Raw genomic sequence first — 72,089 nt, 5'->3', positions numbered from 1 at the left:
CCAATTAGTGCCGAAACCTTCTAGAAATACAAATACAAATCCGGACATACGCCCGAGTCCAAAATCACCATCCGCACCTAACAGAACTATCAAAACTCCGATTCGGGGTCAAATACTCAAAAGTCAAACTTGGTCAACTCTTCAAACTTAAAGCTTCTTAGTTGAGAACCATTTTTCCAAATCAGTTCCGAATAACCTGAAAACCAAAACCGACGATTCACCCAAGTCATAATACCTCATACGATGTTGCTCAAGACTTCAAATACATGAACGGAATGCAAATGCTTAAAACGACCGGCTGAAACATTACAGAAGCAACGTTTAGTGTCATCACGACCTATGGTGGAAATTGGATCGTGACATATAATCTTGAAAATTATAGCAGCAGTTTGTTGCATATCGAACATAACATGAAAACTATAAGCATCAAAGTTTTCGTATTATGTTGCTGGTTTCCATCACAAAAAGAATGATATTTTTCTGTTTATCGGTACGTAAGTGTTAGTCCATTTTCACGTTAGTTCAAGTATGAGAGGTAATTAAGGAATTAAAATCAATAATGATAATTCTATGTCTATATGGTATGGTGGAGGTATCTCAAGCGAATATTGATCTACCAAGAAATTTGAGAATTATCTCTGCCTCTTCATCATCTACCTTTTAATTTTCTGATAGAGGTTTATTAATTTTAAAAGATAGATTTAATATATTTCTCTTTTCTTGAATAGATCAAACTTCGCCTACAATACCTCCTCCACCACGAGACCAAATGATATTGTCGATTCTTTAACAGACACTATTGATTTTGTCTACGCAAAATTGCCTCCTCAACTCTTGCAGTTTTACGTGTTTTACTTTCTTTATGTCAACGGAACTTGTGGATTCACCAAAATTATGTATTTGCCATCTTCGCATGCTAATTTTGTGTTGTTACACATTTACGCAGAGATCATAAAATTATTTAAACAATTTTAACTTCTTCCAACATTTCTTTAATAGTACTAATGCTATTGACAATATCATTAATTTTTGTACAAAAATTCTTTGACAGAGATTTTGTTTTGATTTTCTGCGCCAACTCATATTGCCTCTTAAGCTCTACATTATTTAGTTCTTCGCATAAATGGAACCAGCTTGATGAGAATTCAACAAAAAATTTCATGCCTCTTTTTCGATGTTTTGCATTCAAAAATATTTTAAATGCACCCATATGTGTATAATTTAGTTTGATTTAAATTTAAAATTAGCTAAGGTGATCCTCAAAAGATTAAAAAAAACTATAACATTTTAGGACGAGAAATGTACTCTTTTCTTTTTGAAAATCCGCCAGTTTCTTGCCCCTTTTAACCACTGCAAATATAAGGTAGAGTCGTTAGGTAATTATTCTTGAGAAAAAGTTAATTAGTTTCACAAGAGGAACGAGAATAACTTGCCGACTAAGAGGTTAGCTAGAAACTTTATTTGAATCATTTGACCTCTTCAGAAAAAGTTGATAATTATTCTTTAAACGACTCGTCTTAGGAGGAAGAGAAAAAAATAGAGGCTTTGATATTACTCTCTTTGTAAGCTTTCCACCACTTTTTATCTCCCTAACCCCTTTCTTCTTCTTTTTTTGTGGGCCTTCCAAGCATTGTTCTAACAGGAGGTGATTCAACCTTTACATTTATTGACTCAGGTCACATCTACATGCATGGTACTGGCTGTATGAAATGAGAATAAGCTTTTAGGTAGGTCTCCTTCTTGTACCACTCAGAAATGAAGTCAAGTGGATTAAGTCTTTTATGATGAATTGCTGCTACACCATGTGCACAATGTATCCCTTTCAGTTTCCAAGCTTTGCAACTACATACTCCCTCAGTTAACTTGACAATGTGTTTAATCCTTGTATCCCCCTTAACTTTATACCCAAAATTACCATTCCAGTGTATTGTGCACTTCATGAACTTCTCTACATTTGTAACCAATACCATCATTGTCATTGGGGATATGCCTTCATTCCAAGTATCTGCAAATGCCCTTACTCTGGTGAACCTATTCATTACCTTTATTCTAATAATCTTCAAGCATGCTAATAATTGTCTTGTGCTTAGGACCCAACCCAAGCATTGAAGCTCAGCCATATTAGTATCCACACTGTCACACTTGGAAGAAGTTCTGAACATTGCTTTGCTCCATTTCTCAGGATTGTAGTTTACTAAGTCTTCACAGATCTTGTGACCTAGCTTACTTAGCTTATCCAAGTTTGCTTTAAGTTCAGCTTCATAAGTTGGCCTTGCACAACTCCAAAATATTACCCTTCCATTTCTGTTGCCATTTAGCTATAATATATCTTGCACACATTCTATGCTCACATTCAGGAAGATATTCTTGAACTGCTGAATACAAACCCTGCAAAATAATAGAATAAACAAATAAGAGGTTGGTAGATTAAAAATAAAGAGACTGTAAAATAATAGAATAAACACATAAGCTAGTACCTTTTTCATATCACTAATGATTGTCAATTCTGCTCCATCATCATTGATATCCAAATCAGACTTCAATATCCTTATAAAAATAATTACATGTGTCTTTACTTTCAGTCCCAACTACAGCCCGTGCTATTAAAAATATTTGGTTGTTTCCATCCTTTGCAATATCACCAAGTAGTTGTCCCTTAGATATTCCCTTCAAGAAACAACCATCTAACCCAATACATTTTCTCCATCCTTCAATAAATCCCATTTTCATTGCTGCAAAGCAAATGTAGAAGGAGTGAAATAATTTTTTCCATCTTCAGAATCTGTCACTTTTACCACCTATATTCTCCCTGGATTTGATTGAAGGAGCAAATCTCTATAATCATAAATCTTGCCAAACTCCTTCACATGATCACCCATCACTTCTTTCAATATTTGTTTCCTAGCCTTCAAATCATTTTTTCCCAATATATAAACCCAAATCCTCCCTTGCCAAATCTTGCATCTCATAATCCTTTATGCAAGGCGTGAAATTATCCTACTTCTATAGTACTTGACAAGATACTTGGTATTGCACATTGAATTTGTATTGGTCTTATTGCAGTTATGCCTAGGATTATAATTCTAATAATAAAATCAACAGACTTGGGCTCTTTGCTTGCAAACAAAAACCAAGGACATACACTAGTTTTGCATTTTACTCTAACTCTCTTTTTATCATTTATAATCTTCTCTAGCTAACAACCTCTTTCTATTGTATACCTGGTGACCGCTTCCCTAAACTTATATACATTTTTAAAGACCATGTTAATTTGACAAACAATATTTTTCCTATTTTGGATCATACATTACTCTCTTTTTCTCCTTCCTTGCTTTCATGTTACCACTTCTGTTTCCTAATTCATTACCACTCCCACTGTGACTCTCAAAACTATCAGCATCTGAACTGTCATTACCAATCCATGTGATGAAAATCGCCTCCAAAATCGCCCAAATCCGAGGTCTATAGCTCAATATATGATAAAAATGGACAACCCTTGATTTTATAACTTCTGCCCATGCAATTTCGCATTTGCAAAACAATAGTCGCTTCTGCAGTGTCGCTTTTGCGACGAAAAACCTTGCTTTTGTGGAATCTACTAACCAGTCGACCCCCCGCACCTGCGGACACTGTTTCGCTTCTGCGCAATCGTAGGTGTGAAGCCAAACACAGTTCTGTGTCCAAGACCCTTGCTTCTACACAGCCGCAGATGCACCCCAAATTCCGCATCTGCGAAGACTCCAAGCCAACCCCTTTTTGCAGGTGCGACAGCATTACCGCTTCTGCGACCACCGCACCTGCGCAAAATCCATCTCAGGTGCGCAACACCAGAACCAACCCCTCTTCAGCAATGCAACATGTGACAAAATTGATCCAAACCACGTCTGTAACTCACTCGAGCCCCTCGGGACCCCATCCAAATATACCAACAAGTCCCATAACATAACACAGACCTACTCGAGGCCTCAAATCACGCATAAAAATATCGAAACGACGAATCACACCAGAAATCAAATATAATGAACTTTGAATCTTTCAACTTCGAAACTCGTGCCGAAACATATCAAATCAATTCGGAATGAACTCAAATTTTGCGCACAAGTCCCAAATGACATAACAAAGCTATTCCAATTCCCGTAACCACAATCTAAATCAGATATCATCAAAGTCAACTCTCGGTCAAACTTATGAACATTCCAAACCTTTAAATTTCCAACTTTCGCCAATTAGTGCCGAAACCTTCTAGAAATACAAATACAAATCCGGACATACGCCCGAGTCCAAAATCACCATCCGCACCTAACAGAACTATCAAAACTCCGATTCGGGGTCAAATACTCAAAAGTCAAACTTGGTCAATTCTTCAAACTTAAAGCTTCTTAGTTGAGAACCATTTTTCCAAATCAGTTTCGAATAACCTGAAAACCAAAACCGACGATTCACCCAAGTCATAATACCTCATACGATGTTGCTCAAGACTTCAAATACATGAATGGAATGCAAATGCTTAAAACGACCGGCTGAAACATTACAGGGCAACGTTTAGTGTCATCACGACCTATGGTGGAAATTGGATCGTGACATATAATCTTGAAAATTATAGCAGCAGTTTGTTGCATATCGAACATAACATGAAAACTATAAGCATCAAAGTTTTCGTATTATGTTGCTGGTTTCCATCACAAAAAGAATGATATTTTTCTGTTTGTCGGTACGTAAGTGTTAGTCCATTTTCACGTTAGTTCAAGTATGAGAGGTAATTAAGGAATTAAAATCAATAATGATAATTCTATGTCTATATGGTATGGTGGAGGTATCTCAAGCGAATATTGATCTACCAAGAAATTTGAGAATTATCTCTGCCTCTTCATCATCTACCTTTTAATTTTCTGATGGAGGTTTATTAATTTTAAAAGATAGATTTAATATATTTCTCTTTTCTTGAATAGATCAACCTTCGCCTACAATACCTCCTCCACCACGAGACCAAATGATATTGTCGATTCTTTAACAGACACTATTGATTTTGTCTACGCAAAATTGCCTCCTCAACTCTTGCAGTTTTACGTGTTTTACTTTCTTTATGTCAACGGAACTTGTGGATTCACCAAAATTATGTATTTGCCATCTTCGCATGCTAATTTTGTGTTGTTACACATTTACGCAGAGATCATAAAATTATTTAAACAATTTTAACTTCTTCCAACATTTCTTTAATAGTACTAATGCTATTGACAATATCATTAATTTTTGTACAAAAATTCTTTGACAGAGATTTTGTTTTGATTTTCTGCGCCAACTCATATTGCCTCTTAAGCTCTACATTATTTAGTTCTTCGCATAAATGGAACCAGCTTGATGAGAATTCAACAAAAAATTTCATGCCTCTTTTTCGATGTTTTGCATTCAAAAATATTTTAAATGCACCCACATGTGTATAATTTAGTTTGATTTAAATTTAAAATTAGCTAAGGTGATCCTCAAAAGATTAAAAAAAACTATAACATTTTAGGACGAGAAATGTACTCTTTTCTTTTTGAAAATCCGCCAGTTTCTTGCCCCTTTTAACCACTGCAAATATAAGGTAGAGTCGTTAGGTAATTATTCTTGAGAAAAAGTTAATTAGTTTCACAAGAGGAACGAGAATAACTTGCCGACTAAGAGGTTAGCTAGAAACTTTATTTGAATCATTTGACCTCTTCAGAAAAAGTTGATAATTATTCTTTAAACGACTCGTCTTAGGAGGAAGAGAAAAAAATAGAGGCTTTGATATTACTCTCTTTGTAAGCTTTCCACCACTTTTTATCTCCCTAACCCCTTTCTTCTTCTTTTTTTGTGGGCCTTCCAAGCATTGTTCTAACAGGAGGTGATTCAACCTTTACATTTATTGACTCAGGTCACATCTACATGCATGGTACTGGCTGTATGAAATGAGAATAAGCTTTTAGGTAGGTCTCCTTCTTGTACCACTCAGAAATGAAGTCAAGTGGATTAAGTCTTTTATGATGAATTGCTGCTACACCATGTGCACAATGTATCCCTTTCAGTTTCCAAGCTTTGCAACTACATACTCCCTCAGTTAACTTGACAATGTGTTTAATCCTTGTATCCCCCTTAACTTTATACCCAAAATTACCATTCCAGTGTATTGTGCACTTCATGAACTTCTCTACATTTGTAACCAATACCATCATTGTCATTGGGGATATGCCTTCATTCCAAGTATCTGCAAATGCCCTTACTCTGGTGAACCTATTCATTACCTTTATTCTAATAATCTTCAAGCATGCTAATAATTGTCTTGTGCTTAGGACCCAACCCAAGCATTGAAGCTCAGCCATATTAGTATCCACACTGTCACACTTGGAAGAAGTTCTGAACATTGCTTTGCTCCATTTCTCAGGATTGTAGTTTACTAAGTCTTCACAGATCTTGTGACCTAGCTTACTTAGCTTATCCAAGTTTGCTTTAAGTTCAGCTTCATAAGTTGGCCTTGCACAACTCCAAAATATTACCCTTCCATTTCTGTTGCCATTTAGCTATAATATATCTTGCACACATTCTATGCTCACATTCAGGAAGATATTCTTGAACTGCTGAATACAAACCCTGCAAAATAATAGAATAAACAAATAAGAGGTTGGTAGATTAAAAATAAAGAGACTGTAAAATAATAGAATAAACACATAAGCTAGTACCTTTTTCATATCACTAATGATTGTCAATTCTGCTCCATCATCATTGATATCCAAATCAGACTTCAATATCCTTATAAAAATAATTACATGTGTCTTTACTTTCAGTCCCAACTACAGCCCGTGCTATTAAAAATATTTGGTTGTTTCCATCCTTTGCAATATCACCAAGTAGTTGTCCCTTAGATATTCCCTTCAAGAAACAACCATCTAACCCAATACATTTTCTCCACCCTTCAATAAATCCCATTTTCATTGCTGCAAAGCAAATGTAGAAGGAGTGAAACAATTTTTTCCATCTTCAGAATCTGTCACTTTTACCACCTATATTCTCCCTGGATTTGATTGAAGGAGCAAATCTCTATAATCATAAATCTTGCCAAACTCCTTCACATGATCACCCATCACTTCTTTCAATATTTGTTTCCTAGCCTTCAAATCATATTTTTCCCAATATATAAACCCAAATCCTCCCTTGCCAAATCTTGCATCTCATAATCCTTTATGCAAGGCTGTGAAATTATCCTACTTCTATAGTACTTGACAAGATACTTGGTATTGCACATTGAATTTGTATTGGTCTTATTGCAGTTATGCCTAGGATTATAATTCTAATAATAAAATCAACAGACTTGGGCTCTTTGCTTGCAAACAAAAACCAAGGACATACACTAGTTTTGCATTTTACTCTAACTCTCTTTTTATCATTTGTAATCTTCTCTAGCTAACAACCTCTTTCTATTGTATACCTGGTGACCGCTTCCCTAAACTTATATACATTTTCAAAGACCATGTTAATTTGACAAATAATATTTTATCCTATTTTGGATCATACATTACTCTCTTTTTCTCCTTGCTTGCTTTCATGTTACCACTTCTGTTTCCTAATTCATTACCACTCCCACTGTGACTCTCAAAACTATCAGCATCTGAGCTGTCATAAAAAGGCTCATCACCAACTAACTTACCAAAAACATTTTTCTTTCCTTTGTCTATGTCTTCAAAACCCGGATTTATCTCAATTGGTCCAAGAAAACACCCAGCAACAACTTTCTTGTGTTCTTTATTTCTTCTTATAAGCCTTCAAATCTGTTTTAACTATGTTCAACTCTTCATGCACATCGCTACCATAATCAGCCCCATGCTCTTCATCATCAGAGCTGCTGGATTTATCACTATCTGCAGCATTACCTACAACTTCTGTATCATCTTCCTCTAAATCTTCATCTTTTATGTCAGAATAATTCTCATCTACAAAGGAGTATCTAGAAAGTTTTTCTACAACATCTGACTGTTTATGGGGTTCTATTTGACCACTAGAATTAATATTTTTAATTTGGGAATCTAAAGGTGCATTGAAACCTTCAACAACCCTACTGGAAGATTCTTCAATGGCCCAACTAGTTACATGGCTATTCTGGACCACATTATCTCCCTTATGGCATACATAAATATCTATTGTATCCTTATTATATAACAAATCAACAACTACCAACAAATCCATATCTTTTTTCAATTCTACCAAACTGCCACCCTTAGAAGATACAATATATATTTTTCCTACATTGGTAAACCCAAAATCCTTGATATAATCAACAATTTCTGGAATAGATAGTTTGTCTGTATCCACATTAAAGGTATATTCAATATTCCCCCCAACATAAACTGGCTCTACCTCACTCACAAGTATACCACCAATATGAAATCTCAAATTTAGATATTTGTCTGTCATTACCCTAAAATAACAATAAAAAAGACAACAAAGAATAAAGCAAAAAAATAGAACAACTTTGGAAACTAACATAAAAAGACCCAAAATCTAAAACTAACAACAAGCAGCATGCATGCAACTATATATTCGACAAACCAACATCAACAAGCAGAAAGATGTAGCAACTCAAAAAAAAGACCCAAATTTTTCTGCTACAAACTAAATCGCAGCACCTACCTACCATAAGTTCGCAACAAAAATACTAGGGAATAAAGAATAGGACATGTATTGAAGCTATCTTCTTTAACAATCTTCAAACAATCTTCAGAATCATGAGAATCTTCAGTACCCTAAACTCAATATGTTGTGATGGTGCTTATCACAGTACTAGGCAAGCCGACACTCACAAAATAACTATGCATTTTAATTTTAAAGTATGATACGTTAAGTTTAACAGTAAAAATCTCATAAATAACCGAAAGGAATAACTGCGACTCAGATAAAAAATTCCCAAAGTTCCCGGTGTCACCGAGTATATAAGCTACTAAATGATAACACAGTCAAAAACTTCTAATACAACTGTCTGGAAAGATAGAACAGTGCTAAATAAAATGAAAAGAAGGAGAGTCGAGATCTGCGGACGCCAAAGCAACTACCTCAAAAATCTCCAAGCAGGTAATGCTCCAAGTCTAGCAACCATCGGATTCAGAGGTACCTGAATCAGCACACAAAGTGCAGAGTATAGTATGAGTACAACCAACCCAATGTATTCAATAAGTAACAGGACTAACCTTGGGGTGAAAGCAGTGGCGAGCTCAGAAAGGTACAATCCAAATCCAGATTATAATAGTACAGATATGACAGGAAAATGACAGTAATAACTGAGAGAAATTTCATAATCAGTTTGTACACAGTACAGAAATATAGACATGCTTTCAAATTTAACAGTTTAAACTCAACACTGATAAAATATGCCAAGTATGACTGATATGAGGAATGCTACATCTCTATATCTATATGTCAAATGTGCATGTCATGTGTAATGCATCAGAGTGATAACTCATGTACTCACACTCTCAGAGTACTCAATCTGACTGTCACAACTCTCACTCATCACACTCAATCACTCAGCACTGTATGGTACCTACGCTCAGTACTTGTATGTGAGACTCTGAAGGGGAGGATCCATCCTAAGTGCTAATAAAACCTATTGCGGCGTGCATTTTGATTCCATTATGAATCTATAATACATGTTGCGTCATGCAGCCCGATCCCATCACGAATAAATCAAACCTGCTGCGGTGCGTAGCCCAATCCCATCAATATCACTCTCAATCCGGCCCTCAGGCCCAACTTAGTCATCAATCTCTCTAGTCTCTCGGGCTCACAAATCTCATGTCAATCAGCCCAAACAATGACAACATGATGTAACAACAAATAACAACAGAGACTGAGATATGATATGCAAATGATGAATGTGACTGAGTATAACATTGCAGTTTAAGCAAATAATTCAACAGTAGAAATGACCTTAGCGGGTCCCAACAGAATAAGTATATAACCTAAACAAGACTTCTAATATGGATTGCAGCTCAATTATTCTAACACATAGGGATTACATGAATAACAATAAGGTTTGACAACTACACGATACCACGGAAATAGCCGATTCATAATTACCACTGTGCACGTCCACACACCCGTCACCTAGTATGTGCGTCACCTTAAAACTAACCATATAACACGTATTACAGGAATTCATACCCTCAGAACCAAGTTTAGAAGTGTTACTTATTTCAAACAGCGCAAATTCCTACTCCAACAAGCCCTTACCTCGCGAATCGGCCTCCGAACAACTCGAATCTGGTCACAAACAACTTAATACAATCAATAAAAGCTATAGGAATCGATTGCATACGATAAAGCTAAGTTCTTCAACCGAAGTCAAACAGTCAACCCAAAAAGTCAATCTCGGGCTCACATCTCGGAATCCAACAAAATTTACAAAATCTGAACACTTATTCAATGATGAGTCCAACCATATCAAAATCATCTAATTTCGACCTCAAATCGCCTTTCAAATCCTCAAAATATAGTTTGTGAAGTTTCTACAATTTTTCCCAATTTTCAATCCAAAACACTAATTAAATGATACAAATAATGATAGATTCATGTAATTTAACTAAATTCGAGTTAGAATCACTTACCCCAATCAACTCCTTGAAAATCGCTTCAAGAATCGCCCAAAACCGAGATCTCTAGCTCAAAATATGAAAAATGTGTCCAAACCCTCAATTTTGAAGTTAAATATATGCTGCCCAGATGCCCTTCTTCTCGAACGTGGAAAGTGCCTCGCGTTCGCGAAGAACAAAATACTCAGCTGCCAAAATTCCTCTTACACGAACGCGAGAGCCCCCCTGCGAATGCACTGAACCAAGGCCTACGCAAACGTGACCCCTCTCCTGCGAACACGAAGGCTTATAAGCTTGGTGCCCCACCTGCCTCATCCTTCTACACGAACGCGATCACCCCTTCACGATCGTGATGAACAAACTCCCTATACCTTCACGATGGCGTGGACTTCTTCAAGAACGTGAAGAACAAATTTCACCTGCCTCCCAGATACCCTTCACGAACGTGAGACCTCTCTCGCGAACGCGAACAAGGAAATCAGACATCAGAATTTCTGTAGTTCAACAAGGCCAAATTCAATCTGTAATCAATTTGAATCTCACATGAGGCCCCCGGAACCCCATCCAAACATACCAAAACATCCTAAAATATCACACGAACTTAGTCGAGACCTCAAATTACATAAAACAACATCAAAATACGGATCGTACCCTAATTCAACCCTAATGAAACAAACGGATTTCCAACTTCTACAATCGACGCCGAAACCTATCAAACCAACTCCGATTGACCTCAAATTTTGTGCACGATTCATAAATGACACAATGGACATATTCTAGTTTCCGAAACAAAAATTCGAGCCCAGTAACCACAAAGTCAACTCTCCAAACTTAAACTTTTGTAACTTTCGCTAATTCAAGCCAAAATCATCTACTGACCTCCAAATCAATATTCGGACACACACCTAAGTCCAAAAGTACCATACAAAGCTATTGGAACCATTAAAAATCCATTCCGGATTTATTTACACATAAGTCAACATCCAGTCAACTCTTTCAATTTAGGCTTCCAGCCTTGGGACTAAGGTCCCAATTCATTCCGAAACATCTCTGGAACCCAACCAACAACCCCGACAAATCACATAATAACAAACAAACACAGAATAAGTAATAATAGGAAAACAGGTATACAATACTCAAAATGACTGGCTGGATCGTTACATACGCTGATTTTTATCACAAAAAGAATGATATTTTTCTATTTAGCAGTCCTAAAGAGTTAGTCCATTTTCACATTGGTTGTTCAAGTATGAGAGGTAATTAAGGAATTAAAACTAATAGTGATAATTCTATGTTTATATGTTATGGTGGAGGTATCTTTCACAACCTGGAATTCCCAACCTCGGGACCATGATGGCGCCTAACATCCACTTTCTAGGCAAGCCAACGTTAATAAAGTATTTAACAATTTTTTAACAATTAATATAAAGTAATGACATTTAACGAGAAGTAAACTCAAATTTTAACATAGTGTGAACAAAAGTAACACGATGCTAACTACTCCGAGAAATCCGAAGTCGCAAGTACATGATTAACTAGAAGTCTACAAGTATAGTTTGAAATAAATACAACTGTTCAAATGAGATAAACAGTAAAGATAGAAAATGGAAGGCGGCTTCAAGGTCTGCGAACGCCAACAGCTCTACCTCAAGTCTCCGATGCAAATATGATCCGAACAGATGCACCTCTACACTACACACCGTTGGGACCAATACCAGTATCTGCACAAGAAGTGCAGAAGTATAGCATGCGTACAACCGACCTAATGTACTCCGTAAGTATCGAGCCTAACCTCGACGAGGTAGTGACGAGGCTATGACCAGACACCTAAGTAAAATCCTGTATATATATATATATATATATATATATATATATATATATATATATATATATATATATATATATATATATATATATATATATATATATATATATATAAAGCAGCAAAATAACAAGTAGAACGATAAAATATTAACTGGGAGGGGACATGCGAAAGGGGAAATATCATAAAAATGGCAAGTACGAAATCACCAAATAACATCTTCTGAAATAAGCAACAATGTAACCAAGTAAATCGTCAATCCGGAAAATCAAATAAGGCAATGAAATAAAAATGGCACGGAATCACCCTTCATGCTTTTACTCTGGCCCTCACCATGTGATATCATAATAAAATGGCACGGTATCACCCGTCGTGCTTTTACTCTCTAACACGGCATCACCCTTCATACTTTTACTCTCAAAATCTATCAATATATGATAATGAATGCAAATAAGGCGCAACAATACACTTTGTGCTTCTCACTCTTCCTCCCCAAGCAACAATACAAATCAGAATAACAAATACAAGGCGGGAAACAATTTCACTTCAATAATAATGCCATGATAACAAAGTCAACTTTCAAAATTCTCAACATCTTTAAAATAAACAATAAATATAAGGTGAAAAATTAAAAATAATAATCCAACCTAAGCATGGAGAACATAGTCAAATAAACAACTTAGAACAAAGAAATAATTTCCACCCGCATACTTTAACCCAATAACAACGCATATGTACTCATCACCTCACATATACGTCATTCCCATATATAATACACGTAGCAAATGGACCAACAAGTCCTAGTCCCTCAAGTCAAGGTTAACCATGATACTTACCTCACTTCGCAATCAAATCAATGATCAACCGCGGCTTTTCCTCTGGAATTAATCTCCAAACCAATCAAATCTAACCAAATATAGTTCAAATAATTTAAAATAGGCTTTAGAAACTACCCGCGAGAGAAAAAGATTCAATCTTTAATGATTTTGAAAAAAGTCAACCCCGGGCTTGCTTGGTCAAAACTCGAGATTCGGACCAAAACCCAATTATCCATTCACCCCCGAGCCCGGTTATGTAATTAGTTTTGAAATTCAACCTCAATTTGAGGTCTAAATCTCAATTTCTCAAAATTTTCAATTTCTACCTAAATCCTTAATTTCTACCATGAAACAGCATAGATTAAAGGTTAAAATCAATGGGTGTTTATGAAAATATAATGAAACAAGTTAAAATCTACTAACCTATAAAGTTGGGATGAAAACCTCTTCAAAATTGCCTCTAGGCCGAGCTCAAACTTGAAAATTGTGAAAAATGAAGAGAATCCTAATTTTGAAATGTTTAAATCACTAGGCGTCAGGTGTTCTTCGCGTTCGTGAAGCATCAGCGGCCAAAGACCTTCGCGTTTGCGAAATACTCTTCGCATTTGCGAAGGCTTACTCCCACTAGCCATCGCATTCGCGAGCCAAGGATCTCGTTCGCAAAGAGTATCGGGTATATTTCCTCCCAGAACCCCATAACCCTACGCGTTTGCATGAGGACGGTTGCGTTCGCGAATGGTAAGCCCTCCACTGCTTCGCATTAGCGGGTCGTTTCATTGGAGTATGGGCGGCGGGAGTGTGAGCACCTCCCCCGGCCTGAGAAGTGGTTGGTGCGGCCTGAACTAAAACCGCATGAGCAAGGCTAGTGCATACAGTCAATATATGTGCCAAAGTCTCCTGAAGGCCTGGAATCAAAATGGGCACAGCTGGTGTATGAGTTGGTCCCACCGGCTCAACCACATCTGGTATCTGCTTCTGAGATGGAGCAACTAGTGGTACCATAGGTGCTGCTCTAGCTATCGTGCGGGCTACGCCTCGGCCTCTACCGCAACCCCGGCCTCTCGCGGCCCTAGTTGGTGATACTGGTGGCCATCCACCCAATCTGGTTGCGTGTGTCCTCACCATATGTGAGAGAATAAAATAATAGAAGTTTAATTTTCCGGAATCAATAAATTCGCACGAAAAAAATACAAGAAAGTGAAGTTTCCTAATGGTTCGGCAGCTTCTCGAAGATAAGTAAAGACGTCTCCGTACCGATACGCAAGACTCTACTAAACCTACTCATGACTCATGAGACCTAAGTAACCTAGTACTATGATACCAACTTATCATGACCCAAATCTCAATATGTCGTGATGGCGCCTATCACATTACTTGGAAAGCCGACAATAGAAAAATAACTATGCATTTTAAATTAAAAGCATGATGTAATAGGTTTAATAGTGAAATTTTCATAAATAACTGATAAGGACAACTGCGACTCAACTACAAAATCCCCAAAATTCAGGTGTCACCGAGTACATGAGCTACTAAGTGTCAACATAGTCTAAATTTCTAATATCACTGTCTGAAGAATAGAGCAGTACATAATAAAACTGAAAGGAAGGAGAGTCGAGGTCTGCAGCATCATAGCAGCTACCTCAATAGTCTCCTAGCAGATACTGCTCCAAGTCTGGCAACCACAGGGTCCAGATGTACCTGGATCTGCACACAAATTATAGAGTGTAGTATGAGTACAACCAATCCAATGTACTCAATAAGTGACAGGTCTAACCTTGGGCTGAGAGCAATGATGAGCTCAGAAAGGTACAATCCAAATTCAGATAATAACAGTACATATGTAACAGGGAAATGATAGTAATAGCTCAGAGAAATGCTATATTTAATTCGTACACAGTACAGAAATGTAGACATACTTTCAAGTTCAACAATTTAAGCTCAATACTAATAAAATATGCCAAGTATAGCTAGCACGAGAAATGTCACATCTCTATGTCTACATATCAAATATGCATGTCACATGTAATACAACACAGTAATAAACTCATGTACTCAATCTCACTAAGCACGCTCAATCGCTCAGCATACTCAATCGCTCAGCACACTCAATCACTCAGTACTCAACGGTACCTGCGCTCACAACTGGTATGTCAGAGTCCGGAGGGGCGGGGTGAATCCTGCCAAGCGCTATTATAAGCCAACATTGCATGTTGCGGCGTGCAACATGATCCCGTAAATATGTCAATAAAGCATGTTGTGACATGCAGCCCGATCCCATAAATATCACTCACAAGTCAGCCCTCAGTCCCCAACTCAGTCATCAATCTCTCTAGTCTCTCGGGCTCGCAAATTTCATGCCAATTAGCTCAAACAATGATAACATGATGTAACAATAAATGATAACAGAGAGTGAGATATGATATGCAAATGATGAATGTGACCGAGTACATAATTGTAATTTAAGAAAATAACTCAACAACATAAATGACCTCAGTGGGTCCCAACAGAATAAGCATATAGTCTAAACATGATTTCTAACATGGATCACAGCTCAATTACTCTAACACGTAGGGATATATGAATAGCCACAAGATTTGATAACTATACAGTACCACGGAATCAACCGAGTCACAATTATCACAGTGCACGCCCACACGCCCGTCACCTAGCATTGTGTGTCACCTCAACACTAACCACATAACACGTATTTCAGGTTTCGCACCCTCAGTACCAAGTTTAGAAGTGTTACTTACCTTAAACCGCGCAAATCACAATCCAACAAGTACTTGCCTCGTGAATCGGCCTCTGAATGATTCGAATATAGCCACTATGAACTTAATATAATCAATACAAGCTATAGGAATCGATTCCATACGATAAAGTTAACTTCTTTAACAAAAGTCAAAAAGTCAACCCAAAAAGTCAACCTCGTGCTCATGTCTTGGAACCCAAAAAAATTATAAAATCCGAATACCCATTCAATAATGAGTCCAACCATACCAAAATCATCCAATTTCGACCACAAATCGACCCTCAAACCCTCAAATCGTACTCTCTAATATATGGATAAAAAATTCCCAAATTCTAACTTAGTGGGCGTTTGTACATAAGAATTGTAAAATTCCAAAAAAAGCGAAAAACAAATTCAAGTGAAAATGATATTTGAAAATTAGAGTTGTGTTTGGACATGGATATAATTTTGGGTTGTTTTTGATGTTTTGTGAGTGATTTGAGTGAAAATTTTAAAAAACAGCCTTTTGGAGTTTTTCAAATTTTCGAAAAATTTCAAAATTCATCTTCAAGTGAAAATAGAAAATTTTATGACCAAACGCGGATTTCAAAAAAAGTGAAAAAAATTATTATGTCCAAACGTGCTCTTAGATTCATGATAAATATGTGAAATAATCAATGGGTATTCAAAATACATGGACAAAAGTCCAATCTAGGGGAAAACCCCTCCAAACATCGCCTCAATCCGAGCTTCCAAAGTCCAAAAATAAAGAAAATACTCTTACTCTCATTTATATGTATTCTGCCAGGCATCTCGCATCTGCGGTTCACATAGCCGCTTCTGCGGTCCTGCAGGTGCAGCCAAAATACCGCTAATGCAGTCATCCATAAGGTCCCCTACCTTCCCTTTTGCGGACCAGATTCTGCTCCTTCGGAGTCCTACCTGTGACCATGACTCCGCTTCTGCGGAAAGCTCTGCCCTTTGCCTAACCGCATCTACGACCACCATCTCGTATCTGCGAGCTCGCAGATGCGGAAACACCCTCGCACATGCGCACCTCCCCAACCTCACACAGAGCCACTTTTGTGACCTCTTGTCTGCTTCTGCGGCTCCGCACATGCGGCCAAAATTCACGCATGTGCGGTAGCACCAGAACTGATCACACCAGCAGTTACAAAGGTCCAAAATTCAATCCGATTTCAATTCGAATTACACCCGAGGCCCCCGGGACCCCATTCAAACATACCAAACCATCCTAAAACATCATACAAACTTATTCGAGGATTTAAATCACATTACATAACATCAAAAATACGAATCACACTCCAATTTAAGCCTATTGAAACTAAGGGATTTCCAACTCGTACAATAGATGCCGAAACCTATCAAACCAACTCCGATTAACCTCAAATTTTGCACACAAGTCATAAATAACATAATGGACCTATTCCAACTTTCGAAACTAAAATCCGAGCCCGGTATCAACAAAGTCAACTCTCAGTCAAACTTCCCAACTCTCCAAACTTCAACTTTTCCAACTTTCGCTAATTCAATCCAAAACCACCTATAGACCTTCAAATCGATATCCGGATACACTCCTAAGTCTAAAGTCACCATACGGAGCTATCAGAGCAATCAAAACTCCATTTCGGAATCGTTTACTCATAAGTCAATATCCGGTCAACTCACACAGTTTAGGCTTCCAACCTTGGGACTAAGTATCCCAATTCTTTTTGAAACATCGCCGAAACCAAACTAACCATCTCGACTAGTCACATAACAACAAACAAACATAGAATAAGTAATAAATGGGGAAATGGGGCTACAACACTCAAAACGGCCGGCCGGGTCGTTACAGTTATCCGTGCAGCATGTGGATATGGATTCATCCTCCTAGGGCTACCCTCACATGTTTATCTATTGATGGTACATGGTTATTGAGGAAAATTGATCAGTGGTTTGGTATGGATATGGAAAGGTTGAGGAAAGGCTAGCCAGTGTTGTTCTAGAATTGCATTTCATCTTTACTTGCAATTTTCGTGATTTGTTATCTGATTTATCTACATATCATCTTATATGTTATACTAGTGACTGAACTGAGATATTGAGAAATTGTACACACACACACACGGATAGTTCTTCTAGTCCCTTATACATGATCACATTAATATTTTGTACTTATTGGATTTATGAAAGTGAACAGGTTGTAGCAGGTATCATTTATAATTCTTGTTTCTTTTACCTCGCCGCGGTTAGTTACGATACTTATTGAGCACATTGAGTCGATCGTACTCATACTACACTTTGTACTTAATTGTGCAGATCCAGGTGTGGGTACTAGTTATCAGCAATAGGCTTTCTTGTTGGACTGAGTTCGAGAGGCAAGGTAGAGCTGCATCATATGTCGCAGTTTTGACTTGTCTTTTCCTTACATACTGTTGTTACAGTTCAGACAATGTTATTACTATTCAGTTTCAAACTTGTATTCCGTTGTAGAGCTCATGACTCCATATTCACCAGTTTCTGGAGGGTTGTACTTGTATTGGCAGTATTTTGTTACATTGAGGTTTCAGATTTATGCTACTTCTCTCATTTATATTATTTTGGCTCTTTATTGTTAAATTTTAGCTTGCCTAGCCGGTGTGTTAGGAGCCATCACGGTGGGTTGGGATTTTGGGTCTTGACACTCTTAAACTCAATATTTTTGATTTCTTCGCATCAACGGAACGTTGATGTGCATTCAACCAATATTTCCATGCCTCATTTTCCATGTTTTGCATACAAAAAAAATTCAAATGCAGACATGTATATAATTTATTTTTACGTATATATATACTAGTTACGATTAGCCCTGGCGATGCCCGAGCCCAATTGTATAGTTAAGGCAATAAAGTTGTACTATCTCATTTTCATTGTCATAGAAGTATATGTAAAAATTTCTTTCGAACTCCTCAAAATAACGTTGGGTATGTTTCTATTTTAAATATTATTGGATTGACAGAATAAATTTAATCCAAATAAAATAGATACAAAATAAATGTAGATGGGAGAGTGAGTTTCACTTCATGCATGAGCCATTAACATAAAGTGTATAAGGTGAAATATGATATGGCATTTGGTCGTCTAAAGGGAGGACACGTGGAACCCAAGACAGGAATAACCGATGACCGAACGCAGCCTTTTCACTTGTCACCGGAATAGATAACATTCATAAAGGTGTGTTAAATACTCTGCGTCCGGTAGCATTTAATAGGCAATACTCTGCAGCATTAAGAGTGACGGTCTGTTACAGAGAATTTGGCATTTATGTCCACCGTTACATCTTCATCAATGACCCTCATAATTGACATTAAAGGAGGATACGATCCTAGGACCTCCTTCCCTAGACATAACTATAAATAGTGAGCTCAGTTATCATTGTAGGACACGAATTTTCTGGAAAAACTTATACTATATTCTAAATGAAGCTTAATACAATCTTACTTTCTTGCTTTTTGATCTAATCATTGATGTGCCCGAAAACCTTATTCTCGGAACTGTCATCTATGTTGTTTCGTCTATATTTCAAGGCTAAGTATTGTACATTTCTTCAATTATTGCATTATTTCAGGATCAAATTAGTTCACTTGTCTAGAAATCACGTATAAATTCAATTGTACCATTTTACGGGTAAACAGTTTGGCGCCCACCATGGAGCCTAAACAGCCGTGTAATTAAATTGATCCTTGCCTTTTTTACTAACGTGATTTGATTATTTTAACTTAGAAAAAATCATTTAAAAAATGGCAGATAACACTCTTAACGACATGCATAACCCGGAAATTCAAGGGGATCGGCCTCATTTCGAGGATTCAATCAATGACACCCGCAATGAGGAGAATGATGCCACTTCTATGCATGACAGGCAGTACCCTTGATAGGTTCGGGATGTAACTCCTGATGATGCTGATGAGGAACATGTCGTGGATGCGATGAGGGTCCTGTGAGAACAACAGGTAATCATTCTAGGCCATATCATGCGACAGGACCAGGTTATAACGGAACTGAAGCAGGCACTATCGGGGGCTTCAAATAATGCAAACAAACGAGATCCAATTCCTCCCGGTGTTTTCGCAAACCAAATGACGCAGAGAGTCGACAATAACACTCCCAAGGGCGAAGTTGGCTCTGACGGGGCTGGGGGAGCAGATCTAGTCTGAATAACGAGAATGACCAATTCAAGAATGAAATTTTATGGTTTATGAGGGAAGTAAAAGCCCGCATGGACCAAATCCCGGGCACGCCACTAGTATTGAAAGGCGCGGACTCAAAGAAGTATACTCAATTATCATACAAGCCGAGTGTGGCACCAGAACTAATCTCAAAAAGGTTCAAAATGCCTCAAATGCCAAAGTATGACAGGACTTTAGACCCATAGGAGCATATTACCACCTATACAATGGCGGTAAAAGGAAATGATCTAGCTCCTCACGAAATTGAATCTGTGCTGCTAAAGAAATTTGGAGAAACTCTCATGAAGGGAGCCCTAGCATGGTATTAATTATTACCCGAGCAATCCATAGATTCCTTTGAGATGCTCGCAGATTCTTTCATCAAGGCTCATGCCGGGGCTAGCAAAGTACAATCCTGGAAGGCCGACATATTCAGGATCGCACAGGGAGAATTCGAATTATTACGAGAATTTGTTACCTGATTCTAGAAAGAAAGAATGTTTCTCTTGGCTGTCTCAGATGAATGGGCAGCTGAAGTACTCACCAAAGGATTGAACCTGAGAAGCTCAGCCGCATCTCGGAAGCTGAAGGAGAGCATGCTTGAGTTCCAAGCAACAACTTGGGCAGATGTCCATAACCGGTATGAGTCAAAGATAAGGCTTGAAGATGAACAAGTCGGTTCTACATCATCGACCAAAGGACGGGAGAAGATCAGAGAAAAATCAAAGGATGACTATGACGCGGACAAATGGACTTTTAGGGGCCGGTTTCTGCCCTACGAGCAGACCAAAGGCCGTGGCAAAAACTTCCGGGCAGCAAACAAGTTCATCGCTGAGAGAGGGACCGATCGTGTTCGAAACAATAGATCACTCCAGGATAAGGAGACGTCGGGGTCTCGGGATCCTTCTTACCCCAAGTTATCGGAATATAACTTCAACGTCAGTATAGTGGAGTTGGTGTCAGCCATGAGAAACATTAAAGATGCATGATTCCCGAGACCAATGAGATATGATTCCAGCAAGAGAGATCCCAACTTATGGTGCGAGTACCATGGGATGAACGGTCACCGGACAGGGGATTGCCGACACTTCGAGAGGAGGTGGCAACATTATTAAAGAATGGTCACCTCAGAGAATGCTTGAGTGACCGAGCTAAGAACAATTATGGTTGTAGCAGAGACAATGCGAAACTTCCAAAAGCAGGAGAAGAACCCCCACACCAAATGATCAATATGATCTTCGGGTGGAATGAGATTAATGGGGTTACCTTTTTGGCAGCGAAGAAGATGAAAGTATAAATAACTCATAGTAAAAGACTCCGGGAAGATGATATCACTTTCATGGAGGAGGACGCATATGGATTGTTGTTACCACACAATGATGCACTGGTAATTTCTTTAAATGTGTTAGATTTTAAGATTAAACGTGTTCTAGTGGATCCAGGAAGTTCGGCTAATATCATACAATGGAGAGTATTGGAGCAAATTAAACTCACCGGAAACATTATTCCACGAACAAAAATCCTTGCTGGATTCAACCTTGCAAGTGTGACGACCCATGGAGAGAGTTTTCTGCTCACAAATGCTGAAGGAGTAATGAAAACAACTCTCTTCGAAGTAGTAAATGGTGACCTGGGATACAACATTATCCTGGGAAGGCCATGGTTACATAAGATGAAAGTTGTACCATCAACATACCCCAATTGATGATGTTTCCAACGCCCGAAGGAATCAAGCAAATAAGAGGTGATCAACTGGCAGCAAGGGAGATGAATGCAATCTCAGTTTCCAGTAGCAAAGGGAAGGAACGCATGGCATAGCAATTACAGGAACCGACACCTATTCCCGAACTAGAAGGAGTTTAGCCCGGAAACAGAGTTATCAGAACAATATCAAGTGCCAAGATATTTCCAAGTTCCAGAAGTGAAAGACGCAAAGAATTCCACGGCAGAGAAACTGGAGCAAGTTGCATTGTTCGAGAAATTCCTAGAAAGAAAATTCCATTTGGGGACAGGACTGCACCCGGAGCTCAAGTCTGGTTTTATTAAATTGCTTAAATTTAATGCTGATTGTTTTGCATAGTTGCACGAGGATATGACAGGTATCCCGATGGAAATAGTCGTGCACAAGCTGAGTTTGGATCCCAACATACCTCCGGTAAGGCGGAAGAAATGCCCTATTGCCGAGGCGAGGAATAAATTCGTTAGAGAAGAGGTAACCCACTTCCTTAAAATCGGTTCGGTTCGAGAGGTAAGATATCCAGACTGGCTAACCAATGTAGTAGTAGCTCCTCAGAAGAACAATAAATTTTGCATGTGTGTAGACGATAAAGACCTTAATAAGGCATGCCCGAAAGAATCATTCCCACTACCAAATATCGATCAAATAATTGATGCCACGGCCGGACACGAGTTGAAGAGTTTTCTTTATGCTTATTCCGGGTACAACCAAATCAAGATGAACCTGCAAGATCAGGAAAAAAACTTCGTTTATAACGAGTTTCGGTACATATTGTTACAATGTAATGCCCTTCGGGTTGAAAAAACGCCGGAGCCACTTATCAACGGCTCGTAAATAAGATGTTTGAAAAGCAAATAGGTAAGACTATGGAAGTTTATATAGACTATATGCTCGTTAAGTTTTTTAATGCAGGTGACCATCTCAAGAATTTGCGAGAAACCTTCGACATCCTGAGGAAGCATAACATGAAACTTAATCCCAATAAATGCGCGTTCGGGGTCAGTTCTGGTAAGTTTTTAGGATTTCTGGTCTCACAAAGGGGAATTGAGATAAACCCCGACAAAATCAAAGCCATAGAGGATATCCCGGATCAATTGTTGAACGTAAAGGAAGTCCAAAGGCTCACAGGAAGATTAGAAGCTTTGAGCAGGTTCATTTCCCGATCATCGGAAAAATGTCATCGCTTCTTCACACTGCTCAGATAGAAGAATTATTTCGAATGGACATCGGAGTGCCAGCACGCTCTGAGGAATCTGAAGAAGTACTTATCGAGCCCCCCATTGCTCTCAAAACCAAAAGAAGGTAAAACATTGCTAGTCTACCTCACAGTTTCAGAAGTTGCAGTAAGTGCGGTTTTAGTCCAGGAAGATGAAGGTACGCAATTTCCCATTTATTACGTTAGCAAAATTTTAATGGGAGCAGAAACTCGCTACCCACATTTGGAAAAACTGGCCTTATCTCTCGTAGTCGCCGCTCGAAAGCTAAGGCCCTACTTCTTATATCACCCGATAGCTGTGGTGACTACTTTTCCTTTGCGGAACATCCTCCATAAAATCGAGCTCTCAGGCAGATTGGCCAAATGGGCCATCAAAATGAGTGAGTTTGACATAGAATATAAATCGAGGACTGCAATTATGTCGCAAGCCTTGGCTGACTTCGTGGTCGATTTTAGTCCGGGACTACTGCCTCTGGAAACCAAGGAGGTAGTAATGGTGTCAGAATCGACATCGGGGGCCTGGACCTTATTTACGGACGAAGCTTCTAACGTAAAGGGGTCTGGACTCGGAATAGTTTTAATCGCGCCTTTGGGGGAAATGGTAAGGCAAGCCAAAAGAACGATCCCTTTAACTAACAATGAAGCAGAGTATGAAGCTTTGATTGCAGGGCTCGAATTGTCCAAGGGACTTGATTCCGAGGTTATCGAAATTAAGTGTGACTCACAGCTGGTGGTAAATCAGGTCTGCGGGATCTTTAATACCAAAAAAGAACGTATGCAACAATAAGTGGCAAAGGTCCATGCTCTTTTGGCGCGATTCCAGGAGTGGTATATCACTCACATCCCAAGGAAGGATAACGTTGAAGTGGATGCATTAGCAAACTTAGGATCATCAATGGAAATAAAGGTATTAGAATCCGGGACGGTAGTACAACTGATGAGCTCGGTCCTGGATATAGATGATTACTATGAGGTAAATTCAACTAGTCTGGTCTGGGACTGGAGAAATGAAATAATCAACTATCTCGAGCATGGAAAGTTTTCTGAAGACCCCAAAGCATCACGGGCATTACGCGCCAAAGATGCACGATATAGCTTCAAGAGAGGCCAATTGTATAGAAAATCCTTCCAAGGCTCGCTGGCCCGGTGGTTAGGAACGTCAGAAGCTAATTATGTCATGAGAGAAGTCCAAGAAGGGATATGCGGCAATCACTCGGGCGCAGATTCTTTGGTGCTAAGTATGGTACGAGCAGTATATTACTGGCCTCGTATAGAACAAGACACCAAAGACTTCGTACGAAAATGTGATAAGTACCAATGCTACACACCACTAGTACATCAACCGGCAGAACCCTTACATTTGGTTATGTCCTCATGGTTGTTCATGAAATGGGGGATGTACATCGTCGGACCGCTGCCAACGGCTCCCGGAAAGGTAAGGTTTCTTTTAATTTTGACTGACTATTTTTCTAAATAGGTAGAGGCAGGTCCTTATCAGAAGATCGGAGAACGCGAAGTGGTCGATTTCCTTTGGGAGAATATAATTTGCAGGTTCGGAATACCAAAAGAGATAGCATGTGACAATGGGCCACAATTTATCGGTGCAAAAGTTACAAAATTCCTCGAAGATTTGAAAATAAAAAGGATCACATCTTCTCCTTATCATCCAAGCGCAAACGGTCAAGCGGAGTCAACAAACAAAGTGATTATTCAAAACCTCAAGAAAAGGTTGGAAGCAGCAAAGGGAAAATGGCCCGAAGAATTTCTCGGAGTTCTATGGGCCTATCGAACAATGGCCAAATCGAGTACAGTAGAAACTCCTTTTTCCCTTGTATACGGTGTTGAAGCCCTAATCCTGGTAGAAGTAGGTGAACTTACTATGAGCTATTTTTGGGCAGATAAAGAATCAAACAACGAAGCGATGTTAATCAACTTAGAATTGCTCGAAGAACGCAGGGACTTGGCGCATGTAAGAATGGTAGCTCAAAAACAGAGAATGGAGCGATATTATAATCGAAGAGCCAACTTCCTTTATTTCAAAGTAGGAGACTTGATTATGAGGAAAGTAACCCAAAATACCCGGGAGCTCAACGCGGGGAAGCTAGGTCCAACGTGGAAAGGTCCCTCCCAGATTTCAGCTATTACTAGAAAAGGTTCATACGAGTTGGAGAACTAGAATGGAGACAAGTTGCCTAGCAACTGGAACGTGGCGCACCTCAAAAGATATTATTGTTGATGAACATTATTCAAGCGGAAAGTATGTGCTGCACTCTTTTTCCCTTCGTTAAATTTTTGTCCCAATTGGGTTTTCTGGAAAGGTTTTTAACGAGGCAGCAACAGAAAGCATAATATGAAGACAAAGGAAATAAGACCTTTGATATCAAGGCAAACAAACAAGCTTCCACTCGGCGACGGTTAGATAATCTTTGGTTCGATAGTAAATTTTCACTGGGAAGTTAAGTTTGCTACGGAACAAAGGTTACCCAACCGTTCACGAGCACAAACCACTAGAGGGCTGTTAGATTTTCCTTCGCTCGCTAGCATAAATTCCTGAGGGGAAGTAAAGTTATGTTACCAAGTTGAGGATTATCTAGCAATTCATTAGTGGAATCTTCGAAGATACAAGACTTCCAGTGTTGTAATTCACACTCTTCGCATTCGAACACTAGGGGGAATGATATGAGGATACAGAAACAATGACTTCCACGTCAATCGGGGAACGAAAATTTGGAAATTAAACATATAATCGGGACCGGGGACTGTGATGACTCAAAAGGTCATCTTATGTTTTAGAACTCGAATCTACAATCTTAAGCCTTAAAATTTTCATTTTTACCCTCCTCGATTTGCGTGCGCAGTCCAGGCAGGTTTCCGGAAAGCTTTTATGTTGAAAACTAATAAAAATAAGAATTTTTGCCTTAAAAGTTAATTTTAGTTGACTTCGGTCAACTTTTTTGGTAAACGGGCCCGAATCTGTGTTTTGATGGTCCCGGTAGGTCCGTATTGAATTATGGGACCTGGGCGTATGCCCGGAATCGAATTCGAAGGTCCCTAGCTCAAGTTATGAATTTTTGATAAAACTTAAAAGTCTGAAAATTAATTATTTTTAAGAATTGATTGATGCTTGGCATTGTTGGTATCGAGTCCGTATTTTGGTTCTGGAGCTCGGTACAGTTTCATTATGATATTTAAGACTTGTCTGTGAAATTTGATGAGAAACGGAGGTTATTTGACGTGTTTTGGACGTCCAGTTGAGAAGATAGGAATTTTAAAGTGTTCTTGAGAATTTCATTTGCTTTGGTGCTGAATTTGTAGTTCTAGGTGTTGTTTTGGCGATTTGATCGCGCGAGCAAGTTTGTATGATATTTTTAGACTTGTGTGCATGTTTAGTTGGAACCCCGAGGGCTCGGGTGAGTTTCGGATAGGCCGCGGGATGTTTTGGACTTGGGAAAAATCTGGTTTGCTGCAGATTCTAGTGTTTGGCATATCCTTTTTCGCGTTCGCGAAGGTCCTCTCGCAAACGCGAAGAGTAATCTGGTGAGGCTGAGAATTTTTCTTCGCGAACGCAAAGGCCTGGTCGCGAATGCGAAGTGATGGGGGATTTACCCTTCGCGAACGGGACCTGACCATCAAGAACGCGAAACACTTGGGGACCTGGGGGAGGTTTGGTCATGTTCTTCTATGCGAATGCATCCACTAGGTCGCGAACACGAAGGCTAGGGAAGAGTAGAAAGACTTGTGAACGCGTAGAAAGACTCGCAAATGTGATGGCCTTAGGCCGTTGTGCATCGCGATCGCGACAGGCCTCTCGCGAACGCAATGAAGGCCTGTCCAGTGACTTAAAACAGACTCCAAAAACGGGTTTGAGTCATTTCTTCACCATTTTCAAGAACCAAACGAGTAAAGGCGATTTCCAAGAGTCATTTTCTTCCACAAAGTGTTGGCAAGTAATTCTAAACTATTTTCTTTCAATTACCCATCACATTTCTTGAGTTTCAACCTAAAATCTAGAGTTTTTATGGTAGAATTAGGAGTAAGGGTAGAAATTAGGGATTTCGGGAATTTGGGGATTTAGACCTCAATTTGAGGTCAGATTCCACGACTAATTACATATTCGGGCTCAGGGGTAAATGGGTAAAAGAATTTTGGTCCGAACCTCGGGTTTTGACCAAGCAGGTCCGGGGTCGATTTTCGACTTTTTGGAGGAAAATTTGGGAAATCTTTAATTATTCATTAAAGTTGATTCCTTTAGTAATGTTTGATATTATTGAGTCATTTTTGAATAGATACGAGTGGTTTGGAGGTGAATTCCAAAGGAAAAGCTGTGATTGAGAATGAAGTGGCCTTCAGAGTGAGGTAAGTGTTGTGTCTAACTTTGGCTTGAGGGAATAGGTATTATGTGAGTATTTGATACGTGTTTTGTTGTTGAATACGACATATAGTTGAGGTGACGAGCATCTATACGTTGTGGTCGAGTCATAGCATTCGATTGAAATTCCATTTTTTGCAAATTTGTAGTCTTAAATCTTGCTATCCATGCTTATTGTTGTGGTTGAAATGTTGGGAGACTTGTATCCGGTTCCACCGAGGTCGATAAAATTGTGAATATTGATTCGAGGTTGAGATGTTAAATTGTGAAAGTAATCATTTATGAAATATTAATTTCTTGTAAAACTTCTCTCTATCCGTTGTTATTGATTCTGTAAATTGTGAGGAAGAGTGTAAAGCACGAAGGGTGATGACGTGCATAATTTAATTATATTGTGAGGAAGAGTGTAAAGCACGAAGGGTGATGCCGTGCATTTAATTATATTGTGAGAAAGAGTGCAAAGCACGAAGGGTGATGCCGTGCATAATTTAATTATATTGTGAGGAAGAGTGCAAAGCACGAAGGGTGATGCCGTGTATAATTTAATTATATTGTGAGGAAGAGTGTAAAGAACGAAGGGTGATGCCGTGCATAATTTATTTATATTGTGAGGAAGAGAGTAAAAGCACGAAGGGTGATGTCGTGCAGTCTTATTTGTTATTTGGTGAGGTTGAGAGTAAAAGAACGAAGGGTGATGTCGTGCAGTCTTATTTGTTTTTTGGTGAGGTTGAGAGTAAAAGCACGAAGGGTGATGTCGTGCAGTTTTCCTTGCTGTCTTAATTGCTCAATTCGTTTAAGGATTTCCGGTTCAATTATGTCTTTCCATTATTCTCACTCTTTATGTTGAATTCCCCCCACTGTATGTTCCCCTCCCATTTTTTTTCTGCATTATTGTTTTAGTTATTGTTGTTGCCTCTAGCATGATTATACTGTTCAGGTTATATGTGTGTGTCTTGTCTTAGCCTCGTCACTACTTCGCCGGGGTTAGGTTCGGCACTTACCAGTACATGGGGTCGGTTGTACTGATGTTGCACTCTGCACTTTCTGTGCAGATTTTGATACCGGCTCAGGTTGATCGAGATTTGCTACTGGTCCGCTGTCCGGAGACTCAAGGTAGATCTGTCGGCGTTCACAGACCTTGAAGTCCCCATCTATCCCTTATGTTTTACTGTTTTCTTTCATTCAGACAGTTGTATTTCCTTCAAACTATTACTTGTTGTAAATTCTAGAATGCGCGTGAATTGTGACTCCAGATCCGGGTGGTAGTAGTTAATACAGATTTATGATATTCCGCACTGGTTATATTTTATTGTAGTTAATTATTGTTAATTACCCAATGGAAATAAGAAATTGGTAAATGATTCTCTAATGTTTGCTTAACTAGCAAGTAAAATATTAGGCGCCATCACGGTCTCGTCGGTGAAAAATTTCGGGTCGTGACAGGGACTGTGCAACCAGCCCAAAAGAAATAAGTTGTACATGATAGCCACAAGTAATGGCAATTTCTTTTCTACCTAGCAAAATGCTTATGTATTTTTTGAAAATAGAAGGAATAAAATGAAATCCTTTTGCTTTTTATCTTGTTTCTTGTCTGAACAATAAGCTAACTTTGTCATTTGAAAGTTAAACAAGTACTTCTAATTTTAGTGCCGTAATGAACATGAGACGTCCTCTTCAAGAGCATCGTAAACATAAGAGGGCTCTCCCTTATAAAAACCCTCACGTTAAAGGGTTGGTTACGGAAGAATCTATGCCCGGAATATAAAATGCCATCGGGGAAAAATACACCCGAAGTTGCATATGAAAAGAACGTAAAAAGTAAACTTGAGCCAATACTTATAGAAACCCTCATGTGAAAGGGATAATGCTCGGAGCCAAAATGCTTCGAGGAGAATGCATCCGAGACTACACATAGTAAGGCGCGAACAGAAAAACGTGCGCACAATTCTTGAACAAGTGCAGAGGTTAAAGACTTGTATGAATATTCAAACGAAAGTAAGACTCAAACGATACTTGAGCAAAAAATATATCTTTATTTACAAGAATGTGCCAAAAAGGTAAAAATACTAAATGGGAAAAAGAAAAGAAAAGCTAAACTGCAGCGCCTCCAGAACCAGGAGGAAGAGAAGCGTCCGCATTCCCGGGAGATGTAGGTGGGTCCTCCGATGGCTCGACATTTTCCCCAGTTTGGTGTTAAGCATCATCGTCTTCCGATCCTTCTTTTCAGTTCCCAAAAATTCCAAACTGGAACCAGAAGAGCCAGGAGCATCAGATTGCGCCGGGAGTCTATTTTTAGCAGCCAACTCAAGTTCTCGGGCCTTAGCAATTTGGGCATCACAATCAATGATACCAGCTTTGGTCTCTTCCAATATTTTTCTCCTCATGTTGTACATGGCATAAGATATTTCAACAACGAGGGAAGCCGCTCGACGCTTAAGTTCTTTTTTGAGTTGGGTAACCTCGGCAAAAAGGCTTTCCCGGGCGGACCTAACAGATTTGAGGCTGACGTCAAGGTCGCGGATAGTTGAACTAAAGAGCCTATTATGCTCGATAGTTTTCTTATACTTCTCTTCTAGCTGGGCATGTTGTTTCGCCCCCACAGCAGCACGCTCTTCAAGTTTGGAGTTCAGGGTTGTTTCTAAGTTAGTCACGTTTTCGGCGGTAGCAGCCTCGCGCTCGGTTGCAGCAAGAATGGTGTCTTGGACTTCAGCCCATTTGGCCTTAGCTTCATCAAATCTAACCCTCAGAGGGCCAATTTCTTGGCTAAGGGTTACCACTTCTTGCTCGCTTTGCTGCAAACGAGCCTCCAAAACAACGACCTCAATAGCTTTGTTTTCCAGTCCTGAGGGGTGGAGAACAATTTGGTCTCTTTCCACCAAAAGCCGATTCCATTCAGAAGTAAGTTCTTCCTTCTCACGAATCAACCTTTGAAAGCCCTCGGAAGCAAGAAAGTTGGCCTACAAACAAGAAGAAGTAAAACTTAGAATACATTCATGCAAAAGTAAAAGAAGTAATGAAGGAAGAAAAGAACGTACTGCTGCGGCGTTATGCATGGCATTGTTCAACAAGTACTCTCCTGAGAGTGCCTGAATCTTTTCCCAGTATTTTTCTGAAGCCAAAGGCTTCAGATAATTAGCAAGATCCATCGGCCGGGATAGCAAGTTGCATCTGATAGAGACCGAAAGAGTAACGTTCCTCCTCCTTTGTGGATCTTCAAAAGGGGCAGCATAATTTTGCCCCAAATTCCCATGAACTGGGGACTGTTGAAGAGGAACACCTTCTTCATGGTCAGATGCGGCCTATGGAGGTGATGTAGCAACTGTTGGTGGAGGAGTTGATGAAGATGGAAGTGATGTAGCAGTTTCTGGTGTTGGTGAAGGTGGAGATGAAGCTGATAGAGTTGAAGAGTGAGAAGCAGCTGCATCAAATGCAGTGCTAGCTGTTGGATGCTCACCAACCAAAGATGGCAAGGACCCGGTACTCATCCCCACAGCACCGGTTACAGCAATTAGGGCTCGAAAATGGGAGTTGGCATTTTCTACCAAATCAGATTCTTCCCAAAGTGCCTAGACATCGTCTTCAGTTGGTGTAACTATCTCAACAGGTCGAGCATCATGTTGAGATGATGAGGATCGTCACCTTCTATGTAAATAAGCTCCCTCATCAATAACTTGTTCATCATCATCAATCATCACGGTGTCTATGACCAGCTCGGAAGGAGGACCAGTCGTTATCGCCACCTAAAATGACTCGGAGGCATCAGTCTTCGCCCTCTTATTCTTTTCCCCGGTCACGGAGGAAAGTCTTCTCTTTGGTTGCTTATCCTCCGGCCGGGTACTCCGTAAAGAAGTGTTTACGCCCGAAACAGGCCCAGAGATACCTGTTCGAGTAAGTGCTTCCTGAAGCAGCCTCGCTGCATCACAAGGATTAGCCAAAATGTCCTCCTCGGGGACAATAACAGAGCCCGCACGTAAACCTAATTTCGTGAATAAATCAGAAGGGTTCAACCAAGTTCTCCGTATACAAAAATAATGAAAGCAAGATAAATTAAAATTACCATGATTTTTGGCCTTCCACCCGTATTTAAGGGCCAGTTCTTTCCACAAACGAGTTTTGGGTGTCGTGACGTCTAAGATCTTCTAAACCCACCGGTCCAAACCTTCCACCACCGGTGGGATCCATCGAGTTTCCGAAACATACGAAGGGTGAAGAGTTGATACGGCCATAAACGAATATCTAGTAGAAAGAAATACTAAACAAAGAGCTTACGAGTGCAGTTCCAAGCAACCAGAAAGGATGAAGTGGTTGTCGAAATGATGTCGATGGTGGCGACTGCAACAAACCGTTCTATCCACCCATGGTCGTTGTCATCATCCATACTAGATAGCAAAACATGGTGGCCACGCTTGCAGAGATTTATCATTCCCCCGCGGAAGATTTTGGGGGAATAGATGTTCATCATATGAGCAAAGGTTAGCTCCTCTCTAGTTTTCTAGCACAAGCGTCAAAGACAGGTGACCGTCCTCCACACTGAAGGACTTACCTGTGCCAAACACAGTTGGTAGCTAAGGCAAAACTCCGCAATCACGGAATCAAGCTCTTCACTCAAAGAAAATGCACCCAAAGTAAAGGGATATGTGTAAAAGTATGTAAAACCTTTCTTGGAAAGGATCACTCGCTCCGATAGATCAGGAGAAATGATATCCAATTCATGGCAGCGGCAGTCTTCCTTCACATCAGGAATACTGGAAGGACGAATGAAAGAAGGGTACTTACTAACAGCCCATGTACGGGGGTTAGCAGTAGGGAATTTCTCTTCAAGGTACTTTGTGGTAGTGAGATTTCTTGGGATGATGGAACCCACTGTTGGAGGAACAAAGTCCTCGGTTTTGTTCTTGTTCTTTGTAGAATCAGCACGCTTAGAGGAAGAAACCATTAAAAAAGAAGAAGGAAAAGGTTTTGTGTTTGAAGAGAACTAGAGAAATAATGGAAAATAAAGATGCAAATCAGGAGCTCGAGAAATTATGAAACGCAAAGGAAAAGAATGTGGCGTATAAGTAAAATTTTGGCGGCTAAATTCATGGCCATGATTACCTCGATAATCGGCAAAAGTTGTGCTAAATGCGGAGAGATGTGCGACTAATTAACTGCCAGGAACCTTCAGAGGGAGTTATAGTAATTTCCGCTAAAAGGTGTTTCTACCAACTTTCCAGTAACACAAAGTTATGTCACAGGAAAGCAGAGGGACTATCTATATCGGGTGAAATATGATATGACAAGTGATCGTCTAAAGGGAGGATACGTGGAACTCAGACAGGAATGACCGAAGACCGAACGCAGCCTTTCCACTTGTCACCGGAAAGGATAACGTTCATAAAGGTGTGTTCAATGCTCTGCGCCTGGTAGCATTTAATAGAGAATATTCTGCAGCATTAAGAGCGACGGTCCGTTACAGAGAATTTGACATTTATGTCCACCGTTACGTCTTCATCAATGACCCTCATAATTGACATTAAATGAGGACACGATCCTAGGACCTCTTTCCCTAGACATAACTATAAATAGTGAGCTCAGTTATCATTGTAGGATACAAATTTTCTGGTAAAACTTATACTATATTCGATACAAAACTTAATACAATCTTACTTTCTTGCCTTTTGATCTCATCATTGCTGTGCCCGGAAATCTTGTTCCCGGAACAGTCATCTCTGCTGTTTTGTCTAAATATCAAGGCTAAGTATTGTACATTTTTTCAATTATTGCATTATTTCAGGATCCAATCAGTTCACTTATTTAGAAATCACGTATAAATTTAACTATACCGTTTTACGGATAAACAAAAAAACGTCCAAAATCAAGCAGAAAATATGGCAATTCATTCTTCAAGTTTATTTCTAGTTTTTCAGAGTTATTCTTAGTACTAGTATACTTACCCGCGCGATGCGCAGATAATTTTAAACCAAAAAGAGCATAGAGAAATATTAGAATGAGATATATATTGCAAACTATATTTATTGGCTGCATTAAAAAAAATTAAACGAAAAAAAAATAGGTGAATCCAATCGGGCTATCTCTATGAATTTGTTGTTAGGGCTATCTAAAGATGTTCATATGAAATGAAGGGTCATTTGTTTCCTCAACAAATATCTTTTGAGTAAATGTCAGCCTCAGGTTGTGTGCCGTAGTCCTCAACTTCAAATTATTTGGTCCGACTACAAAGTAGTTCATACGATATAAGCGAAGTTCATGTATCTTGTTCCTAAAAAACTTAACAACATACTTTCCGATTGAAGCATGTATACGATCACCCTACAAAATCAGATTCCTTATTAGTGCACAATTATGAAGCCAACAATTATAAGATCGTATATACTGTCATAAGTGCCTAAAGTTGTCCTCAAGATTTGATGTCAAAAACCTGATTGCTTTAGTTTTTGAGATATCGTGTAACTATCTGACGCAACAGTTCAATACAATGACAACAGATATTTACCTTAAGTATCTCATTTGTTACCCCTAGTCTTCCAGCTGCTAATGTAGCCCCACCAGCAAGAAAGCTGGAATGATGATATATTCCTCTCTTCTTCTGAAAGGCATTATAATAACAAATATTTCACATTATTAAAAGAAAAACAAACCTTTTTTTGCAGGATAATAATCAAAAAAGCATTTTCGCAGTAACTTTTACCACTCACCTCGGCTGCATAGAGTTTTTTGAGTTGCTCATTACAAAAATCCATTTTGCCTCTAGCAACCCATTGGTTGTATCAAGACGATTTCCAGTGTGTTTTTGCACAATTTTCCCTTGCGCCACTATATATTCATAATGTTCTCTCTTGCTGAGAACAGAAAGAAAACGATGAATAATTAGAGCTAAATGGTAATATCAAATAATGAAAGTAAAGAAATTATACAGAGTTTACTCCTTGACTTAACAGAAAAAAATACATATTGTCTCCTTTTTTAATCAAGGATAAAAGGAACATATGGAACATGCCATAGAGGTAATTAATATTAGTAGTGTATAATAGAGCAGATCATATATATATAAAGAAAAACCAATGTCTGTGCATGTATATGAGAAGCCATTTGTATATTGATGCTAAACATTATGATTTGCATTGCAATAAGTGACAAAGATTTTGCACATTCTGCCAAAGATACTTAATACATTATTTCTAAAGCTTAGATCATGGACATTCTTTGAGGTCAACCTTTTTTCCATCTCCATGATTTCTACTTCGAAAACTCTTCAGAAGTGTAATGTGTTCCACATCTGCTTTGAGAAAGAATAGTTTGGCTGCTTCATGTCTAATAATTTGATGCTTATTGATATCTTTAACAGACCTGGATAGTGCATCAGTAGTATTTTTAGTAAGTAATTGACCCAATACATAATTGACTTCATGTTTTACTAAAGCAGTGTTTCAAGTTACAGATTCTTTATTCGTGTCCAATATTGTTGTAATGTGAAAAAAGAACAGAATAACAATGATACATGCCCTGTTCTTCTTTAAAAATAGCGTTCCTCAAGTCTTAGACAGAGGAAGAAGTAGAAGGACCAGATGGTTTGTGGATAGAAAGTGTGATAAAACCATTGTTCAGGAACCGTTATTAGTTATTACATTCTTCAACTCTTTCATTTGTCTGACAGACTATAACTTATTTTTCTGAACTATTGAGCTGGAATTGCAGCAAAACTTGTTTATATCAGGAAAATATTACTTTATAAACCAATTACATGAAGAGTGTGAAGAATAATAAGAATAAAAATGAAATGTAACGCACTTACATTGCGGATGTCATTAAATTTTAAGAGAATAACACAACATTAAGAGTAACTTAATTAAGAAGCCATTTTAGCAGTTATTTTAAGTAAAGCTGTCAAAGAGAAGAAGAATCATTCTTGACCTTTATGGGTAAAATGAAAAAACAAAATACACAATTTAAAAAAGAATGAGGCCTCACCAGTCAATGACAACCACTTAGCCCAACAACATATTTGACAACTCCCTGAAGCCCGACCAAAACAATCTTGGTTCTGTTGTTTCTAGTCACAATAAATTTGGTGTGTCTCGGATGAACAGACAGTTCCTTATCACCACTCTCTGCACGGAAAGGCGATAACACCCGAGATAGACATAGTTGAGCCTCCAGTATTTTGCACGTCTAAACAACTAACTAATCACAATGAATTTAATGAAGATAACAATAAAGATCAGTTTAGGTTAGGTACTGTTACTCTGCCACCAAACTGCAGAGCTCTACATGATGAATAATCCTTTCTCCCATGCTCCTCATGTCGATCAGATAATCAAATAAAAAAATTTTCTAGCCATGAGAACAAATTAACAATTCGAACATTAATTGGAGAAGTCATCAGTAATGTAATAGTGACTTTGATCATACATTTCCTGCCAAAGTAAGAAAGAACATAATGGAATAATGAAGTAGTAGAACTTAGGAATAAGCATATTGAGAAACAATCTTGTTGTATCACACCAATAAAAGACAAACAAAAAAATTAGTAGGTCGATTAGTAGTCAAAAAAATGAGTATATGGAAACATCCATAATTTTATTTTAGCCAGCCAAAACATATTACAGTTGATGCAATATCACAAAATCCACTTGATGAATTACCTTATTCAAACCAATTTTGTACATGACGTTCACTGCTTCTTCACCAATGCGATGTAAGAAGTAACGTTATTCCATGTTATGGCAGATGATGACCAATATATATATATATATATATATATATATATATATATATATATATATATATATATATATAAAATAGAGAAATAGGAAAATATTTTTAAAAAAATACCGAAAAGTAAAGCGTACCTATTACATGTTTCAGAAATCACATCAACAGGAATTTTTTGCAGTTGGTTAATGAATCTCAGCAACAAAAGTAGTACTTAAACCTCCAAAAAGATATTCATTATCTTTCGAGTGTCAGACTAAATTTCGAAAAACTTCTTTAAATACAACATTTGTAGCTTCAGTAGTTATTTGCCCATCGTCATCACAAACCAAAATTTTTAATCCTTTTCTGCTTGTCACCCAAGAAAGAGCAACATATAGTTGTCCATGTGTAAAAACTGGTTTCTTCAAAAATAATCCCACGTGAGACAATGACTGTCCTTGACTTTTGTTGATTGTCATGGAAAAAGAAACAATGATTGGAAATTGTCTTCGCTGGAACTTAAATGGAATTCTAGCATCAGATGGAGTCAATGTCATTCTTGGAATAAACACTTTCTGTCCAGCCATCTGTCCTGCTAAAACCTTGGCTTCAATGACTTGATTTCCAAGTTTAGTTATGATCAACCTTGTTCCATTACATAATCCTGCTGACTGATCAATATTTCTTAATAACATTACTGGAATACCAACCTTTAGAGTAAGAGCATGATTTAGAACTCCAGAACATTTAATTGTATTTAAGAATTCAGGAGTGTGTACATGTTCCAGTGCTGAATAAGTATTGTCAGAGCTGCAGATTGTATCAGAACTCAAATATGATTTCTCAGAACTTTGATTAAGCGAAATCATATATTCGTTGACTGATTCCACCATATCAAGAGTTGGAGTAAGAATGGCTCTCTGCTGGAGGTATCCTATATCATTGCAACGACTGTTGAAATCCGGATATGTACTTTCTACAATTGCATATGTTGGATCAACAGATTGTTTTATCAAAAGATCATCTGGTATTTGGACTTTTTCATTGCCATCAACAGAAGTACCAACTATACCATCGCCAATTGCCAAAATCCAATCTGAAAAAACTCTCAACTCATCTAGATGTGTCCCTATTTCATTACCTTGCAATCTCATATTCTTTGTTAACTTTAAGAGTTGACAGTGAGGCCACAAATAAGAAGAATTGAGAGAAGCATTAACAATATCTTGCCTACTTCCTTTTGGAATGACAGGTAATATTTGTCTGAAGTCACCACCAAGAACAATTGTTTTACCTCCAAATGGTAGGTGTAAATTGGATGCATCTTTAAACCTAAGAATATCTCTTAAAGTTTTATCAAGAGCTTCAAAACAATATCTATGCATCATGGGTGCCTCATCCCAAATAATCAACTTTGCCTTAATAATTAAATTTGCTAAAGGAGTACCTTGCTTGATATTACATGTTGAATCTTCAGTTACATTTAGAGGAATCACAAATCTTGAATGAGCTGTTCGACCACCTGGTAACAACAGAGATGCAATCCCGCTAGATGCAACAGTTAACACAATATCTCCTCTAGATCTTATGGCAGAAGACAGAGTTCTCCAAATAAAAGTCTTGCCTGTTCCTCCAAAACCATATAAAAAGAAAAATCCACCTTTGTCTTCATTCACATCTCTTATTATTTTTTCATAAACTGACTTTTGCTCATCTGTCAAATTCTTTACTAATTGTTGATGTTCCTCCACCAAAGCGCGTTTATTATAACGCAATTCATCCCGTATTAATCTATTACTGTTGTCAACTTCTTTCGTATTATAAACAGGCCTTGGCATTGTTGGAAAATCCTGAAAACTTCTTCCACAACCTTTCAAAAAAATTTCAAGCTTTTGCAAACAGCGATTTTTCAATTCTTCATCTGTTAGGTCAGCTTCTGAAATAACATAAAAATATAAAATAATGAAATACAATTAAATGTTAAAGTTTAGTTTAGCCACATGAGATTAATAATAAGATTAATGAAAAAGTATAGTGTTCAATAGTAGTTTACATGAATTTAAAGCACATTTAACGTTCAAAGAATTTGAAGGAATAATATAGTCCAAACCATGTAGTTCATTTTATTTTTAAAGTGTACTAATAATGTGAAGATGCATTTTATTATTCGTAATGTATCAAAAAAGTCAGTTTTGATATCCAAAAATAATGAATTGAAATATTTTCAATTAAAGTAGAGAATGCATAAGAGCGATTTTAGGCTTTTCCGAAGCTTTAGGGCATTAAATACAATGCATTAATTTTTTATTAGTATTTATGTCTGGAAAGTGCATTAATTAGTACCAATATTATTCCTATGATCTAAAGAAAACACTATAGTAAAAAGACATAAACATAACAAAATATTGTTTAACGAACCTTAAGTTCTGGAATGAATTTTGTATGAAGTTGAAAAAAAATATAAAAAGCAATGAACAATAAGATTAATATGAATGAAGTAATTAAAAAGAAAATTAATTAATAAAGTTAAGCAAATCAGCCATCCTTCAGAAGTATCATATCATAACTCGAAATTGTAAGCATTAAATAAGTACCTGGGTGATCCAATATTCTTCTTTCTTCATGAAGTATATCTTCTGATAGTAAATGCCATGTTGCTTGCCAAACACTTTCTGGACGTGACATTGAATTTGATAAAAGTAGCATAGCAAATAATTGCCTAAGATATGATGCCATTCCCCAATTACTTGCTTCCATTATAGCATCCACGTATTCCTTGTCATCGTCTAATAAACCCAGAGTATAACATGCATCTCTAAAAGTCTCATGATCACAACCGTTGATATTTTTTAAATCCTCATAGCTCTTTGGACCTTTAATGACATTCAACAACAATCTAAGGTAATATTGCTCGCCAGATCCAGGTAGAACAAAGAATATTCTCCCAATAGAAAATGCAGATGTTCTTCTTTTTTCCCATCTTTTTAGATTTTGTTTCCACACAAACTTTAGAGGGAATTCTGCATAAGTCAATTCTCTTGCTTCAGGAAATGTCTTATTAGCTTCAAACCAGCTTAAAAATATAGATTCCTTAACGGTTGGTCTATTGACAACTGCATCAATTGGATCATCATCCGAAAATATGACTGTCTGATTATTTGGTAGGTGAAAAGATAGCCTTTCTACCGATGGTTCTCTATGGTGTATTGGGAATTTAAAAATTCTCCAAGCAGCTTCACAAGGTGATATGTATCGGCAATCACAATACATATTTATTTCATCAACGACCCCCGAGTCTTCATTATTTACACTTTGAGAAAAAGCTGCGGTGACACGATCATTTCCTTTATTAACATACTTAAATAAGTACTTAATGGATCGTGATTGATTACACCACTCCACGTTAATATGTGCACCATACTTCAATAATAAAAATCTATTGTGTGGTACAACATACCTATTATCCAAGTCAATACCTACTCTCTTTGCAGTTCTACCATCATCCCTTCTTCTATAAATTGGATATCCATCTTCATCAATTGTGGTTGATGACACAAATTTTTTTGGAAAGTGCTTTGTGCATCTACCATTTTGCATGCACGGAGAAGATTTTCTAGCAGTACCACAAGGACCATGCATCATGAAATTTGTAACAACATTATAATAATAAGGATCTACTTTTTTATCTGGTAATTCTGCTGAAATTATTCCATCAATATCTCCGACATTTGGGTATTTATTCAGAAGAAAAAGCAAGATGTGTGCATGAGGCAAGCCTCGCTTTTGGAATTCAACTGTATAAATCACTGAAGAATAAAGATATAATTAGATCATTAAGTTTATATATTAGTTATTTTTAATATTAGCATATAACAAAATTAATGTAATAATGTAATAATTTTCTAGAACATAAAAATTGTACCTGCTTTTACTTCTCCAAAAACTTTATTGTCGCGTAGATCCTTTATCATGCGATCCAGCTTGATTTTGAAAACCCTTGTTAAAATGTCGGGACGATCTTCTGGAGATAATCCCCTACTCTCCACAAATCTAGTAATCTCTGGCCATTTTGGGTTACAAGTAAATGTGATGAACAGATCAGGGTACCCCGCCCATTTGCAAATTGCCATGGCATCTTGATAATTTTGCAACATGTAGCGTGCACCTCCCGTAAAGCTGGAAGAGAGTATAACTCTTTGTCCTTGAGAAGAAGGTTCTATGTCACCATGTAAAACAGCATCTTGTAACCCTTTATAAAAGTGTGCTCTCAATTGTTTTTGATGAAGCCTAATGAACCTCAATCGAGAAGATTCCATCATTGTATAACCATCTACCAAGAATTGCTGAAATAATCTTCTAGCTGACACAATTGTTGGAACTTCATCCTTCCTTTCTTGAATTTTATATGATAAGTACTCACGCGTGCTAACACATTTCCTTCCACTGGTCGAATCATCAATATCATTTAAAGGAATATCTTCTCGGTATCCGTCTTCACCATACGGAAATAGTAATGGATATTGCAAACCTAAGTATGCTGCATTTAATTCATTTACCCTTTGTAGTTGTCCAGATTGGCTTTCAACTATGATATCTCTGTCAGACCTTGTTTGTTCAAAATCTCCAACGATCAAAGCAGCTACCTCTGAAACTGTTGGTAAATTGTATCTTCTTCCATCAGAGCCTCTTTTCCCTATCAATCTAAGTCTAACATTTGAGGTCCGGTCTGTTTGAAATTGATCTCTTACCATTCTAAATGACTTTGCAAGAATATTGTTGTCATCAAGCATTTGCTTCAACTCATTCACAATTTCAGTATGAAGTTGATTGTTCATTTCACCACGGCTGTAAAGAAAAGTATTGAATTCAACTAACAATGTATGTCTTATAAAAAATATAATTTAAAAATATTTTGAGTAAGCAATTGTCTATGCTAACCTGATAGCATGAATTCTATTTTCCACCTCATTTTCTATATCATAGATATACAATTGTGCAAATTTTGGAGAAGATCTCTCCGGAGGCAATAAGCTTCCAATCTGATGATAATTTTGCCCAGACAATCTGAATGTTCTAGGTCCCTTTGTTTTGTTGACAGAAAAATCCACCTTTCCTCCCATTGATGTAAATGCAAATATAGAATTATATGTTCGAATGTTCTCTCTGAAATGTTTGCTTTTTGCACCTTCATGAAATTAGGTTTGGCTAAAGCAGATATATATATGCAAAAATTATAGTGTCATTATTTTAATTAAATGAATTTATCTATTAACCTGATCCAAACAATAAATCCTTCAAAATCGAAGGAGGCTCCTTTGGATTTGGTAGCTTGATTTTTCCACGACCACAACACAAAGTGAAAACTGGTTTTTTATTTTTATACTTCTTGTCAACTCTTTCCTCGAACCAGAAATATGCCCCACAATATTCACATTCATAATTGGCATCTCCTATATCCCAGTATTCTAGTTTTATGAGAGTAAAATAAAGAGATAAAGTTAAAGTACTTATTATATAGAAAGTAAAATTATGTTGTATATGTAACTTTAAAATACGTCATACTTACCTTCATTGGTCATCCAGCTCTCTACTTCATCATCTATAAATAATAATAATTAGATCTTAAAATTTGAAATTTAATATATTTGGAACTGTTAATACATTTTAACATTATCGAACATTGATGAGTTTATATGTGAATACCTTCAAATACATCGTCATCTTCATTTGCATCATGAATTTGTACGTTGGATTGCATATGACCTTGATGCATAAATTAAAAATTAATAAACTTGTATGTATGACTATGAGTTGCGGTGAGTTAAATGGCATACCTGGTATATCACCATCAATATTGTCATCTTCAAATTCTAAACATAAATATTAATTGTTAGCCTTTTTTTCAATTTCATATTGAACAAAAAGTATAATGCAATACTGAATTTGAAATTATAGGGGTGCATTTAAAATAATGAAAATTGCAAAAGTAGAACCCAAATAAAAAATAACTCATAGAAGTAGAATTGTAAAATAACAAACATGTTGTACTTGAGAAAATAAAGAGAAGCAAATAAATGGCAGCAAATTAAAGTTTAGTTTTTTAAATAATTCTGTTGCCCATAAAGTTTCTCATATAAGTTATACGTATATAAATTAATAACTTCATTATTTATGTGGAGATGTATATAGCGGCACAAATAATTAACTTCCTCAAATTTCAAAAATAAGTTAAATAACTTAAACATAAATATTTACCTTGAAATAATGGTATCTCATTTAAATCCGGTAGAAGATGTTCTTTCTGCAAATTTGAACTCGACAAACCATATCGCAAATTATGCTCTGGCATTGATTTTGGATATTGTGCTTGAGAATAAGAAGATGAAACTTGTCCACAACTCTTTATGGGGTAGTACGAAATCGAGGGAAATTTAGACGATTTGTTATATCCATTAATGATTGTTTTGTTTTCCCTTTTTGAGAAGCATTCCCTATGATAGTAGTATCAACAAATTCTGTAAACCATTAAAAACAAAAAAACTAATTGTTAGAAGTGGAAAAAGATAGGAAAACTATCAAACCAATATTTATATCCTAAATTCTATGTAAACAAACTTAATATGTAGCATTTTTTATATTTCATGGTCAAGAAAAAGTATAAGTTTATTGCAATATTGACCTTGAAAAAATAACTCTATAGCTGGGTTTAACTTAAAAAATAACTCTTGATTTTTGTGTTTTAACAGTGTCACCGTTAGTTTCAACCTCATTCCATTAAGTTAAACTAAAGGTAGTACCTTAGCAAACTTATGAAACTAAAGATGGTCAAGAGTATATATAGAGGTCAAATACAAACCGACTCCCATCAATAAGGTTTAACTTTGGCTAAAATCTCGCATTACAAACATGAACTAAATCTTACTTCGCCTCTAATTAGTCATACTTCCAATGAAACTGTAAACCCCCTATCAAACAACATGTTATATTAGATGGCCAACAAAACTTCATTTAAAAGTATTCTAAAGATTAAGCCTAATCAACCAAACAAATATTTTTAAAAAAAAAATAAACATCACAAAAGAGAAGATAAATCGCTTAATAAAATTTTCAAAAGTAGAACGACAAAAAAGAAAATTCATACAAAATAATAATTCTATAATTATAACAAACATGTTGTACTTAATAAAATAAACAAAAGCAAATAATGGCAGCAAATTAAGCTTTTATTTTATAAATTATTCTACTGGCCAGTCCATTACGCATATGAGAAAAAAGTATATAAATTAAAAAAATTTATATTTTTGTTGAGATTCAGTATAGCGACACAAAAGTTTGACTTCCTCAAATTTTCAAAATAAGATAAAACAAAATTTACACAAATATTTACCTTGCAATAATGGTAACTCATTTAAATCTGGTAAAAGATGATCGCTTTGCAATTTTGAAGGCGACAAATCATATCGCAAATGTTGTTGTTGCATTGAATTTGGATATTGTTGTTGAGACTGAGATGATGAAACTTGTTCACAAATCTTTATGGGTGCAATACATAATTGAGGGGAATTCAGACGATTTGTTATGTCCGTTAATGATTGTTCTGTTTTTCCTTTTTCAAAAGCATTCCGTCTGATAGTAGTAGAATGGATAAAGTCTGTAAACCATAAAATAAAAAAACAGGTAACTGTTATAAGTGGAAAAAGGTTGGAAAACTATCAAAACCAATATAATGAAATAATCTATAGGATGTTTAAGGACAATAACTATCATTAAAGGTTAGTATATAAGAATTGATATGCTGATTAGAATTGTGATTTTTCTCTACTTGCAACTGAGTAAAACAGGTATAAAAGGCACTAATAAAGACGACAAACCTGTACGACTAATCATCAAAAATACTTAAAAATTACAAATGCTCTAAAATTTTAAAAATGCATAAGATGCACGGGATGGGTAAACATATCAAAAATGATAAAACATATGACATAATTATTTTAAATTTATGCAATGATATATCAAATAATGCATATTCGGAAGAAAGACCATACACAGCATAATAGAGAGTACTATGGTGTAAGGATCAGAAAATACGTCGATATATAGGACACATGTTTTTTAAAATTATACTTAAATTTGAGAATCTAATGCATCTATGAAACTGAACAAATAGTAGAACAAAAAGATTTAGTAAGAGACCGAATTTACGTCCAATTGTTTAAAGAACTGCAAAATTACTCATGATCTATATAATGTTAAAATTTCATACCGTTCGAGGAAAATTTAGCCTGTTTCTGTTTCTGTATGCATATTCGATTTTTTCTTGCGAGTTTTTTCTGTTCTTCCATGTCAAAGTGCCGTAAAAACTGAATTTGTTGCGAGAAGTTGTAGAGTCTTTTGCAAAAGTAAAGTGGAATTTTGTAGGGCTTCTTGGCAACCCCTCAGTCTGTTGATTCCAAAGCAAAAAAAACTCTATTTTCTTCTGATAGTGTAATTCAATATCGAAAATTTCTGAAGCAACCACAACAGGGTTGACTACAACAATTTTAGAAGAAAAACTACTGTAGACAAACGTAAAAGCATGAAAGCGCTGGATACATATCAAAAAAATTGGCTGACGTTGAGGTAGGCAGGAGTTGGAAAATTGGGGTGAGAAACTGAATTAGGTTTGAGAAGTTGAAGAGTCTTCAAGAAAAGCTAAAACAGAGAGCAGTTGACGATAACAGGGCATATCTGATGCGCCTCTTTTTCCTTTATATTTATTATTATATTTTGTTTTTTATTTTATATCTTTTTTAGTGCAGTAGTATTTTTAGTTTACTGTAAGTCCCAAAGACAATTTTTTAAATATATTTTCGAAATAATTAAAAATTAAAGTACAACAGGAAACTTAATTTTTATATTACCAATATATTTTCAACTGATTGAAGAATGAGTTAGCCCATTGTTATTAATTCTTAGCAAGTTCTAACTCTTACCAAATTCTCACTTTTACTAATATTGTGAATATTTACAAATCGTTATGTTTATGTTTGTTTATCCATAGGAGAGACGAAATTCGTCTCCCATGTTGCATATTTTAAAGGCGGTGTAGGTTGTGAAATTTGATCGTAAGAGCATGTTTGGAATATGTATGGTTTTTTCCTTTTTCTTATCTTGTTAACATATCGCACATATGCTCTAGTTATATGTGATGTAATATCATAAGAAATTCAATATTTTTGGATTTTCAGGTTGCCAAATAGAAACATAATGGCTAAATAGTCTTCAGATGAAGAGAGGTAAAATTTGTAATTGTTGTTGTTCATTTGTCGTATGAGAAAATCGTAATGGTTATGCAACTGGTGGTGGGTGGGCCTATTGTTCCTGCACTATTTGATACCCCAAGAATGAGTTGGTTGAAGAGTTTGAAATCCTCATAGAAGAGTTTGGAATACCTTGCAAATTTATAGAAGGTTATCTAGTGATGACACATTATCGATGCTATAATTCATCTAACTTTTGTCTTCATAGATATGAAGACAGTTGTTCGTGAATATATAGCAAAAGGCTTTAATAATTCCGTGGGAAATTTTACACATATACCATTCTGTCCAAATCCATGAAAATGGTTGGATTTGGACAGAATGTTCTTCCACTTTGAGAGTTGAGAATTGAAGTCGTCATCTGGTCCTACTGCTGATGCCTTATTAGCGGATCTAGTCTTCTTGTCATACGTCTTCAAAGGAGATATTTTTGCATTGCAAGCATCACCATCTTCTAACACGGACGATCCACTTTCTGATACGCTTTTCTCGATGGGAGTTTGCAAAACAGACTTCAGCTGAGTTTCGGCCATAAGATCCTTCCAAAAATAAAAATATTTAATAGCAGTTGGAGAGCAATACTGTTGCTAGTTGCATAATTTTGACTCATAATTGTTAACTAAATAAATAATGATGTAAAAGTTTAAATTTCATAAAATTTACCCCGAAAAGCTTATCTCCACTTGAGCTTTGTCCATCAAAAAACTGTGGATCCTGTTAAACAGAAAGAAAAAAGAACATTCATTCATCCTATGAATGCAAAATTATTTATACCTAAATTTTGTATGAGGAGGTTTGTGAGTAAAAAATGTTTACAGTGATAGTATCATCGAATAAACTGTGATTGTATTCCTTTAGAAGGTCATCATCATCAGTAAGCTTAAGAACTTTGTAGACTTCGACCTGTGACTCAATATTCTCTTGCTTAACAATAACCTTGAACATGAATTTTTTATAAAGAATATCGTCCAGTTCACTTGGATAAGAACAGTCAGCATCTGCAATTGAAGTCTACACCAAATTTCATAGGTTAGAAATATTATAATTGATAACTAAATTAAGTTTAGTATTATACCTCAAGTAATCTTTCCTTAAGTTCTTTTGCGGACTTCCCTATAAGCTGCATAGCTTCGCGATTCCAAAGCAACAATGAGATAAAAGCGGTTCCATCCATAACACGAACTTGAAGCCTATACCTGCAACTCAATTTTGATTAACCTTATGCATATTTTTTATAGATAGAAGAATTTAAATATACATAAATAGTAATTACCTGTGAGTAAATGAAAATTCTTCTTCATTGCATTTCTTACAAAAGTATTTATTTTTAACTTTATCAACCTTTCTACTACACTTGTTGCATGCCAAGTATGACCATCCCTGGTCAAGTTCCAAATTAACCAATTTTGCCGCAATCCAATAGCTACATTCCTATTTAACAAAAATAAAAAATTATTGTAAATGCAAAACAGAAAACATAAGATAAATATAATTGACAAAGTAAATTAAACTCACTTGCGTGCACTGAACTAAATCCCTTATAGTTTTAAACAGTACAATTCCTTTGTCTAACTCATCTCTAACAGAGTAACTTTGCTGAGAACTTGTTTGAGTGATTCGCTCAAAGTTTGATTGACGTGCTGCAAGTAATCTGCATAAGTCAAAAATTGTAATTTATAAATACTATTGTTATTTTTTGTGTACATATAGAAAAGGATTATACACTTGAAAAACCTGGATTTAAAGTCAATAGATTGCGGCAACGTAGAATTTATCCATATCTTTGTCTGATACCAACAGCTACGCACTGAGTAATTACCTGTGTATCAAATGAACTATAAATATAAATTTGAAATTTAAAAATTTTTATAAACTAAAATTCAAAAATACATGTAATTTCTGGTAAACCTCGAAATTTTTGAGCTTTCATATGCTGGAAAACAACAATCAAAGGCTCATCAGTGGATTCATTCAAGTGATGTTGAATTTGATCCACAAGTTCACTCCATAAGGTTGCCAAAATCCTGTTCCTCCTATACGTTTCATGGTAAGATTAATAAACACATATATAGGTAATTTATTATAAAGTATTGTTTCTATTTTTGAATTACTTACTGATCATCTTCGAGCACAACATTAATAAAGACACTTTGGTTGTCTCCTTGCTTGTAGGTCTTAACATCTTCATAGGTCACAACCTGACCAACAACATCTATAAATATAAAAGTTAGTCACATAGTTTTACAAATACCATTAGTTCATTAAAAATGAAAAGAAGAATTACCGAGTAATTCTGTCTGATCGACATCATGTTGATTTGTTAGTTGGTCAAAAGAGCGCAAGTTAAAGATGTTCATATGAAATGAAAGGTCATTTATTTCCTCAACAAATGTCTTTTGAGTAAATGTCAGCCTCAGGTTGTGTGCCGTAGTCCTCAACTTCAAATTATTTGGTCCGACTACAAAGTAGTTCATACGATATAAGCGAAGTTCATGTATCTTGTTCCTAAAAAACTTAACAACATACTTTCCGATTGAAGCATGTATACGATCACCCTACAAAATCAGATTCCTTATTAGTGCACAATTATGAAGCCAACAATTTTAAGATCGTCTATACTGTCATAACTGCCTAATGTTGTCCTCAAGATTTGATGCCAAAAACCAGAATGCTACAGTTTGTTCTATATCAATTATGAAGCCAACATTAATTAATAGACAGAAAGAGGAATACTTGTACTACACATATTTCATATATAAGCGTAGTTTCTGTATGTTCATCCGTTGATAGTCTAAGCAAGGCAACCAATATCTAATATTTGCCAGATTTTTATATTTTGAACAATACCTCTGTTATTTTGAACAATACATCTGTTATTATGTACGAAGATGCAACTTAACTGATTGTCTATATGTATATATTAGGATAATCACTGTCTAAAGTTATCCTCAAGATTTGAAATCAAAAATCAGAATGGCACAGTCGGTTCCATATCACTTAAAGAACTGTTTATATGGAAGTAGAAATTATTGGAGCAACTTCCTAGACATTTGAGTAATGCGGAAGAATGAATTTTCATATAGAATGCGAGTACTTTACGAAGTTTAAACCTATGAGAAAGTTGAATATGTTACCTTAGAATCCTGTAAAACCAATTCAATTGAATACGGTATTTCCGGCTTAAAGCGATCCGGCATTACCCACATTCGAACAACTCTAACTTTGAGATTCCATTGCATCGAGTTGCCTGAAATTTGTTTGATATCATGAATTTGTGTGGCCATATTTGCAAATCAATTGTAATCAGACTGGTATACTGAGTAGATAAAATACGAAGTTGAAAAGGTTTTGAAAATGTACAGCGCATAAATCATGCAGTTATGTATGTGTAGATAAAATAGAGATTTTTGGTTGGAAGCCCACGTTTGGGAGCACGATCAGTCGTGGAATAGAAGAAAAACTACTGTAGACAAATTGGGGGGAGAAACTGAATTAGGTTTGAGAAGTTGAAGAGTCTTCAAAAAAAGCTAAAACAGAGAGCAGTTGACGATAACAGGGCATATCTGATGCGCCTCTTTTTCCTTTATATTTATTATTATATTTTGTTTTTTTATTTTATATCTTTTTTAGTGCAGTAGTATTTATAGTTTACTATAAGTCCCAAAGACAATTTTTTAAATGTATTTTCGAAATAATTAAAAATTAAAGTACGACAGGAAACTTAATTTTTATATTACCAATATATTTTCAACTGATTGAAGAATGAGTTAGCCCATTGTTATTAATTCTTAGCAAGTTCTAACTCTTGCCAAATTCTCACTTTGAAAAATTATTCGTCCTTTTTTTTTTAACTTTTATTTATGTATAAAAAAACTAATTGAAACTTTGACACGGTAGTTGTTGAGTAAAATAGGGTCAACTAAGAAAGTGGGAGGATTCTTTTTGTTTTTTAATAACAGCCAGCCCAAATAAGGGGAAGGAAATTCTATTTTTAATAGGCAAGTGTATCAATAAGAATAACTGCAAAAACAAAATCGTGGAAGGACTGGAAACAAAATCGTGGGTCGATTGGAAGTTTTTTATATTTTTTAAATTTAACTTTTTTTGTTGATTTGTAGTTTGAATTTGAAATTCCAATTATCTTGGAGAGTTGTCCTAATTTTTTACATGTGTTAGAATTGTGGGTATTCCACTTGTCAGCCTAACATGATTTTGCCTTTGTTATTCTATATAGATAGATTATATGTAACGTTATTGGCTAGCTAAGGAAGGGAATTACTGTAGTTGCCATGCAAATTTTTATGTTGTCTTGACCAAATTACCTCTTTCTTATACAGTAACTTCCTTGCCTAACTTTTACCCTCTCTCACATCCCCACGTGTCCCCATCTCCACCTAACCGTTTATGTGTGTATAATTTTAACAACTCCTAACATGCAATTTGTTATTTAGTTCGAATATATGTGTGCCAAATGTTTTTTTCCTTTTTTGGCTAAAATGCCTCCTTTATTTTTGTTGTGTGCATTATTTAGGAAATTATGACATGTAATTTGTTTGAATTTTTGTGTGCAAAACTAATACTGTAAAAATTAGTTAAACTTTTTCCAGAAAGTTTTTGCAGAATAACTATAAATTAGGTAAACAATTTTAGTATCGCTTATACGAAAAGTGTTTTGGACTTAATCATTATTAATTATATTTAACTTACTTATTGTTTTTGATAATTAAATATTGAAGGATCTTGCATAGTTCAAATTTATGACTTTATAATTTGTCATTTAATTACTTACCTATGTATAATATCTCGAAAAATAAAAATACTTATAACAAATAACTTTGGTAGTTAATTCATATGAATTAACTAGCACAAAAGAAGTGCTTTCACGTTAAAATCTATGGATCCCCAATTCTTTCACCGACTTCAAGCTATGAGAATTTAAATAAATCTCCAATTTGTGTAGTTCTCTAATTGGGTATACAAATCTTTCAACTTTGCTTCATCACGTGTTAAGCTTTTCTCTCATTTATTATTAAGATTTCAAATGAAGGAGACTCCCTTTAAATTTGGGATTGAAATTCACAAAAGGGTCAGTAGAATTGCTAGTAATTAACATCATTTTGTTATCATGTTGGTCATGCTATACTTTTGAATTGCTTTGAATGACCAGAGTTTGTGTAATACAGCAAAACAAAGTTTGAGAATATATATCAATGCATCGCTCATACAACAGTACACTAAAATATTATACAACTAATATTAAATTTTAAAGTGATATGATATGCCTTCCAAATTATGTGTCAGAGATGGAAGTGCTGTGGTCACAAGGCTGCAAATTGAGTGACACGTGAAAAGGAGGTTTAAGTGGGGTCCATATTTGTAGAAGACTTCACTTTATAGTCTGAGGAAAGAAAAGGAATTATACAAAGTATGCTAGTGTTTTGTAAGGAAAGAGCAGCATGAAGTACAACCGTCTTAAAGCATGAAATACCAAAAATGTCTCTGGTCGGCAAGCTAGCATATTGACCTCCTGTGTTCTCCCTCATTAATAGAAGAGAATATTTTGTTATTAATTCATGCCAAAAAAATAAATTATTATATTTTCAAAGGCCAACGATTAACACGTCATTGCTAGAAATTCTATGACATCAACTGGTGATTCCAGCAGATTCTGGTTATTTCAATCATGACCTTCCACCACAATCGAATATCTCTTTTTATTTCCCATATAAATCATATTCAAGCTCCAAATCCAAAGGTAGCAACTCGTCGTACATTTTAGTATATACCAAAGGTTACAAGTTTGCGTAAATCCAATAACATTGCTAAAACCTTTTATATATATATATATATAAATCATATTCAAGCTCCAAATCCAAAGGTAGCAACTCGTCGTACATTTTAGTATATACCAAAGGTTACAAGTTTGCGTAAATCCAATAACATTGCTAAAACCTTTTATATATATATATATATAAATCATATTCAAGCTCCAAATATATATATATATAAATTAAAATATTCACTAGATGTCTGTAAAATTTAATTGTAAAATTAATTATTAATATAATATTAATTTGAAATCGCTGTAGGAATACAAAAACTTCAAATTATGAATCCGGTCTAGTATATATGATCTTCATAAATTGAAGACGGATATATCTGTCAACAATTAAAATAATACATGCATTGTATCTTGACTTGTCTTGTAAGCAACGCATCTTGCAAGATGAAAGGTTGCATCCATTCGACTTCATTATTGCCATGCACCTCCCTCCTTTTTCTTCCTTATTCATCCTTCTTATTTCCACTGCTTTATATACACACAAGATATCAAAAATGTCAAAATAAAATGTCGTGTTGTTTTTATCATAATTTTAAATGTTAGAAACTGAAATGGATGAATTAATATATATTTAAGTGTTACTGTTGTTCCTCCTTAAATTAATCTCTACTCGGTATTTATCTAAATTAGGTTCCTCTTAAAACTTATTTTGGCAAAATTATAACTCCCACCTCAAATTGATCATTTAGTTTTAAAAAAAACAACATGAACATTGTTTATGTGGTAGTATTTTCAAAATAAATGAGTCCAAGTGTTATGCCTTAAACCAAGTGTCAATATGCATGTAAAGAGTTTTTACATGTGACTTATTTTGTCCAAGTGTCCTCTTGCATATTTGTTCATGGACAAGTATTAAACCACTTGTCAAGATTATCATTATTATTCTTGCCTATATATAACCACAATAAGGATCAACAAAAGAATGAAAATTATTTTCTCCTTTATAGTTCAATCATTACCTAGCTACATAGCCATTATCATAGCAATTATTAAGCTTTCTTCTATAGTCCCATTTCGGCCAAATTCTCATTCACAAGTTATTTCTTTTACAATTTTCTAACTTACTGAATTTATTATTAATATTTTGTTGATTCCTGTATCCTCTAAATAAATAGAGATGAGCTTGTCTAATTCTGGAAAAACATTTCACATTACTGAAATAGTTTCTTAGGACAGTGCCCAGTATGATTCAAGTCAATTCGTGTATTTCTGCTCACAAATATTATTGCAGTATTATTATTATCGTTATTTTTCGGTGTCATTTTCCTACAGTTTAGAGAGAGAGAAAAACAATCAGAATATAACTTAAGTTAAATACACTAACAACCGTAATGAATTTTTGTTAGTGTAATAAAACCGGCTATAACAATTTATTATCCTATTTTAGGGTTTAAAATATTATACTTACTGTTGTTATAAGTCAACTTAACCTGATAGTCTAAAATATTTATGCACATTGTGAGTTCTCACAACTTAAACTCATCACAAAGTGAAGTAGTTGTACCTGAAGGGACTAGGATAGCCATAGTTAGATCGCAACAAAACGAGTAGTAGAACTTCATCTTAATTACTCCAACAATGTGAGAACTCAGGCTAATTATTGAAGTTACCCTTACTTCACTCTCCATTTATAGCACCAAGTTCCACACTTTCCAACTAGTGATTGCTTGGGGCCTAAATGCCAAGTACATTTCTTTACTAGCTCATTTAATAAATTATGTGACGATGGATCTCAAAAGTGTTTTTGATTGAGTCTTACTTTTTTGAAATGAACATGTTCGTATACTACTACTTCCTACCTACAATTCTACCAATAAAGAAGGTGAGAATTGGTTTGCTGTCGGAGATAACACACTTTTGTTATTTAATTATGAGTCAAACAAGTGATTTTTTCTTAATAATAGGTGACGCTGAAATTTGAATTCAAAATGTCACGACCTAATTTCACCTATAGGTCATGATGGCGCCTAACACTATAGCTAGGCAAGCCAACTAATAAATTAAACATATATCGATAAAATTTAAGTCCAAAAAAAATAATAAGACACAAAATTCTACCAATGTGTGTGCCAAGACCTAGTGTCACAACTGTATGAACATCTAGTAGATTATACAAAAATCCAAATACTGTCTGAAATGAAAATAGACAGAATTAAAAATACAAGAAAAGGCACTGGTAGCTGCAGGACAGCTCAGAAAAGGCAGCTCACCACTACGCCCCTGGATAATGAGGATGTGCTATGATAGGTCCTCCACTAGTATCTGTCTCAGATCCTGCACAAAAAGTGCAGCAAGTGTAGCATGAGTACGTAAACAACGTGTACCCAGTAAGTATCAAGCCTAATCTCGAAGTGGTAGAGACGAGATGACCGACTTTGACACTCACTAAGGGTCAACAATAATAAATGGAATAAATTATAATTATTCAAATCAGCATGATTCACAGAGTTAACAATAATTTTATTCAATTAGCAGAAATAATAAAAATCCTTCAAATGCAACAACTCCTAATCTATTAATTAAATCCTTCAATTTCAATAAAAATTCCAATTTATCAAATAGCTTTACAAGCTGTAATTCAATTTTAATAAATTTCTAATTTATCAAATAACTTTACAAGCTACAATTCAATTGTCCAAAAATCGTATTATTTTTATTATTATTATCAAGCACGATTTCTGCCGAGGTCGTACGACCCGATCCAGAGTTTCGTGTACACTGCTGAGGGACGTGCGGCATGATCCATAGATGCATCTATCCTGCTGAGGCGTTCAGCCCGCTCCACAAGAGAGGAGGATATTTTTTATGTACCTCCGGAATGAGAGTATATTTGTTATAAGATAAATTTAGGAGGAAGAACAATTTCTCTTAACAATTAATTAATTTAAATAGAAAAATCAAGTATATGAGATTTTCATCCTTTAATATTTTTATCTAACAATTTATAACATATATATATATATATATATATATAAAATAAAAAATACAATTTACACAAGTAATTCATACTTTGAGTCCTAAACTACCCGGATTTTAGCATTAATAGTAGCTACGCACGGACTCTCGTCACCTCGTGCGTACGTAGCCCCCACAATTAGCAATAATTATTTAATTTTAATCACCTATGAGGTAATTTCCCCCTCACAAGATTAGACAAGAGACTTACCTCATCTTGCTCCAATTTAATCCACTAGTAGACCCTTTCCTCGACTATCCAACTCTGTCTCGCTCGAATCTAGCCAAAATAATTCGATACAATCATTAAAATTTATAGGAATCAATTCTATTAGAAAATACTACATTTTCAATAAAATTCCGAAATTAATTAAAAATTCGTCTATGGGGCCCACGTCTCGGAATCCGGCGAAAGTTATGAAATCCGACAATCCATTCAATTACGAGTCCAACCATACCAGTTTCACTCAAATTCGACTCAGAATCGATATCGAAATCTCAAAAATTTATTTCTATGAGATTTCTAAAATTATCCCAAATTTCAATCTCAAAATACTAATTAAATGGTGAAACCAATGATATATTTGTGTATATAGACTAAATCCGAGTTAGAATCACTTACCCAAATATCTTTCCTTGAAAATCTATCCAAAATCGCCTCTGCTCAAGCTCCAATTTTTTAAAAATGGCGAATGAGACGAATGCCTTCTTTTTATAAAACTACTCAGGCAACCTTCGGAATTGGGCCTCGAACTGGGCCTCGATCGTGGCTTCGATCGTGGCCCTCGAGCCCAGGCCTCGATCACAGGCTCGAGCCTGGACCTCGGTCATGGCCTCGATTATGGCTTCGAGCCTGGTCCTTCGATCATAGCCTTGATCATGGCATCGACCCTGAGCCTTCGATTGTGACCCTCGATCTTGGGTCTCGATTATGGCCCTCGAGCATTACCTTCGATCATGGCCCTCGAGCATTGCCTTCGATCATGGCCCTTGGGCTGGACCTTCGATCTTGGCTTCGATACTGAGCCTCATCCCTGGCTTCGCCTCAGGCCGTCGACCCTGTGCTCAATACTTTGGCTCGATACCTGGGCTCGATCACAGCCCAAAAATATCCAGCAGAAGGAAAAATTGCAGCAGCTTTTTAAGTCAAATATTTGATCCATTAACCATCTGAAACTCACCTGAGACCCTCGGAACCTCAACCAATTATACCAACAAGTCCTAAAACATCATACGAACTTATTCGAAACCTCAAATCACATAAAACGATGCTAAAACTACGAACTATACTCCAATTCAAGCTTAATGAAACTTAAAATTTCTAACTTCTACGTTCGATGACGAAACCTATCAAATCAACTCCGATTGACCTCAAATTTTGCACACAAGTTATAAATGACATAACGGAACTATAAAAATTTTCGGAACTGGATTCCGACCCCGATATCAAAAAGTCAACTCCCCGGTCAAATTTCCAACCTTAAATTTTTATTTTAGCCATTTCAAGCCTAATTTAACTACGGACTTCCAAATAAAATTTCGAACACGCTCCTAAGTCCAAAATCACCATACGGAGCTGTTGGAATCATAAAAATTCTATTCCGGGGTCATTTTTTAAAATATTGATCAAAGTCAAACTTGGCCTTTTAAAACCATCTTAAATAACCAAATATTCCGATTTCAACCCAAACACTTCCAAATCCCGAACCAACCATCCCCGCAATTCATAAATTATTAAAAGTACATACAAAAAGTTTTATTTTAGGGAACGAGGTTCTAAAAGTCAAAATGACCGGTTGGGTCATTACACAAAACCTATGCGTGTTTTGGTAACGTATTGAAATGTGTGACTGTCGCACCAAAAAACTTATTGTTAGAGAGATTATCAATTTTATTTATTTAATTATGTAATGAGGCATTATTTTGTATATGCATGGTCATGACACACACATACACACACACACACACACACACACATATATATATATATATATATATATATATATATATATATATATATATATATATATATATCATGATTTTCAGGTGTTGAAACGTAAACCACTTCATACTATGTCCCCTTTGAATCCGGAAGCCGACATAATCATCCTATTGAACCCAGAAGTGCAGGCACCAACCATCCTAGATCAAATGCTGCAACACATCATACTACGGGAATTAGTGTCGACCACACTCCACGAAAACAGAGAAAAATGATACTTCATCACAGTTCCAAAAAATGTGCTTCGAATAGCATTGAACATCTGCACCTACCCCTTCTCGATCATCCACAAATATGCAGTACTGATTCTACCCAAAGTGACGGAGGAAGACTTTCCATTGCCGGCACCCAATGGGGCAGATCACCCACTAGTTGCGCACTTGTGCATGTGACTAGCCCCGGGAGGGAGCTCATGTATAACAAATGAACCCAAAATGAAGATACTCTTTTGGAACTGCAGAGGTTGCAACAACCAGGAATTCCGGTGCAACTTCAAAGACATTGTGGACTGGAACAACCCATCAATCATCTGCCTCACTGAAACACGTATGCAGAGCCATTACGAGCTCATGGAATTTATTGGTTTCACTGACTTGTTTGAAATTAGCGCAGATGGCTACTCTGGTGGAGTTGTCCTAATGTGGAAGCATGAAGAATTGGATATGGACCCAGTAGCTATGAGTGACCAGGAGATCCATGCAAACATACAAGTCAGTAGAACTTCAAAATCTTAGCTGCTCTCTTTAGTTTATGCCAGCACTTTATTAGTAAACAGAAAAATTCTTTAGAATAATCTGAAAATAGTTGCAAAATATAACACCTACCCGTGGCTATTATCTGGTGACTTTAATGAAGTCACAGCTACCTCCGAAAAGTTTGGAGGAAGTCCCATAAATAGTAATAGAAGTACTGCTTTTCTAAATTGTCTTGATACCATTGATATGATTGAATTGGGTTTTGTGGGCCCATGTTTCACATGGACAAATAAAAGGAAGAAAAGGCAGTAGCAAATTTTTGAGCGGTTGGACAGATTTCTTGGAAATTCGGACTGGGTGAAAATGTTCCATGACGCCACTCTCACACGCATGCCACGTATACATTCGGATCACTGCCCACTACTGCTAAGTCTGACAAATAATAATAGGAAACCAACGCCCGTTTTTATGCTTTAAAACAATGTGGCTTAGTCACCCACTTTTCCCATATATTGTTAAACAACACTGGAATAACAATAAAAACTACACACGTGCAATTTCTTCCTTCACAAAACACGTGGAAAAATGGAACAAGTCCACATTTGGGAATACTTTTTTAAAAAAGAGGACCCTCATTGCACGCATACTAGGACTCCAAAATATGGACCCGCAACAAAAAAATAATTTTCACCTTATTCATGAATATAATTTAATTCTCCAAAATGAACAAGATTTTTGGAAACTAAAATCAAGAGTCCAATGGATAAACGACGGGGATTCCAATACAAAATTCTTCCACATTTCAGCTATGTAGAGGAGCAGACACTGTGGGTAATTGGACTTTTGACCCCAAAAGAATACATGATATTATTATTAAACACTTTTCAAATATCTACACAACTGAACTAGAATCATGCAAATATACAATAGCTCCTATCCCAAGCCTACTTAACATCCTCTCAAAACAGGATAAAGCAACACTCATTAGGCCCCTCTCAGTAACTGAAATTATCAAAGCTATGAAATCCTTTAAACCACAAAAGGCTCCAGGTCCGGATGGTATCCATCCAATCTTCTTCCAGAAATACTGGTCCGACACAAAAGCAGCTATCACATATATATGTACTCAAGCCTTTTCTACCTTAGTAATACCAGCTGAAATAAATAGGACTTATGTACTCTTATTCCCAAGGTTAAACACCTTCAAAATATCTTTCAATATAAGCGCATCAGCCTTGGTAACACAATCTATAAAACTATAACAAAAATTATTATAAACCGTATTCGCCCTTTCCTCAATAATATTATCAGTCCTAATCAATGTAGCTTTATTCCAGGAAGGAGAGCAATTGACAATGCAATAATTGTCCAAGAAGCAATTCACTCATTCAAGAGTTGTAAGGGTTGGCCTGGGGAGATGATGCTAAAAATTGATCTTGAAAAGGCCTTTGACAAACTTGAATGGTCATTCATCAGGAGTTCATTGAACGCATTAAACTTTCCACAAGACCTAATCACGCTTATTATGAATTGCATATCTACAACTACAACCTCAATCATTGTAAATGGTAAACCTACTGATTTTTTTGAACCATCAAGAGGCATCCGTCAAGGAGACCCGCTATCTCCGTATCTTTTCATCCGCTGTAGGAAATCTCTAACACGTTGCATTGATCATGAAATAGATATTTTAAACTGGAAACCCATTAAAATAAGCCACAATGGACCAGCCATATCCCATCTCCTTTTTACGGACGACCTTATTCTATTCGCCGAGGCAGACAATTCTAGTGCAACCTCTATCATAAATATATTCAACTTCATTTTCCACCAATCCGGCCAGAGAATAAATTTTTTCAAATCCAAAATAATTTTTTTCCTCTAATGTACTAGCTCTAGAACAGACATCTCTGGCCAGCACACTAATCATGAAGATAAAAAATAATGTAGGGAAGTACTTGGGTTTTCCGATTACCAACCTACAACCAAAAGGTTTGGATTACCAATTCATACTTGACAGGACGAATACTCGACTTAAAGGATGGAAAGAAAAATTACTCACTTTATCTGGAAGATTAGATTAACTCTTATACAGTCGACTCCGTCAGCAATCCCCACCCATTCCATGTAAATAAACCTTTTTCGGCTAAGACTAGAAACAATATTGATCACATCCAAAGAAACTTCTTATGGGGTTCTACAACGGACCAAAGAAGAATCCATCACATCAACTGGAATAAAGTAGCATCTCCTAAATAACTGGGAGGCATGGGGCTGTATAAAGCAACAGGAAAAAATATTGCACTCCTATCAAACCTACTTTGGAGATTTCTCACAAACCCTGATGCTCTTTGGGCTAAAATAATTAAGGGTAAATACAACAACACCCAAAATATGCAATCCTACGGTATATAAAATAAATGACTCCTACATCTGGAAAAGCAGTGCCAAAACTTATTCTTTCTTCTCCAAAGGCATCGCCTGGAATATTGGAAACGGGAACAAAATATGCCTTTGGGAAGATAGATGGGTTATCGTCAATCACACACTAAGGGAACTAATTGAGGGATCACTAGATAAGGAAGGTATTAATAAAAATATTAACTATATCATTAGTAATAAAAATTGGAATCTAGAAGACCTACCATACGACCTACCAAATACTCTCTCTGACATCATAACACAAACATACATTTCATTCTCAGAAAAATTAAATGACTCATTCTGGAAAGAAACGAAAGATGGGAACTTCACAACAAAATCTGCCTACAATCTCTTCATTAGGTTCACAGAGGCTACTCAATCTCAAGAACTCTTTGACCACTTCTGGATATGAAAAGCACACTGCTTACTGCAACTGTCCTATGGCTTCTAATACACCAACGATTGCCTACTGCAACTGTCCTCAAACAAAGGAAAATAATTGAAGGCAACTCCTGCAAATATTGTGGGATAGATGAAAACACATACCACATAGTTTTTCAATGCCCCATGAACAACAGAATATGGGGAGAGCTTAAGATTACCACCCCACATTCAAACCAACTAGATTGGATAAAAGATAATTGTACCTCTGGTGCGAGCATCATTCTACCAAACAACTCTTCAATCCTGTTGGTTATTATCACACCTATTATTTATTGGCATATTTGGCTAAACCGTAATCATAACATTTTTAATAACTTCTCAACACGCATTGATAGCAAAAAACCAGTTACGCACGCAAAGGAATACCTCTGCCTAACAAACCATAACTTCAAACATCCCATAACAAAAATCCCGATAAAATGGGAACCCCCACCACAAAACATCTATAAACTCAATATAGATGGTGCACACCAAAAACACTCCATCATTGGAGGAGCAGGTGGAAACATAAGAGATTCCGAAGAAAAATGGATTGATAGATTCTCCTACCATACAATGGTCTCATCACCCATCCAAGCAGAAGTCATCGCCCTACTAAAAGGATTGGAACTTGCTTTCATAAAAAATCGAACTCCGATTATAGTGGAAACAGACTATCAGGTATTACTTAACCTATTGCAAGACAATTCTCACAACAAAGCTAATGCTAATTTTCTCCATGATTGCAGGTTCCTATTCGACGCACTGGGCCAGCCGGAAGTTAGGCATGTCTACCGTGAAGGAAACCAAGTAGCGCATACACTAGCGCAGTTTGGGAACAACTGTAACTCACATACTAACGCTGAGTGTGACGAACACTTCTGGAGTGAACAATCTTTATTTGCTTTCTCTACTTTCCGCAAAGAGTTACTAGGGATTGTTTCGATAAGATCAGTGCAGCATTGTAATAACTCTCTTTAATGTACTGCATAATAATAAATTCAGCGCCTTCCAGCGCCTTTTATTAAGAAAAAATAAAAACGTAAACCACTTCTGTATAGTGAGAAATTAATCAAGACATTACGTAATAGGTACATATGAACCTTACAATGGGATTTACATGATAAATTGAAGAGAAATTAATTACCTGTCACAACGTAAGATCCCTTCCAACATTGGTACGTAAGAAAAAGTAAAGGAAGAGGGAGAAAAACATGTATTTATCGGGTTTTTTATTATTACTATTATTTTCAGAAAAGAAGAGGTAAAGAGTAAATGAAGATTTATACGGGCTTCAAATTGTGAAATCTGGAGATGAATCAAGTGCTTCTGTAAAAACTTTTTTCTACCTTTGGGATTTTGAGCTCAAACCATAGGCAGCCAAAATTTCTACCCTTAAAATGCAATAGCTTTAATTAGTTGAATATGGGGACTCAGGTAGGACTTAAAATGTAATAGTTTTAAACTTATGTTGTACTTATCTTAATGTGCATGACCAATAATGCTTAAATGTCTGGTTTAATTTGGTTTCGACTTCTATGACTAGATATTTTGTTTAGGAAAACTAATTGTACTCCTTTCACTACTAGAAATATGCTAAAAACTGACCAAAACAATCAACCAAAGTTGGTCGGTTATGGCCAATTACCGACCAAAACGCACCCATTAGGGTGTGGACGGTGTTTTGATGGTCGGAATGGCTTACCGACCAAAGTTGATCGGAAATTACCGACCAACGTTGGTCGGTAACTTAAAACGACCATCTGACAATTTTAAGTACTTACCGACCAATATTGATCGGAAATATATTTTATTAATTTAATTTTACTGACCAAAGTTGGTCGGTTTAACTAAATTATATTTTTTATTAATTATTAAAATTAAAAAAAATCGACCAACTTTGGTCGGTAATTAAAAATATATATATTTTTAAAATAATTAAAATTAAACATTACCGATCAACTATGGTCGGTAACCTCAACAGTGCAAGCAAAATACCGACCAAAGTTGGTCGGTAATGTTGAATTCTGGGAATTCAATGTTCATTAACCGACCAACTTTGGTCGGTATTTTGGAATAATATATTTTTTTTTATTTATTAAAAACCGACCAACTTTGGTCGGTTCTGGGTTTAATTTTGGCATAAAATGCCTATTTTGGCAGCTACACCACCTGCCAGCATACCAATACACCTAATAACAACTGAATTATAACAATAACAACAACAACAACACAACATGTCACGACCCAAAGTCTCACCCGTCGTGATGATGCCTATCTCGATACTAGGCAAGCCGTTAATGTCACTAAACCACAATTTCCTTTAAGTTTGAAAATATAATATTTAAATACAATATAAAATCTCCCAAATACAAATACGAACACTCCCCAAAACCTGGTGTCACTGAGTACATGAGCATCTAATATGAATACAAATATGGAAATATACGGTCTATAATAGTTTGAGACCAAATACAGTATACAAGGATATAGAGAAGGAGAGACAAGGTCTGCAAAATACGACAGCTACCTAAAAATCTCCCAAAAATCGACTGCGCAAAATGATCAACACCCGCTATGTTCAGAAATACATGGATCTGCACACGAAGTGCATGGTGTAGTATGAGTACAACCAACTCAGCAAGTAACAATAATAACTAAGTAACTGAAGATAATGACGAGCTACACAGTCATAGATCACTTTCAGTAGTTCCAGCAAAGATTAGAGATGCTTTCAAATCCGACAGTTTAAGCCAAATCATTTTTATACAGTTCAATTTCAAGTAATCCGGATATAAATTCTTTCAGAGATTTCACAATATTGACAGATAGCAACCAAGTGCAACAACAAATGCAAAGCAAGTACAGCCTCTCAGGCAACAGTCACTCAGCTCATCACTACAGCTCAACCACTCGGCTCTCAGCCCTCAGCACTCATACTCAATGGGTACCCCGCTCACTGGGGGTGTGTACAGACTCCGGAGGGGCTCCTACAGCCCAAACGCCATAATCTGCACGGACAACTCACGTGCTGCACGGATAACTCATGTGCTATAATATCCTGCAGGGACAACTCACGTGCCATAATATCCTTATCTCACCGACAGGCCCTCGGCCTTACTCAGTCCTCAACATCTCAAGTCTCTCGGGCTCTCAGAAATCACAAAGATCAGCCCAAACAAAGATAACATAGTATATCAACAAATATCCAGAAAGACTGAGGTATAATACGCAAGAAAAATCATGACTGAGTACAAGACAATAATTAGCAAATAATTCTACAAGTACACGACATCTACAGGTCTCAACAGTACTATAACATAGCCTAAGCATGATTTCTAACATGATTTATCGTCAAATTTATTCAATACATAGAGATCATATAGCTAACAATAAATTATTCAACTTTACAGTTTTCCGGGACGGACCAAGTCACAATTCCCTCGGTGCACGCTCACACGCCCGTCACTTAGCATGTGCGCCACCTCCAAAGTAATCACATGATACCAAAATCCGGGGTTTCATACCCTCAGGACCAGATTTATAATTGTTACTTACCTCAACCCGTGTAATTCTTTATTCTGCTATGCCCTTTCCACGAGAATTGGTCTCTGAAAGCCTCGTATCTAGCCACAATTAATTCGATTCAGTCAATACCAATTATTGTAATTAATTCAACAAAGAGATACTAATTTTTTCAATAAAATCTGAAATTAACTCAAAATTCACCCGTGGGGCCCATGTATCGGAACCCGACAAAAGTTACAGAATATGAATGCTCCTCCAACCACGAGTCCAACCATACAAATTTCACCAAAATCCGACACCAACTCGACACTCAAATCTTCAATTAAATCCTATGAAGATTTCTACCATTTTCAACCCAATCCTTACCCATTTGAACTTAACAATCTTTCCACAACCTTATTGGTATGTATACATAATACTCTTACACCCAAGAATCATACTATAAATCACCCATTTTTACTCTAAAACCGAAATTGAAGAATTAGGGAAAGAAATTCTTACCTCTTTGAAGCCCTAGCAAGATCCTTGTGAAATCTTCAAACCTTTAACAAGAATTGATGGATAAATCACTAAGCCTTCACTTTATCTCTCTAAAATGCTCTCACCTCTCTCTAAAATATCAGATTTTGGCTAAAAAATGAGCTTCAAGGGCTATAAATCGAAGTTGGGTCGGGTCAAAAATTAGAAAGAATGGAAGCTCCGACACAGTTATGCGATCGCATAACAAGTATGCGGTCCGCATACTGGCCGCATAATTTGGCCTCTAAAGCTGGGCATTACTGACCCAGTCTGCGGTCATTTAGCGGCCCGCATACTTGTTCTACGGTCGCATAATGCACCGCAAAACAGGTTTGCGGTCGCATAGTGCACCGCAGATTTTCCTCAAATCTTGCCCCTCTCCTAATCCACTTTGCGACCATTATGCGGTCCACATAGTGATTCTGCGACCGCATAGAGGTTGTAGAAATGACCTTTTTTCGACAAAATTTTCCTTTTTGACTATTTTCTTTGTACTAATTGATCTATCTCAGTACCACCAAACCTTAATTTCCTTAATAAAATTTCTCCGGGGTCGTTACACATAAGTTAACATCCGGTCAACCTTTTCAACTTAAATTCTAAACCTTGGAACTAAGTGCTCTAAATCATTTCAAAACCTTACCGAACCCAAACTAATTACCCCAGCAAGCCAAATAACAACTGTAATTCACAATTTGAGTAGTAAATGGGGGAACAAGATTGCAATAGTCAAAATGACCGGCTGGGTCGTTACATTCTCCCCCTCTTAAACAAACGTTCGTCATCGAACGGGCTTAGAATCATACTTGGAGTCTCAAATAGATGTGGATATTTGCTCCGCATCTCCTGCTCAATCTCCCAAGTAGCTTCTCCGACTGGCTGGCCTCTCCACTGCACCTTCACCGAAGCTATGTACTTTGATCTCAACTTTCAAACCTGCCGGTCTAAAATGGCCCCCGGCTCCACATCATAAGTCAAATTACCGTCCAGTTGCACTGTACTGAAATCCAAAATATAAGACGGATCCCCGACATACTTTCGGAGCATGGATACATGGAACACCTGATAGACTGGGTGGCAAGGCAAGTTCATAAGCCATTTCTCCAATTTTCTTAAGTATCTCAAAAGGCCCAATATACCGAGGGCTCAACTTGCCCTTCTTCCCGAACCTCAACACACACTTCATGGGTGAAATCTTGAGCAGAACCTTCTCCCCAACCATGTGAACAACATCATGAACCTTCTTGTCGGCGTAACTCTTCTATCTATACTGTGTCGTGCGAAGCTGTTCCTGAATTACTTTAACCTTCTCTAAAGCATCCTGAACCAAGTCAGTACCCAATAGTCTAACCTTACCCGGCTCAAACCAACCCACCGGAGACTGACACCATCTCCCATATAAAGCTTCATACGGAGCCATCTGAATGCTTGACTGGTAGCTATTATTGTAAGCAAACTCCGCGAGTGGAAGAAATTGATCCCAAGAACCTCCAAAATCAATGACACAAGCGCGTAATAGTGCGCTCGGACTGCCCGTCTGTCTGAGGGTGAAATGCTATACTCAACTGAACTTGTGTGCCCAATTCTCGCTGCACTGCTCTCCAAAACATTGATGCAAATTGAGTGCCCCGATCTGGAATGATGGACACCGGTACACCGTGTAGGCGAATAATCTCGCGGATATAAATCTCAGCCAACCTCTCCGAAGGATAATTAGTACCAACTAGAATAAAATGCGTGGATTTGGTCAACCGATCTACAATCACCCAAACTGCATCAAACTTCCTCAATGTCCGTGGAAGCCCAACTACGAAGTCCATGGTAATACGATCCCATTTACACTCCGGAATTTCAAGTCTCTCAAGTAATCCTCCCGGTCTTTGATGCTCGTACTTTACCTGTTGACAATTTAAACACCGAGCTACAAACCCAATTACATCTTTCTTCATTCGCCTCCACCAATAGTGCTGCCTTAAATCCTGATGCATCTTCGCGATGCCTGGATGAATATTGTACCGCAAACCGTGAGCTTCCTGGAGAATCAGCTCGCGCAAACCATCTACATTAGGCACACATAGCCTGCCCCGCATCTGTAATACATCATCATCTCCAATAGTGACTTCCTTGGCATCACCGTGCTGAACCGTGTCCATAAGGATAAGAAGATGGGGATCATCATACTGGCGCTCTCAGATGCGATCATATAAGGAAGACCGAGAAACCACACAAGCCAAAACTCGATTCAACTCGGAAACATCTAATCTAACAAACTGGTTGGCCAAAGCCTGAACATCCAATGCTAAAGGCCTCTCTGCTACCGGTAAGTATGCTAAGCTTCCCAAACTCTCCGCCTTACGACTTAAGGCATCGGCCACCACATTGGCCTTTCCGGGGTGGTAGAGAATGGTAATGTCATAATCCTTAAGCAACTCTAACCATCTTCGCTGCCGCAAATTAAGATCCTTCTGTTTAAACAAATGTTGTAGACTTCGATGATCTATATATACCTCACACTGGACACCGTACAAATAATGCCGCCAGATTTTTGTGGCATGAACAATAGCTGCTAACTCATGATCGTGGACTGGATAATTCTTCTCATGTACCTTTAACTATCTGGACGCATAGGCAATCACCCTACCGTCTTGCATAAGTACTGCACCGAGACCAATACGCGACACGTCACAATATATAGTATACGACCATGAACCTGTAGGCAACACCAATACTGGGGCTGTAGTCAAAGCTGTCTAGAGCTTCTGAAAGCTCTTTTCACATTCATTCGACCACCTGAACTGAGTACCTTTTTGGGTTAATTTAGTCATAGGCAATGCAATAGACGAGAAACCCTCCGCGAAGTGACGATAATAACTGGCCAAGCCGAGAAAACTCCGAATCTCAGTAACTGAAGACGGCCTGGGCCAATTCTGAACTGCCTCTATTTTCTTCGGATCCACCTTAATTCCTTCACTGGACACTATATGTCCCAAGAATGCCACCGAGCTAAGCCAGAACTCGCACTTAGAGAATTTAGCATAAAATCTCTCCTCTCTCAGCCTCTGTAATACAATACCCAAGTGTCGTGCATACTCCTCCTGGTTACGTGAGTACACCAGAATATCATCAATAAATACCACGACAAATAAATCAAGATATGGCTGGAATACACTATTCATCAAATGCATAAATGTTGTTGGGGCATTGGTTAGCCCAAAAGACATCACAAGAAATTCATAATGGCCATAACGAGTTTTGAATGCCGTCTTCAGAATATCTGAATCCCGAATCTTCAACTGGTGATACCCAGACCTCAAATCAATTTTGGAGAACACCCTCGCTCCCTGAAGCTGGTCAAATAAGTCATCAATACATGGAAAAGGATATTTATTCATGATTGTCACTTTGTTGAACTGCCTATTATCAATGCACATCCGCATAGTACCATCTTTCTTTTTCACAAACAGAACCGGTGCACCCCAAGGTGACACACTAGGTCTAATAAACCCCTTTTCAAGGAGTTCCTGAAGTTGCTCTTTCAATTATTTTAACTCAGTTGGTGCTATATGATACGAAGGATTAGAAATGGGCTGAGTGCCCTGCACCAAGTCAATACCGAAATCAATATCCCTGTCGGGTGGCATACCCGGGAGGTCTGCTGGAAATACATCTGGAAAGTCTCGCACGACCGGTACTGAATCAATAATAGGAGTATCTACATCAACATCTCTCATAAAGGCCAAATATGATAAACATCCCTTTCCAACCATACGTTGGGCCTTCAAATAAGAAATTACCCTGCTAGGAACAAACTCTAGAGAACCCCTCCATTCAACCTTCGGCAACCCCGGCATCGTCAATGTCACAATTTTTGCGTGACAGTCCAGAATAGCATGACATGGAGACAACCAATCCATACCCAGGATTACATCGAAATCAACCATACCGAGTAATAAAAGATCAACCCTAGTCTCCAGTTCTCCAATAGTTACCACACACGACCGATACACACGGTCCACAGTAATAATATCACCCACAGGTGTAGATACACTAACATGTGAAACTAAGGACTCACAAGGCATATCCAGATAATGAGCAAAATACGATGATACATATGAAAAAGTAGAACCAGGGTCAAATAATATAGAAGCCTCCCTGTGGCACACTAAAACAATACCTATGATCACTGCATCCGAAGCAACAGCATCTGGCCTGGCAGGAAAAGCATAGAATCGGGCCTGAACGCCACATGATCGGCCTCCCCCTCTTGGGTGATCCCTAGCTTCCTGACCCCCATCCCGAGCTGGTTGGGCGGGTGGTGTAACTGATGGTGCTGGTGCCGTTGGTCGAGAACTCTGCTGTGGAGCCCCACTCAATAGCCTAGGACAATCTCTCTTGAAATGACCCAATTCTCCACACTCGAAACAACCCCTCCTCTGACGAAACTGCTGCTCCTGATAACCCGAAGAATTACCTATAGAAGCCTGAGTGGATGAGGCCTGATGAGAACTCTGCGCTGGTAGTGCACTGAATGAAGACTGGCCTGAGTGAGCGCTGTAAAAACCGTGGCTAGCTGATGCACCACGATGAACTGGATGACCCACCTGAGCGTGTCTATAAGAACGACCCCTACCACGGTAAAATTGACCCCCTGAAGGAACACTGCTGAAATCACCGAAACCACGAGGCCTCTTAGCCCCCCTTTCAACCCGCTCCTGGCTGCGAACCATCTCAATCTGACGAGCAATGTCAACAACCTCGTCGAAAGTAGCACCAGACACTCTCTCTAGTCATGAGTAATCGCAGCGGAAAAGTGAGGCCATCTATGAACCTCCTGATCTTTTCCTTGTCTGTAGGAATCAACCAGATAGCATGACGGGCCAATTCTGAAATTCTCATCTCATACTGTGTCACGGACATATCACCCTGACGAAGCTGCTCAAACTGTTTGCGCAGCTCCTCTCTGCGGGACTGAGGTACGAACTTCTCCAGGAATAGACTAGAGAACTGCTGCTAGGTAAGGGGTGCTACACCCACCGGCCTACACCTCTCGTAAGACTCCCACCATCTGAAGGCATCCCCAGAAAACTAAAAAGTGGTGAATGAGACCCTACTGGTCTCCAGAATACCCGTTGTCTGAAGCATCTGCTGACACTTATCCAAAAAACCCTGGGCATCCTCTGACTCAGCACCGCTAAAAGATGGAGGTCGAAGCCTCTCAAATCTCTCAAGTCTCCTCTGCTCATCATCTGCCATAATAGGAACTACCGGGGCCTGAGCAGCTGCAACCGGCTGGGCTGGTAGTGCCCGCGGTATCTGAAGTCCCTGTACTACCTGGTTTGAAGTACGGGCAATGGGGGTATGAGTACCTCCCCCGGCCTGAGAAGCGGCATGTGCGGCTTGAGCCGAAACCACCTGACCCAGACCAGTGCAAGATGCCAATATCTGGGCCAAAGTCTCCTGAAGGCCTAGAATCTCAATGGGCACAGCTTGTGCCTGAGCTGATCCTGTCGGCTTAGCTATATTTGGAATCTGCTCCTGAGCTAGAGCAACAGGTGGTACTACAAATGCTGGTCCAACTGTGGTACGCGCTACACCTCGACCTCTACCTCGACCCCGGCCTCTCGCGGCCTAACTGGTGGCACTGGTGGCTGACCGTCCGATTTGATAGTACATGTTCTCACCATCTGTGAGAGAATAGAATAACATAAATTTAGTTTTCCGGAATCAACAATTTCGCACGACGAAATACAAGAAAGTGAAGTTTTCCTATGATTTCTGTAGCCTCTCGAAGATAAGTACAGACGTCTCCGTACCGATCCGCAAAACTCTACTAAACCTGCTCATGGCTCGTGAGACCTATGTAACCTAGGCTCTGATACCAACTTGTCACGACCCAAAGTCTCACCCGTCGTGATGGCGCCTATCTCGATACTAGGCAAGCCGTTAATCTCACTAAACCACAATTTCTTTTAAGTTTGAAAATATAATATTTAAATACAATACTAAATCTCTCAAATACAAATACGAACATTCCCCAAAACCTTGTGTCACTGAGTACATGAGTATCAAATATGAATACAAGTCTGGAAAATACGGTATATAATAGTTTGAGAGCAAATACAATATACAAGGATATAGAGAAGGAGAGACAAGGTCTGCGGAACACGACAGCTACCTAAAAATCTCCCAAAAATCGACTGCGCAAAATGATCAACACCCGCTATATCCGGGAACACCTGAATCTGCACACGAAGTGTAGGGTGTAGTATGAGTACAACCAACTCAGCAAGTAACAATAATAACTAAGGAACTGAAGATATTGACGAGCTACACTGTCATAGTTCACTTTCATTAGTTCCAGCAAAGATTAGACATGCTTTCAAATCCGGCAGTTAAAGTCAAATCATTTTTATACAGTTCAATTTCAAGTATTCCAGATATAAATTCTTTCAGAGATTTCACAACAATGATAGATAGTAACCAAGTGCAACAACAAATGCAAAGCAAGTACAGCCTCTCAGGCAACAGTCACTCAGCTTATCACAACAGCTTAACCACTAGGCTTTCAGCCCTCAACACTTACACCCAATGGGTACCCGCGCTCACAGGGGTGTGTACAGACTTCGGAGGGACTCCTACAGCCCAAGCGCCATAATCTGCACGGACAACTCACGTGTAGCATGGACAACTCACGTGCTATAATATCCTGCACGGACAACTCACGTGCCATAATATCCTTACCTCACCGACAGGCCCTCGGCCTTACTCAGTCCTTAACCTCTCAAGTCTCTCGGGCTCTCAGAAATCACAAAGATCAGCCCAAACAAAGATAACATAGTATATCAACAAATATCCAAAAAGACTGAGGTATAATACGCAAGAAAAATCATGACTGAGTATAAGACAACAATTAGCAAATAATTCAACAAGTACGCGACCTATACAGGTCTCAACAGTACTATAACATATCCTAAGCATGATTTCTAACATGATTTATAGTCAAATTTCTTCAACACATAGATATCATATAGCTAACAATAAATTATTCAACTTTACAGTTTTCCGGGACGGACTAAGTCACAATCCCCTCGGTGCACGCCCACACGCCCGTCACTTAGCATGTGCGCCACCTCCAAAATAATCACATGATACCAAAATTTGGGGTTTCATACCCTCAGGACTAGATTTATAATTATTACTTACCTCATCCCGTGTAATTCTTTATTCCGCTATACCCTTTCCACGAGAATTGGTCTCCAAAAGCCTCGTATCTAGCCACAATTAATTCGATCCAGTCAATACCAATTATTGTAATTAATTCCATAAGGAGATACTAATTTTTCCAATAAAATCCGAAATTAACTCAAACATCGCCCGTGGGTCCCACTTATCGGAACCCGACAAAAGTTACAGAATATGAACGCTCCTCCAACCACGAGTCCAACCATATAAATTTCACCAAAATCCGACACCAATTCGACCCTCAAATCTTCAATTAAAGCCTATGAAGATTTCAACCATTTTCAACCAGATCCTTACCCATTTGAACTTAACAATCTTTCCACAACCTTATTGGTATGTATACATAATACTCTTACACCCAAGAATCATACTATAAATCACCCATTTTTACTCCAAACCAGAAATTGAAGAATTAGGGAAAGAAATTCTTACCTCTTTGAAGCCCTAGCAAGATTCATGTGAAATCTTCAAACCTTGAACAAGAATTGATGGATAAATCACTAAGTCTTTACTTTCTCTCTCTAAAATGCTCTCACCTCTCTCTAAAATATCAGATTTTGGCTAAAAAATGAGCTTCAAGGGCTATAAATCGAAGTTGGGTCGGGTCAAAAATTTGAAGAATGGAAGCTCCGACGCAGTTATGCGATCGCATAACAGGTATGCGGTCCGCATACTGACCGCATAATTGGCCTCCAATGCTGGGCGTTACTGACCAGTTCTGCGGTCATTATGCGGCCCGCATACTTGTTCTGCGGTCGCATAATGCACCGCAAAACAGTTCTGCGGTGTCATAGTGCACCGCAGATTTTCCTCAAATCTTGCCCCTCTCCTGATCCACTTTGCGACCATTATGCGGTCCGCAGAGTGATTCTGCGACCGCATAGTGGTCGCAGAAATGACCTTTTTCCGACAAAATTTTCCTTTCCGACCATTTTCTTTGTACTAATTGATCTACCTCGGCAC

The 72,089-nt window shown here is 37.3% G+C and overlaps 2 protein-coding genes across 8 annotated transcripts; both read right to left on the bottom strand.

Annotated features, from left to right (window-relative positions):
- Positions 1 to 14,669: 14,669 nt before the first annotated feature.
- Positions 14,670 to 44,828, bottom strand: LOC104102908 (uncharacterized). Of its 7 annotated transcripts, none has more exons than XM_070196675.1 (16): positions 44,461 to 44,758; positions 43,585 to 43,848; positions 42,453 to 42,712; positions 42,032 to 42,067; positions 41,901 to 41,960; positions 41,764 to 41,796; positions 41,471 to 41,662; positions 41,136 to 41,382; positions 40,120 to 41,042; positions 38,792 to 40,003; positions 36,353 to 38,133; positions 35,472 to 35,917; positions 34,718 to 34,850; positions 34,199 to 34,342; positions 33,997 to 34,089; positions 14,670 to 14,942 (listed from the first exon to the last, which is right to left on the bottom strand). In XM_070196675.1, the coding sequence occupies exons 3-11, from the start codon at positions 42,544 to 42,546 to the stop codon at positions 36,467 to 36,469; spliced, it is 4,464 nt and encodes a 1,487-aa protein (XP_070052776.1). In that variant the 5' UTR covers positions 42,547 to 42,712; positions 43,585 to 43,848; positions 44,461 to 44,758; the 3' UTR covers positions 14,670 to 14,942; positions 33,997 to 34,089; positions 34,199 to 34,342; positions 34,718 to 34,850; positions 35,472 to 35,917; positions 36,353 to 36,466. The 7 variants fall into 7 exon arrangements, with proteins under 7 accessions (XP_070052776.1, XP_070052774.1, XP_070052773.1 ...); XM_070196673.1 differs by lacking the exons at positions 14,670 to 14,942; positions 44,461 to 44,758 and adding exons at positions 33,498 to 33,812; positions 44,811 to 44,828; XM_070196672.1 differs by lacking the exon at positions 14,670 to 14,942 and adding an exon at positions 33,498 to 33,812.
- On the bottom strand, positions 42,600 to 48,865 carry LOC108947537 (replication protein A 70 kDa DNA-binding subunit B-like). Its single transcript, XM_070197883.1, has 13 exons — positions 48,631 to 48,865; positions 47,781 to 48,051; positions 47,612 to 47,708; positions 47,405 to 47,529; positions 47,231 to 47,315; positions 47,012 to 47,147; positions 46,770 to 46,927; positions 46,572 to 46,692; positions 46,313 to 46,399; positions 46,160 to 46,210; positions 45,777 to 46,035; positions 43,585 to 43,848; positions 42,600 to 42,712 (listed from the first exon to the last, which is right to left on the bottom strand). The coding sequence occupies exons 1-13, from the start codon at positions 48,778 to 48,780 to the stop codon at positions 42,600 to 42,602; spliced, it is 1,917 nt and encodes a 638-aa protein (XP_070053984.1). The 5' UTR covers positions 48,781 to 48,865.
- Positions 48,866 to 72,089: the final 23,224 nt, after the last annotated feature.

The sequence above is a fragment of the Nicotiana tomentosiformis genome, chromosome 3, assembly GCF_000390325.3.
Source record: "Nicotiana tomentosiformis chromosome 3, ASM39032v3, whole genome shotgun sequence".
Lineage (NCBI taxonomy): Eukaryota > Viridiplantae > Streptophyta > Magnoliopsida > Solanales > Solanaceae > Nicotiana > Nicotiana tomentosiformis.
This window is presented reverse-complemented; position numbering and strand designations above follow the sequence as displayed.

What these genes read in the sequence shown, in the direction of transcription:
- LOC104102908 (XM_070196673.1), bottom strand. Translation starts at nt 42,546, where the DNA reads ATGCCAGAGCATAATTTGCGATATGGTTTGTCGAGTTCAAATTTGCAG. An exon ending in TTTTGGAGAAGTAAAAGCAG is followed by an intron (nt 40,004 to 40,119) that starts GTACAATTTTTA and finishes TTTATTCTTCAG; the next exon opens with TGATTTATACAGTTGAATTC. An exon ending in AAGAATATTGGATCACCCAG is followed by an intron (nt 38,134 to 38,791) that starts GTACTTATTTAA and finishes ATGTTATTTCAG; the next exon opens with AAGCTGACCTAACAGATGAA.
- LOC108947537 (XM_070197883.1), bottom strand. Translation starts at nt 48,780, where the DNA reads ATGGCCACACAAATTCATGATATCAAACAAATTTCAGGCAACTCGATG. An exon ending in TATTCGATGATACTATCACT is followed by an intron (nt 46,211 to 46,312) that starts GTAAACATTTTT and finishes TCTGTTTAACAG; the next exon opens with GATCCACAGTTTTTTGATGG. An exon ending in GTGGAGATAAGCTTTTCGGG is followed by an intron (nt 46,036 to 46,159) that starts GTAAATTTTATG and finishes TATTTTTGGAAG; the next exon opens with GATCTTATGGCCGAAACTCA.